This window comes from Furipterus horrens, unplaced genomic scaffold (genome assembly GCF_987537825.1).
Source record: "Furipterus horrens unplaced genomic scaffold, mFurHor1.1.pri manual_scaffold_2, whole genome shotgun sequence".
NCBI lineage: Eukaryota > Metazoa > Chordata > Mammalia > Chiroptera > Furipteridae > Furipterus > Furipterus horrens.
The window spans coordinates 10,195,415-10,266,215 of NW_028327172.1; the positions used below are offsets into that span (position 1 = coordinate 10,195,415).

At 47.6% G+C, this 70,801-nt stretch overlaps 2 protein-coding genes and 1 non-coding gene across 3 annotated transcripts; 1 reads left to right on the plus strand and 2 right to left on the minus strand.

Moving 5' to 3' along the window:
* Nucleotides 1–7,327: 7,327 nt before the first annotated feature.
* Nucleotides 7,328–9,528, plus strand: APLNR (apelin receptor). Its single transcript, XM_090267525.1, has one exon. The coding sequence runs from the start codon at nucleotides 7,603–7,605 to the stop codon at nucleotides 8,755–8,757; it is 1,155 nt and encodes a 384-aa protein (XP_090123651.1). The 5' UTR covers nucleotides 7,328–7,602; the 3' UTR covers nucleotides 8,758–9,528.
* A 7,976-nt stretch (nucleotides 9,529–17,504) lies between these two features.
* LOC150017795 (small nucleolar RNA SNORA16B/SNORA16A family) lies at nucleotides 17,505–17,638 on the minus strand. The gene has a single exon (XR_016509482.1). It is a non-coding gene; the product is annotated as a small nucleolar RNA SNORA16B/SNORA16A family (small nucleolar RNA).
* A 31,191-nt stretch (nucleotides 17,639–48,829) lies between these two features.
* On the minus strand, nucleotides 48,830–57,321 carry LRRC55 (leucine rich repeat containing 55). Its single transcript, XM_090267526.1, has 2 exons — nucleotides 56,520–57,321; nucleotides 48,830–52,604 (listed from the first exon to the last, which is right to left on the minus strand). The coding sequence occupies exons 1-2, from the start codon at nucleotides 57,217–57,219 to the stop codon at nucleotides 52,369–52,371; spliced, it is 936 nt and encodes a 311-aa protein (XP_090123652.1). The 5' UTR covers nucleotides 57,220–57,321; the 3' UTR covers nucleotides 48,830–52,368.
* Between the last annotated feature and the right edge of the window lie 13,480 nt (nucleotides 57,322–70,801).

The window sequence follows — 70,801 nt, forward strand, 5'->3', positions numbered from 1 at the left end:
TCTTATGCCTGAGTCCAGTGTCACTTTAATGGTAACAAAGTGGTGGTTGGCTTTTCCATCTGTTAGCCCCCAGATGTTTAAAGTGCTTTCTCTTGCATCTCTGTACTTTTGCCCTTGTCTTTCTGCCTGCATGACATTCCTTTCATGTTGGGGGCTTCACCTCTATTCTCTTGCTGAATCCTCCTACCAACCCCATAAGGTAGATACTATAATAACTCCCATTTTATAGGCGAGAAAACCGAGGCTTCAAGTGATCGGGCTCCTTGCTTTGGTGGCATGACTTGTGAGTGGCAGCCGTGTGCTCTGAACCACTCTGCTCTATCGAAGGTCACACTGTTGAATGAGCAGTGATGTCCCCAGTTGGAATAGGAATGGGTTGTCAGGCTCAGGAGTGAGTGCCTGGTCAACAGATACGTTTGAGAGACCCCTGGGTCGCCCTCAGACTGGGGTACAATAGAAGAAATTTCTGTGCTGCGTTGAGGTGGGGTGGCAGGTTGACAATGCTCTTTATAGTTGTGAGGGTCTTGGAATTCCAGAAGAGGGTGTGCTCCGGGCAGCCTGGATGGGGTAGTGTGTCTCCACTGTGTGCTCTGGCCCCAGGTGGGGGGCTTGGCTTCCTTCCTTAGTGGTGCACGGCTGGCCTCCTCCGAGCTCCTCTGGCCCTGGTGTGGGCTCTGGGCCGACTGCGTGGGTCTTCTCCCCTGGAGGGCCCGGCCCCACATCCTCCCATTGTCAACACTGATAGAGTACCTCATTAATTTAGACTCACTGTAAATATTTTTGGAAACACCATGTCGCTCTCCTGAAGGCTGGTAGGGCTGGGTGTGAGCAGGGCCAGGGTCCTGTCCGCTTCTTCCTGACCTCTTTCCGGCCTCTGCTCCGTTTCCTGTCCTGGCTGTCTCCTGCCCAAGCCGCTCCTCCCGGCCTAACAAAGGCCAGTGAGCGCCAAGAAGAAAGGCTTCTTTTGGACTGGTCTCTAGGGATGGGACGGGAAGACAGAATGGTGCAGGGGATAAGGTACTCGGCTGGATGGGGACACCCGGATGAATTCCCTTTCCCTCCTTGGGCCTCCCTTTCCAGTAAAGTCAAGTTTATGGAATAAACTTGCTTGCTTTCCTGTCTTATCCTCACCAGTGAGTTGTCACTTTGCAAGGATTCTGTTTATCTAGCCCACTCCATTTGTTAAATAATAATGAACTCATAGTTTTGATTTATCGAAGGCATCCCGAGCAGCATGGAACAACCAGCCAGGCACCACATCCAGATGTGAAAATCCACGCTCTGAGAGATCAAGCTGGAAGTCCAGGCAGGCTCTTGACATTTAGAGACTGTGAACTCGTTAAAGGGCAGGGAGAATGTGCCTTTTCCGAAAGGTTTTAGGAAATGCTGATGGTGGCCCATGCTCTCTCCTGTCCCCGCTGAATACCTGACCTCGGCTTGGGAGTCAATGGTCTCAATGGATTTTAGGAATCTCTCCTATTCTAAGTCATAGGAAATTAGCCCTCATCCAGGAGGTTCTAAAGAAAGCTCTGACTGCTTCTGAGGTTTCAGACATACTGGTCCTGCCGCCTGTGGCCAGATGGTCTCCATGTATTTGTTAAAGATCTGTTATGCATAAGATGCTGTGCTGAGTAATGGGGGAGGGGTAAGGGAGGGTGGGGGGAGGGTGAAAGGGGTGGATGCCATTCCCCTGTTGTTCACAGTCTAACAAACAGCCCATTAGAGGGGGCTTGGAGCCGCGCATGGAGAACAGATCTGACCCGATCCTGGGCATCACTGACCTGCTGCCTAGAGAGAGTCAGTTGCCTCTCTCTTTGGACTTTTTTAGTAAGAAATCCAATTCTCCAACTCCTTCTGAGAGCCACTGCCACGATTCCCACAATCACATAAAGCGAGCCTCGCTGTTGATGCCCCCATGTACAGATAGGGAAACTGAGGCTCAGAGAGCAACCTGTCTAAGGTGACACAGTGAAGCAAGAACGCCAGCGACTCATTCTCTCGGCAAGCGTCCCCTTTCCAGTGATTTTCTGTGTCCCCATTCAGTTTGACTTCTGTCACTGAGTTCACTGCCTTTACCCCCTTGTCTCTTCCCCGTCTAAAGCATACATGCTGATCAGGGACACAGTCTAAATTTTCACTCAATTGTGGTAGTTCCATGTGTGCCCAATGCCTCCAGTAGGGCCCGATCCATAGTAGCTGCTCAATAAACATTTGCTCAGTGAATGAATTAGTAGTCATGATGGAACTGGAACATGTGTACTTCCTGACTCCCAGGCCAGTAGGTTTTCCTGCATCATCTGCTGTCTCCAGAGTCCAGGGAGATCTAGGTGGTGGGAGGCTGGCCAGGAATTTGGAGTAGCACCAAATGGCCTGGAGAAAGAGCTGCAGGGGGGGGTGGGGGTGGTGGTTCTGCTTTAATTGTCAGAGAGCAGCTGGCCATTTGTTTTGGGTCAGATAAGTTGCTAAAGCAGGACTTGGGTGTGTGAGTGTGTGAGGCTGGGATGGGGCAGGGTTAGGGCTGGATGGAGACAGGGGAGCGGAATCCCAGAGTGGGCTGGGCAGCCCGCCTGTTCACCCTGCTCCTGAGTCCGCCCCTCCCCTTCCCTGTGATAACACCACCAGCTGTTAGGGACACAGCTGCTGCTGCCTCTGGGGAAGGGAGGAAAGGGCCCCCTTGCCCTGGGTGAGTTCCGAAGCTGTGGAGTTCAAAGCAGACCTGTGAAGTGAGGGGGCTGGAGCTGGGAGCTGGGAGCTGGGAGCTGGGAGGGAGGAGGTGAGAAGCCAGCAAGGGGCAGAGAAAGGCAGCTTCCTCTTTGATGTCCCCCACCCAGAGCTAGCAGCAAGGAGCAAGGCCTGGGCGAGTTCCTGTGTTTCCCGTCATCCTGAGCCCTTAGAGAGAGCCAATTAACCATGCTTTCCTGTCTTCCCAGGGGGATGTTTATCCAGATCCCTGACCCCACCACACACTTGCTACGCAAACACCACACCCGAAGCCTCATGTACACACATGTCCCGAATGCTCACAGGCGACCCCACGGCACACACCAGCCCTGCACGCACGTGCACACAGCCACACAGCCACGGGCACAGGGCCAAGCTAGTCTCTGCTCTAGGCCGGGGACCAACCTCGGGGTGGGGGGTGAGGGCTATTGACTCAGGGACTCCGGAGGGCACCCTGCAGCAGGCTGGGCTCTCCTCAAAGGGGCCGGTCTGGGGCGCTTTTCCCCAGGCACTGCTCACCTGGGGCTCATCACAGTACCCTAAGAAATCACCTGGGAGAGGCAGAAGTCCCTCCGGAAACACGCTCGTCCGCTCCGGGGGCAGGCCAGCCCGGGGACACTGGCTAACAGTCCCGCCTTAGCTACTGGTTTGCCAGATGGCTCAGGTTAGATTATTCTGGGTCAATTTAGCAAAAAGGTGCCCTTGCTAATGAAGGAGCGCAGCCCTGGGGTGCACGCAGACCAGCCTTTTCCATCCTTTCCCTGATCGTGTTTTTATGGCTATAATTTAGCAGGCACCAAATAGAGGCGGGACAGGAATGAAAAGCAGGTTCTGCTCAGGTAGTCTCTCTCTGGTGAGGGCTCCCTTCGGAGCCTTGGGGGCACGTAAAGTCTGCCTCCAGCCACTGCTGGTCCTTAAACTTTCATCTTCCGTGTTGGATGTCAGGCCGGGTGAGATATGAGGTGGGCTGATTCTGTCAGTTTTTGCCATTGCTAGTGGCACCCAGGTCATCTGGTTCCAGCTGGCTCTTGGCTGGAGGCCAGGTCTTATCAGCACTCCACCCCCTCTGGCCCCAATCAGTGGCATCCTCTCCGCTTTGGCCCCCCATTTCAAGCAGTCTGATTTCTCTGGTGAGATTAGCCCCTTCTTACCTTCTGTGAGGCAGGAAGCATGAGGCCAGCGGATTAAAGCGATGGATGCGTAACTTCTCCCACAGGATCTCTCTCTGGCTCAGGACCCAAGTGGGAACAGCTAGGCAGAGGGACCTGATTTCTCAGCACTCTGAGCTCACTTGCACCGCTCCCTCTATATTCCCAGCTGCAAAGGACAGGAGTACCTGCCTCTTTCTGGGAGAAGCAGAGAAGTTTTGGATTCATTGGAGGTCTTCAACTTGGTCTTTATTCTGGAACATCCTGAGCTGTCATTTTTATTTATCAGAGGAACATCATCTGTGAGCTGGCTTGAGCCAAACAGGTGCTGGCACAATGCCAATGTCGCTTTTGCTAGGTCAAGGCTGAGGAAGTCTGACATGGTTCAAGGTGAACCATGGCCGCCCGAGTTCGCTGTCAGGTTATGACAGTCAATCCTGCTGCCGTCCACACAGGCTTCTATCACACAAACATGTGGGGGCAAGCAGATCCCAGGCAGTTTGGACTCTGGGTACTGTGAGAGCCGGGAAGTCCCAGCTGGGGTCCTATTGAGTGTCCCAACCAACATTTTTCACACTGCCAAGATTCTAGAGGCTGGGTCCTGTGACTTGTCCAACTGGCATCTGTTAGAAATAGTAAAAACCGAAACCAAGGACTCTGAGATGCAAGATTTATTAAGGGGAACCTGCCGGGCTGTCTCGAAAGAGAGAACAGCAGCTGATGTACAGGCTGACAAGGTTTTAAAGGGAGGGATAGAGGATGACTGGAACAGGGTTTCGGGGCGTCTAGTGATTGGTTGGGCCTGGGGGTAATGGCAGGAAGAATGCGTTGGGTCTGGGGGTAACGGCGGGCACAATGGTGGGAACAACGAGGCACTTGGTGTTCTGTTGGGAGAAGGTACTTGGTGATTTATTGGGCATGTTGCTGGGGAGAAGAATAGAATAAGGAAGTAAAAAATTTTCTACCCTCTACTGGTGTTTTGCAAGGTTTGAGGAACTTTTCACTGGACTCCTCAATAGTCATTGTTTGTGGTTTTTACTTCCTGCTAATCAACTTATTGGGTGGGGGTTTTTGAGGCTCTTACTGAACCTAAGAGCATCAGGCAGCCAGGAGTCCTCTTTGGGAATGGGCAGGCTCAGTGGCTGTTTCTAGATCAAGCTGTGTTGCTAACCCTGAGGGTTTAGTACAGACTGTTTTTTCTTATACCCTGTTCAATCAAGGGCAGGGAGTCTCTCTAAAATATTTTAGTCGATTTATTTTTAATTTCCCCCAAGAGAGTTTATTGCAAAGTAAATTCCATGTATCCTAGCACCGTTGTACATTTCTATAATGCTCAACAGATGACAAATGCCTCAATTTAAAAAGAGTTGGAGTTTTTCCTTTGAGAACATAGTGGTTTAGACCATGGGCTCAAGCCAGCTTTGGTTCAAATTCTGATTCTGACTGTTACTAGCTGGATGACCTTGACCAGGTTATTCCTCCTTCCTGTGCCTCAATTTCCTCACTTGCAGAATGAGAATACCTGTTTCCTAAAGTTGTCCTGCTGATCAAAGGAGATAAATACACATAAAATAAAAAAACATTTAGAAGAATGCCTAGCATGTAGTAGGGTCTCAATATGCAATCCTCAGGACAAATACCAAAGAGTTCTCTTTCAAACATTGCCTTTAGGTAAAGGTCATCCAAGACCCTCAGGATCTTTCTTACCTTTTTCTTCAGCCTCTTCCTGCATCTCTGGTTGCACCTCAAGGCTTTGGCCATGTTTATTTTCATTTTAGTATCTTCATTTTATGTCATTTTCATTCCTCCTGGTCTATGCTCCCTGTTTTTCTCCCACCTCCTATTCTTGGCAGGCTCATGTTCAAACAGCACTAACTGGGGGCCTGTGGACATGTTTTCTTTGTTCTGCCCTATCTTCTTAAAAAGGAATTTAATTTCTCAAATTTACAAATCAGGAAATTTCTCATAAAATTCAGAATTTGAAGTTATGTTGCAAAACCATAAGGCATGAAAATACTGGCAACCAGAGACTGAGCTGAGGAGGCCTCCTTTTTGATGGAGTGCATTTGCTCTGGTTTGCTGAAGTCTCCACCACTCCTTATTGTCTCACACTGGCTGTTTTACCTGTATACGTTCTTAGCCTCATTTTTGTGGGTATTTAAGTTTGGGGACCCCTGCTTTAAGACATCCGTAGGAGATTTTCTGACCAAACCTCCCTTGAGACAATAGATTCTAGTTTTATAAAACCTTTGTTTTGAATGTGGGCAAGACACACTTCCTGATTTTGCATCATATCACCCCTGCCCAACATTAGATGGCCTCCTCCAGTCTTGGGGTGGTATTTTTACCTCATTTTGTGCATCCCTCCCTCTTGCCCACCCAGGGGTCCTGGAGAAGAGGGCAGACAAGGCAAAATGAGTTTCTATAGGACTGTACCCATGACATCTAATCAGCAGCTGCCCCTTTCTCTGCCTCCTCTAGTTGTAACTTCCTGTCCCCACAGAGCTTTACAGAAACCTCATGGTCCATGTAGGGCGTACAAACCCGAGGCTGAAATGCATCCCTCTTCTCATTGCACAGTGTTTCCTACACTCGTGCCTTTCTATGTGGACTCCTCTTTTCATTCTCTCCCTGATTCATCCACCCACTTATTCACTCAACAACCACTTAGTGATCACCAACTACATGCTGAGCCCTGTGTTAGGTGCTTGGAGAAGAAGAAAAGCAAACAATAACCCCAGAAGAAAATTCATCCTGTGACCTTGGGCAAGACATTCACCTTGTTAGGACTCAGTTTTCCCGCAGATTTAATGATTTGATTAGAGATTCTTTTGTGTGTGTGTGTTTTTTTTATCCCGTGACTCTGTCCCGACTCTCTGAAATTTCCTATGCCATATGCAAACTGCTATCTGCCACTAGTTTATGAATTCTAGAGAAGTTCCCCATCACTGTGTCTGTAAAATATAGAAGTTCCCAGAGAGAGGGTCAGAGCTGAAGGGTAAAGGAGCTTGAACTCTGGTCTGGGTGGGGGCTGGGAGGACAGGAGTGGAGGGAGGGTGGGACAGACCCAAAGGGCGAGACCGCCTGCCAGGAGGGCTTGCCAGATACTCAGACCATCCTTGGAAATCTCACCCTCCTTGTCCCCAACCCTTCCTGGCTCCCACTCAGGCTAAATTGCAATCTGCATAATTTGCCCCATTTTGAGAAGATGGGAAGGGGTGAGAACAGGAGGGTGTTGAGGACAGAGAAGAGAGCGCTCCAAGGGCCAGAGGAAACCAGAGGGATGGAGGCGGGAGCAGGAGGAGAGCTGGCAGCAAGCCACAGATAACATTCTGCCCAGCACGGCAGGGGTCAATTTGGTCCACTTGCCTGGTGACAAGAAGGAAAAAAAAAAAAGTGGGCTGTAACTTCAAGATCTTAAGACTCACAAGTGAGGGGTTGGTTTGGAGGTGGGAGGAGTGAGCCAAGGAGGAGACAGAGACTCTGGAGGGTGCAGGAAGTGTCTCAGCTGAGGCTGGGCCGAGGCAGGAGACGGTGGAGAGAAGGCATCCTCCAGGGCCCTGAGAATCCAGAGGCTGCTGGAAGGGGCTCTGGACACCTTCAGCTCTTCTTGCCTCCTCTCCAAGGCTCAGTCAAGCCAGAAGCCCTCGGACCTTGTTTGCTGAGTTGGTGACATCGCCACGGAGCTGGTTTCCCTGGGGTCCCCCTGCCTGTCTTCTCTTTGCCCCCCAGCATGGAGGAAGGTGGTGAATTTGAGGACTACGGGGCAGACAACCAGTCTGAGTGTGAGTACACGGATTGGAAGTCCTCGGGGGCCCTCATCCCTGCCATCTACATGCTGGTCTTTCTCTTGGGCACCACGGGCAACGGTCTGGTGCTCTGGACTGTATTTCGAAGCAGCCGGGAGAAGAGGCGCTCTGCCGACATCTTCATCTCCAGCCTGGCGGTGGCTGATCTGACTTTCGTGGTGACGCTGCCGCTGTGGGCCACCTACACGTACCGGGACTACGACTGGCCCTTCGGTACCTTCGCCTGTAAGCTCAGCAGCTATCTCATCTTCGTCAACATGTATGCCAGCGTCTTCTGCCTCACTGGCCTCAGCTTCGACCGCTACCTGGCCATCGTGAGGCCCGTGGCCAACGCTCGCCTGAGGCTGAGAGTCAGCGGGGCCGTGGCCACGGCCGTCCTGTGGGTGTTGGCTGCCCTCCTGGCCATGCCGGTCATGGTGTTCCGCGCCACAGCCCCCACGGTGTTTCCCAACCCGGACAACATCACCAAGGTGCAGTGCTACATGGACTACTCCATGGTGGCCACCTCCAGCTCGGAGTGGGCCTGGGAGATGGGCCTGGGCGTCTCGTCCACGGCCCTGGGCTTCGTGGTGCCCTTCACCGTCATGCTGACCTGCTACTTCTTCATCGCGCGGACCATCGCGGGCCACTTCCGCAAGGAGCGCATCGAGGGCCTGCGGAAGCGGCGCCGGCTGCTCAGCATCATCGTGGTGCTGGTGGTGACCTTCGCCCTGTGCTGGATGCCCTACCACCTGGTGAAGACGCTCTACATGCTGGGCAGCCTGCTGCACTGGCCCTGCGGCTTCGACCTCTTCCTCATGAACGTCTTCCCCTACTGTACCTGCATCAGCTACGTCAACAGCTGCCTCAACCCCTTCCTCTACGCCTTCTTTGACCCCCGCTTCCGCCAGGCCTGCACCTCCGTGCTCTGCTGGGGCCACAGCAGGTGTGGGGGCGCCTCCCACAACAGCAGCGGGGAGAAGTCAGCCAGCTACTCCTCGGGGCACAGCCAGGGGCCCGGCTCCAACACGGGGAAGGGCGGAGAGCAGACGCAGGAGAAATCTCTCCCCTATAGCCAAGAGACCCTCGTGGTTGACTAGGGCTTGGATCCCAGAGAATCCCGGTGCCCTGTGTCCTGCCCACCCTTGCCCTAGCTCTCTGGAAGTCAGGTAGCACGAGGGCATCTTCTCTCTTGCACTTGACTCCTTTCCCGGCTCCCTGCCTCCCGCCTCCCTCCCACACTCCTTTCTCCTTCAGTTTTGGTTAAAGGTGTGTGGTGTGGTGGAAGGAGACAGAGCCCTGCAGACCCATGCTCAGCCACTCAGCATCTGTGAGATTGACTTTGCAAAAGTCTCTTAGCTTCTTCGGGCCTCAGTTTCTCCATTTGTGTAAAATGGGGGAAGTCCTACCAGCACTAAAACGCTGTGTGCGTCTGGCTCGGTAAAAGCTGGTTCCCCCCCCCACCCCATCCTTCTTTCCTGGATCTCCAGTTCCTTTTTTCTCTCTCCTTTCTGTTGAGTTTTCTCTACCTTCATCTTCCCTCTGTTTTCCCCTCTATCTCTGCATTTTTTTCCCTCTAAATCCTTACCCCTGGCCCCATGCCCTCTCCCATTGCTCATCCCTCCCCACCTCGATCTCTTCTTCTTCCTCTTTTTACCTCCTTGTTGTGAGGAGCGCCTAAGGGTTAAGAATCCTGCAGCATGTAAACACTGCCCCTGTTCAAGCTCTTTATCTCGTTCTCTGAGGAAGCCGAGGAAGCGGGCTGGGGCAGGGGTGGGCTTGGTGTCAGCAAAGAGCTAGCGCTCCAGGCTGCAGGTGAGAGCTCCGGAGCTCTCCCCCAAATTGGATCAGAGTGCTGTGATTTTAGGCACCTGGGGCACCGGGCGGGGGTGGTGGTGGTGGTGGTGGTTGGGGGGGCGTAGGGGCGCGCCCTTCCTGCAATCCACCCATGATGCCAACTAGACGTGCTTTCTCCAGGTTACCCGGGACCCTGTCGTTCATCCGTCCTTGGTTCTCTGTGGGAACTGAAAGGCACCAGGGTTGACAAGCAATGGGAGGGCTCCTTGGATTCCTCTTGGGAATGGGGGGTTGGGAAGGGAAAGTGGAAGAAAAGGGCAGCCAGCATCTGGTCTGCCTGCCGCTTGGCTTCTCTGCTCCAATCCTGCCCCCTGCAATCCCCTCCAGAGCTGAGCTGACCCCATCCCACCCATCACCCCCAGGACGTTTTCCTTGGGCACTGGTGCTACGCAGTGCCAAGAGTCACTTTGGCTGCAGTGAAGACTCTCGTCTTGTGTGTGTATATGTATATATATGTAAGCCTGACAGCAGTATGCCTGTGTCACTTGTCACTTGGGTGAACTCCCCCTCCCCAACTCACACATCTCCATTTTTCTTTGAGGCAACAGTGAATAAAAATGAGCCCACCCCCACTGGATTTGGGGGCTCTGACGGCTGGTCCGTGCTTTAAGAGAGAAGTCTGTGATTGTGTTTGCTCTTGGCTCCCTGTAGGGCCATCTCTCCCCAAGGCAGCTGGCATCTGAGGCTTGGGGATGAACTGTGGTCCTATGTGCTAGTCCCATGCCTTCCCTAGTGACATGTGGGAAACAGGAGGCTGGTGAAGAGCTGCCCTTGGCCCCTTTCCCATGCCTTCTCACCTTCCTTTGAGTTCATGGTTTCCTTTAACACCATCCCCCTTTCCAGGGTCTGTGACCCTCTTCTTAAGGGAGGGCACTTGCTTGCCATGGGGTGAAGGGCCCAGTGGGTTTTTCTCACCTCACCCTGAGGATGGGACCCCTTGGCTTCTCCCCCTTGGCTGGAGGATGGGCTGGGAACAGTGACTGGAATAGCCATGCAGGGCTGACAGCAGACGTCCACACGCCCACAGAGACCTTGAGGGCGAAATCGATGGTGGGGCCTTTGTGAGCTGGGGACAGGGTGTATATGTTCCTGGTTTTGTTTCTGGAGGATTCTGGACATGGAGAACAAGACATCAGCCACAGAGGCAAGAAGAGCCCAGCTTGGTGTAAATGGACATCTTGGCCATTGCTGCGATGGAGCCGGCTCTGGGAGCAGAGGAAGGAGGAGACAGAGAACGGAGAGACTCAGCTTAGTCATCTCCCCATCACAAGCCAGAATCTCCCACAGACTCACTATCTTGGCCCAGAGCTGTCCCCAAAGCACCCAGTCACGGATGAAAGAAGGTTCTAAAAGGGAAGAGGGTGTCCCTCTGAGGCCCTGTTGGCCACCTGCAGAGACCTCCTGCCTGGAACTCAGCAGCGGTCCTGGACAGAGGGTGGAGGAGGCTGCCTGCTGCGACCCTCCCTTAACCCCCACCCCACCCCTTCTTTGGAATGTTTGTTCTATTTTCTGATGCGGTTGGTCACTGCGGTTCATCAAATAAATCTGTTTTGTGTAACTATTGTGTTCAGAGACTCTTCTCACACAAGTGTCTTGGAATGCTGAAAGGACCTCTGATTTACCGAGGTACCGTGGGAGGTGGAGGGAGCCTGGCTGAGAGGGAATAAGAGGGGAAGTGGAAGCGAAAAGCACTACAGTGGGAAACTGGAAAGGCTGTGGGGAGGCAGTGAGAAGGTGGAGACATGGACCCCAGGGAAGTAAAGGATGTGGAGTGAGGTCAGGGGGAAGACAAAGGACGTAGAGGGGTGCGGACCTGGGAAAAGCCTGGAACAAATGGGCACACATTTTGGAGTCTGGAGCACAGGTCTGGTGGAACATATTAACATTTCTTCCCATTTATCCCTTTATTTATTTATCATCCCTTCCTGACTCATTCATTCATCCATTCATTCAGTATCACGTGAGCATCCATTCAGTTTAGACCAGATGTTCCAATGCTTGTTTTCCAATCAGAGTCACTCTGGATGGTTTGAAAATACTCGTCCTCGGTGTCACCCAGACCAGGGAATCTCCTGGAGTCACCCCAGAGGTTGGTAATTACGAAAACCTGCTCGGATGAGGTTGCAGGGAGGCCACGTTTGGAGATGTCTCCATCTCCATAGATTCTGCCTAAATTAACTTGGGTACAAAAGACTAGAGGCAGAGGCAGAGGAAGCCCAGCTCTGGATGGTCATGGATCTCGGCGAGGGTAGGACTGGAATGAGCCTCAGGGGGAAATATCCAGTTGATACTTGTTTATCATTTTCCACAAAGACTTCTAGTACTGAAAATGTTCTCAGGTGACACAATAACGCAGGAGCTCCCATTTACTGTGTCTGACCACTGTGCTAGCATGGTCCACGCATTATCTCATTTAATCCTTGCCATCCTCTAAGAGGGGCATTTTCACTGTATTTTGCTGCAAAAGACACAGAGAGCTTAGTTAGGTCCCTCAACCAAGTTTACACAGCCAGTTCCTGGAAGAGCCAGGCTGGGAACCGGCCAAGTCTAACTCCAAAGCCCGCACTTGACCACTGATTGTTCCTCCCAAAGTATAAAAGGTGCTGTTCCAGGTGGGTGGGAAGGAAGGGGAAGAAAAACAGACGGAGATAGAGACATCAAAGAGGAGAGACAGAGATGGAGAGACAGAGACAGAGAGGCAGAGAATGAGGAGGCAGGTGGGAAGCCGGGACTGGGAGGCTGGGAGGAGCGGGAGGAGGGGGTAGCTATCATCAGTGCTTGTTTTCAGTCTTCTGAAGCACCCCAGGGGAAACCCTTAGGGAGTCTACAAGTCTAACAACAAACTACTCATGCCATTTTTTTTTTTTTTTTTTTTTTTACAGATGCTGCAAAAAGGCTTACCAACTCTCCAGGGGAATTTGAGGTAAGTTACTGCCCTCCCAAATTGTAAGATTATAGAGCACTTAATAATTCATGCGTTTACACATTTCTTCATTTTATAACCTCATTTCCTCACTCACCTGTTTATCCCACAAGCCCTTATTTGTGACCTACGTGCCGAGCAGTGTGCGGGGCACAAGATGGAACAGTGAACAGCACCCAGGGGCCGCCCGTCCTTGGTGCGGATGGACAGTTGAGTGAGTGATTATAATCGAGTGCGGTTTGAAGGAGAGGAACGTAGAAAGTGTTTGGAGGGCCCGATCCAGACAATGGAGTGACTCAGTCTGGGCGGGTGTCAGGGGCGACTAGACACATGGTGGGTGCCAAGCGGTTGCTGGCTAAGGGTGAGGGCGAGTGGTCGGTGGAGAGACAGTTCTGTGCAGAGGAAATGCCCGCAGATATGAGAGTGTGCAGCCCCTCTGGGGACCTGGAAAGAGGATCATTCAAATCCACCCCCCAGCTCTGATAGCTGAGCCAGGCAGAGGCACAGGGAAAAACTTGCCTGGGTCTCAGGGTGTGGATGACACGCTGATTGGGAGCTGGGACTAAAACGCAGTCTCTAGACACCTTAAGGAAGCCAGAGATTTTTTTTGTGTGTGACTTATAGTTTCTTTTCTCCCTGGGCTTGAGCTGTTTTCCTGTAAGATATCTGCCAAGGTCCCCCAAACGGCTGGGAGTTCTGGGCCCTCTCATGCTGGGCCTGTCGGAGAGAGATGCTAAGAAGGGGTAGATGGACCTCTTGGGAAGAACCCTCTCTGAAGCTAGAATGACACCCAGAATAATAGGATCTAGATATGATGGTCCCACCATCTCAGCAAGTACTGTTCTGTCTGAACTCCGGGGGGTTTGAAGCTTGCAAGGCCTGATTCATCGGGTGCAGCTCTTCTCAATTATTGCCTAAAATGCTTATAAAGTTGCTGTGAGTGATGTTAGAGTCACAAAGATGTGACAAAGGGAACTTAAAATTTAGTGCACAGGAAAGGAGATTTGGAGATGTTGGGCTGATTCTAGAAGTTTCAATTTGTAGTTCGAGCGTTACGGTATCAAGCAATGTTCATTGATTTGTTCACCCAACAAACTTTATTTTTTATTTTATTTAATTATTAAAACTTTCTTTTATCCTTGCCAAAGGACATTTCTTTTCATTGTTGAGAGAGAGAGAGAGAGAGAGAGAGAGAGAGAGAGAGAGAGAGAGAGAGAGAGAGAGAGAGAGAGAGAATGAGAGAGAGAGAGAAACAGGCATCAATGTTAAAGAGAAACATTGACTGGTTGCCTTCTTGTACACACCCTGACCAGGATTGAACCCACAACCTGGGTAACCCGCGTATGTGCCCTGGCTGGGAATTGAACCCACAACCTCTCGGTCGACAGGACAATGCTCCCATCAACTGACCCATACTGTCCAGGGTGACACACTTTTATTCAATACCTACAATGTGCCTGGGACTCTTAGAAGCTGTGGATACAGAGGTGGACCAGACGTGATTGATCTCTGTCCTCTAGTCTTACCTTCCCATTGAATAGATGGGTATGTTAAGGCCCATAGCGGGGAACTATTTATACAAGATCTAATGGTGGAAAGATGGCAGAGGTGGGACTGCTGCTCAGGCTTCTCACTGCCAAGCAAGAATGTGCTCCATGGCTCCAGGCTTAGTAAAGAGAGAAGGTCTTTTATTGAGACTACGAAGAACAAGTGGAGAAGCTCAGAGCAATGGTGGACTACTAATTGGGTACGGGGAGGGCACAAAGGTGCTTGAAGATGGTTAGCCATAGTTTTGTTAATACACTTATTAACAAAGAGTTCCATATATTCCACGTCCAGTTTCTGTTATTAACACTTTACATTAGTACGACACACTTCTCACAATTAATGAACCGCCATTGATACATTACCATTAACTAAGTTCATATGTTATTCTGACCCCCTTACTTTTTACCTTACGTCATTTTTCTGTTCTAGGATCCCTTCCAGGAGAACTTATTCTATTTAGTCATTATGTCTCCTTAGGCTCCTTTTGGCTGTGATAGTGTCTCAGACTTTGTTTTTCTTGGCCCTGGCAGTTTTGAGAAGTATTGATACATGTCCGTTATTTTGTTTTGTGTACTTTTGTTTTTAACAAATAGGGTTTTATTTCCATGTGCCAGGCATATGCCAGATGATAAGGAGAGAGCAATAAATAACACAGGAGCGATCCCTGCTCGTTTGCAGAGTAACAATGAGTAATAAATTGCATTGTAGTAAGCATCGCTGCAGGGGAAGCGCAGCATGCCGGGGAGGCACACGCCCGCCTTTCCGTGTGCGATGATGACTGAGCTCAGACGGGCTAATGCACTGGCTGAAGACCCAGGTCCACCTGCGGTCCCACCTGGGTTTAAATGTCTGGCCTTCTCTCCCACCTCCAGTGCACCCTAGAGCTCGTCTTTGGCTTGAGCACCGGAAACACACCTCTAGAAGAGCCCCGACTGGCTGCGCTGGAATGGCTCTGTGTGCTTGTGTGTTCCCTCTGCTCTACAAGCGGCAACGCCAGTAGGGACTGTGTTTACACTTCTTTGTACTCCCGGTGCCTGCAATGGAGCAGATGCTCAAAGGGTGTTAACTTAAACAATTGAACCACTGGATAAAGAAAGTGCAGGAGGAAAGGTGAGAAACACTGATAGTTGCTTAAATCAAACAATAGAATGCTTTTTAAAAGAACTCAGAACTTGGAAGTAAAGACACTGCCGGAAGTGATGCACTGAGACTGGTGAGAACTAAGATTACTCACCACTGACTCAATGACATCAAGTAGACTTGTCCTCTTCTAGCTGCTGCTTGGGAACCCCAGGGCCAGGACACAGGATTAGTGAACCCATGTCCCTGGTGGGGCACTGCTCATAGTCTTGTAAGCGGAATTCCTCAAGTTATGGTTTTGCAGTGATCAGTTCAGAATTTATGCTGCAGACGATGTCCTCAGGTCTCTCTGGCTGGAGGATGGTGTGCAAGGCTGGTTGGCTTCCTGTGGAAGTGATCGCTGAGCCAAATGGAGCCAGTGCTGAGTCAAACAGTTTCTGGGAACCTATGTTCATGGAGGAAGGACTCTCATGATGATGGGATGTACCAATTGAGTGAAAAATAAAATCTTGGACTTCCCCCTTGTATAAAAATACTCAGAGAAAACTTCTCTTCCGGGCCCTAAGAAAATCTAGGCCAGGTTTAAGGTCATCCAAGAAGATTTGGCAGCCTTTCTTCTGGGTCTGGAATATGTCTATAAATTGAAGAGGTTTTCCTGTATGATGGAGATGAAGTGGCTTCTGATGATAAGAGAGACACCCAGGCTACATTCTAGGTGGGCTGGTGTGGCCTCTTTGGCGGAAAACAGACCTCAGCAGCAGGGACAATAGTGACCCAGAGTTTGGGGACAGGAGCCGGGATTGAAGGATGTGGATGTGACCCTTGCCCTTAGGAAAAAGGATGCACCAATATGGTGGTTAGTTGACTTCCGGGATGAGACCCGGAAGCCCTTGAGTATCCTTGGGCTTCAGCTGGCTGCAGGTTCTGTCTCAGGGTTGCTCTCAGGCTGTCAGGGCCCCTGGAAGGTCGTGATTACCTACTGTGCTAATAATAAGTTATTTTTATGTTTGAGAAAAGCAGAACAGCAATTACCAAAGGAGCTGACTAAAGACAGATGTTGCAGGCTGGAGAAGGAAGTGATTTTGTCTCTGATTATGGAAATGCCAGGCAGACCAACATGCTGGCAAACACAGCATAATTGAGCTGGCGGGGAGTGTTCTTGCCTTCCTATTTCCCCACTGAAAGCAGTGAGCCTTGGGGTGGGCAAGGGACTTTCTTAACATCACTGTTAGCTAGCAGCTGAGTTGGCTGGGCTGTCTTGATTCCCAAGCTTGCTTGCCTTTCATGTCACCCAGTTATCCCTTTTTTATATTGTGGATGGCTTTGGAAGGGATACCTGTCAGAGTCAACAGACAATCAAAGGTAGTATTGACATGTCCAACTTGTGTTAATGATAATTTAACTTGTTTTATTCAAAACTATGCTCTTTATGTCTCTGCTATCTGTTCTGTTAAGAGTGCCATTAGACAAGTCTAATCTGAATCCCAGTTTTTGTTTCTTTGTGTTATCAAGATCAGTATTTATTAAATTTTAGTGTGCAGAAGAATCACCGGGGGATGTTGTTAAAAATACAGAATCTGATGCAACAGGTTTAGGGTGTGTACAGAGGATCTTGTTTCTATTATAAAAGACTTCTGGCAATGGTATATACTGTTGGTCCAAGGCACACCTTCAGAGGAGCAAAGATCTGAGATATACTAGTCATCAAGGGACTATTTTCTCACCTTTAAAATGGAATAATAAAAGTAGTTACCCATAGCACTGTTCTGAAGGTTTCAAGAGTAATGTTTGCAAGGGGCTTGCACAGTCTCTGGCACATAGGAGGTGATCAGTAGTGTTTTAGTTCATTTGGGCTGCTAGAACAAAAATAAACTGGGTTGCTTCTAAACAATAAACATTCCTTTTTCACAGTTCTGGAGGCTGGGAATTTCAAAACCATGGCCCTGGCAGATTCAGTGATGGGTGAGGTCCCACCCACTTCCTTATTGACAGCTAGCTGTCTTCTCAGTGTGTCCTCACCTGATGGAAGGGGCAAGTAATTTTTTTGGGTCTCTTTTATAAGGGCACTAATCCCATTCATGAGGGCTTCACCCTCCTGACCTAGTCACCTCTCAAAGGCCATACCTCCAAATTCCATCACCTGAGGGACTAGATTTTGACATATAATTTTTTTTTTTTTTTTTTTTAGTGGAGGGGATACATTCAGCCTATGGCCAATAGATTTGAATTTTCTTCCATTCTCCCCTTTACCTCTCCTATTACAAAAAAAAAAAGAAGAATAAAAAAAGAAAAACTGACTTGATGAACATTTCACTACAGAGGGCTTGGAGGAGCTTTGAATTTAAATAAGAATGCATAAGGAAAAAGGAGCGCTCAACTCCAGGACTCCAGCTGTTGGTAATTCCTGTGTTTAAACTGGTTTTTTTTTTTTTTTTTTTAAACTGTCTTTTCCCAAAATGTTGCAGATCAGTTACAGCAAACAGAACGGCGACCGTCAAGGAAAACTGTCACTCTGGGTTCCTTTTTGACTGCACAGCTATGTGGAAGCAGCAGCAGCTTCGATAAGGGCCACTAAACTGTTTTTTATTTTGGTGGCAACAACAGAATAAAAATAGAGATGTTGGACAGAAGCATGCATGTAACATTAATCTGCTCAGAAGTTTGTTGGAAAAGAAAGATTAAAAATAATATACTGCATATATTTTTTTAATGTTAAAATTCACAATTTCCTATGATTCCATCTATAAGAAGGACCTAATGAACAAAACAAACAAATGAGCAAAATAGAACCACAGGCATGGAAACAAGGAGCAGACCGACAGTGACCAGAGGGGAAGGGAGAGGGAGAGAAGGAGGGAAATAAGGGGAAGGGACTAGTCAAGGAATATGTAGGAATGACTCTGTGGATATTGACAATAAGGTGGGGATTGTCTGTGGGAATGGGGGGCGGTAGGGGGTGGGATGGGGAGAAGAGAGCAAAGGGGGAAAAATTGGGACAATGAAATATTTATTAAAAATGTCACAATTTCAATCATCTTCCAAGTCTGTGTCTCAGCTTCCCTGTCTGGCAGTGTAGAAAAGGCAGTCAGACATAAATCCACACTGGTGGCCCAGAGACTTGAGTACTGGTCTCAAAATAGCTTCTAACCAAGTGTGTCCCAGGGACAGTCACTCTACCAGCCTGACATCACTTTCCCCATCTGTAACACGGGGACATTGAACAAAATCAGGGCAGCCCATCATCACAGATGGCCTTTCTGGCTTGATTAGGTCCTAGACCTCAGAATCTCCCTCAATAAAACACTCTGGGAAGTTGAAGCAGCAAATGCAATTTTGAACCACCGTCTCTAAGAACTGACTTTTAAGGGTTCTAAAAATTGCTAAAGGTGGAATCTCAGGCATTAGAGTTGGAGATGGACCTGAAGGGATGACGAGGATTTTGGCAGCTTGAATGTGGAATAAGGGTAGTAAGAAAGTATCCGGACTGAGGGGATAGTGAGCAAAGGCAAGAGGTCAGGGAAGGGCAAGAGAAGTTGGAGGAATAGGTCTGGCTAGCTTGTGTGTGTGCTATACCCATAAGGGAAGGTAAGATAAAGTGGGAAAGGTTGGACTAAAGACAAATCACAATGACACATTTATTCACTCAACAAACATTAAATGGCAGATTACAGAAAGTGCTGTGCAGGAAGTAACATTTCATATATAAAATTATGCTGAAGTCAGTTTCAGACATGGTGCTCAGAGGTCTTATTGGAAGGGGATCTTCAGTTGACACCCAAATGTGACAGTGAGTCCACCATGCAAAGAACTGCTTGAGAGAGTTCCAGATGCGGGGAACAACAAATACAGAGACTTCGAAGCAGGGAAGATCTCAGTGGGTTCTCAGATCTACTATTAGAGTTAAGGGGCAGGAGTCCCGGAGAGGGTGGCATGGGACAAAGTTAGAGAGACAAACAGGCCCGATTATATAGGACTTTGGAGGCCATGAGAGGGAGTGTGACTTTTTAAAATCGCAATGAGAAGCCCTTGGAAAAATGACATGATCCAATTTGCATATAAAATTATCTTCCAGGCTGCAGTGTAGAAAATGAATCAAAAGGGAATAAGGGAGAAAGCAGGAAGACCAGGTAGGAGATGCTTCAGATGCCAAAATAAGAGATAATGGCTAGTCCCTTAAGGGTGGGGGTCCATAGAGACTAAGAAAGCAGGCATATTTGAAACATATTTAGGATGCAGAATGAATTAGATTTCTGATGGCTTGTGTAGTTGAGTGGGTGGGAAGATATGAGAGAAAGGGGGAAGGGAATAGAGAGAGAGAGAGAGGTTCTTCTTCCATTATGTCACTCCTGAGATGTTAATAAAACATCCAAATGAAGATGTCAGGAAGAGAGTTTGATGTGCAAGTCTGGGGTTCTGAAGAGGAGTCTGGACTGGCAATAAAAATCTGAGCCTCATAGAGAACTGGAGCTGTGAAGAATGCTCCTGAGAAGCCAGGTAAGGGGACTGTCCACTGGATTGGGTGACATGGAGGTCGTTGGTGACACGGACCAAAGGAGTTACAAGGGATTGTGTTGGTAGAAGACAAGAGTCAAAGAATGGATGGGAGGTGAAGATTGGAGAACACTTATGGAAATACCTCTTTCAAAAGTTTGGCTGGGAAGGTGAGCAGAGAAATGGGCACTAGTTAGAAAAGAATGTGGGATGAAGGGAAAGCCTTTTAGGAAATCAGAGATTCGAGGGCAGGTTTGTGTGCTGGTAATGACCAAGACTATGAGTTAGGGCAAGGGGAAGGGTAACCTGAAAGAGGATGATGCTTTTTCAAGGGAGAAGGGCTGATTGGAGAAGAAATGCCTTTGAGAAGGACCACATAGATCAGGCTTGGATAAGATTCCTTGAGTAGACTAGGAAGGAAGTAGGAGAGGATGTGTTAAGAAGGACGTAAGTTGCTAGACTCTAGTGGTGGAAAGATGAAGGAGTTCTGGTTTTGTGATCTCTAATTTTGAAGTAACTTCTAAGAGAAGGTCATCAGGTGGGCATGAGGTAGTGAAAGGTGAATATAAAATTTTGAAGGCTTAGAGTATTATCTTGGGCAATGAAAAAACAAAATTCCTAGGGAAGTGTACTGTGCTGATTCTTTCCTTTGAGATTTGTGTTTGTGAATTGAAAGTGAAATCACTTAGCCAGGTGGTGTGATTTTTCTCTGGCAGCTTTGAGCTGCTGCGGCTCCAGGCACAGAGAAGATGCTCATTAAGTCTTAGAGTTCGCAAGGTGATTGTGACAGAGGAAAGAGCTGTGAGGCGTCACGGTGATTTGCAAGACATTAATTGTAAAGAGGGGCAATGGAATTTAATTCACGTGAGGGAGGAAGCAAAGACAGGAGGTGGCTGCGGGATGGTGGACATGTGGTGGGGTCAATGGCTTAGAGGTCAGGAAAAGGGACAAGAAATGTGAGAGTGAGGGTCCCACTACAGCGAGTGAGCTGGAGGAATAAAAAGTGGAGGTCAAAGAACAGGACTTCAAAATCGATTTCTGGTAATGCTGTGGATTATGGTGTGACCGTTGAGTGGGCGCCTGCAGCGGAGTGGAGAACAAGACTGTTGCGGTGAAGGGCATCAAGGAATGGAGAGGCCAAGGTGCGGGGTGAGTCTGATATGAAGATAGTGAAGTTCTGAGAGTTATTGTAGGAAGAAGGCAGTGAATATGATTGCAAAGCGTGCACTGAAGGGAGAACAATGACTAAGAGGAGAGCAGAAAGGGTCCTGGGAGGAGGAGGGCATGGCTATTAAATAACTAAAAGCAGGGCCACGGTTAGCCCTGATGATACTTCTGTGCAAATGTGGGAAAAATGTTCCTCTTCCAGTGGAAGCAGCTGTGCCCTAGGATGCATGGTGTGGGGAGCGTGGGCTGGACTTTCCTCATTCCTCAGGTGGGCACCTTTGGCCAGGACACATTCTGCTTGGACAAACCATACAGCCATCCCCAGTAGCCTTGGTTAAATGGCACAGGAATCAAAAGAGTCAACTTTTTGCAAGGGAAATATCCTGAAAGAGGCGTTGGGGAGCAAAGATCAAGCCTCTGATTTTACAGGCAGAGAAACTGAGGCCCAGGGAAAGGAAATAAACACAGAGGAAGTTGGCACTAGAATGGGAACGAGACTGTCCTCCCGGTGGTTGGAGTTTTCTGCCACACTCCGTCATGGAAGTGAAGTTTCAGCAAATGCTCCAGAATTGCAAATGAACCCTCAAAGTCGCTCCTGTGGGAGGTGACAGACTTCTTTCTAGTGATGCTGCCATTGTTCCAACCATTTCTGGAAACTCCTTCAGAGAAATACTCTTCAGAGCCATCTTCTGGTCACAAAGACAGTCCCCTGCCCTGGCGAGCCTTATTTAATCCATGGGGTGGGACCTGTCCTTGTTCTTCCCTGGTGTTGGGCCTGAGAGAGCTCGAGATGCATCCTGGAAACACGGCTTCTCTACATCTTATGTGAACACATATGTACTTTACACTTAGTGTGTTCTAGGACCATGAACTCCCCACCAAGGTTGGGGGTCAGCTAATGCTGCGAGATACGCTTTGTCTGAATGGGCTTTGTTTTGCAAGGCTGGTATGCATGAGGTTTGTATCTGTCCAGCATCTTAAATGCAAGCAACCTTCTTCACATATTTATGCAGACAATGAACTTAGTAAAGAGTACTAGGGAGCTCACAGTGTCTCTGGAGAATTACACTTCAGGAAGGAGCTATCCTCAAATTATCCCGTTCCTGTGAGGACCACGCTGCTTGCACCGTGATGTTCTGGCTGGGACTGGGTGCATCGCCTCCACCACTGCTGACGCAGAGACCTTGGTGACTTTCTGCCTCTCCTCTGCCACAGCCAGAAAACAGATTCCACGCAGCTCCTGGGTCCTCAGCTTGTTCTCGTTCAAAGTGGCTTCTCTCATGTGCTTGCTCGGTGAAGCCCGGGCCATATGCTGACGCTAGCAGTGAAGAAGGCCAGGGAAAGTGGACTCCAGCTTCTCACACGGGAGGTGGTGCTCAGATTGTGGGAAGATCCACAAACATAGGGAGTTCGTACAAAAAGAAAAGGTGAACGCTGTAGACGTGGCAAAGGTTGCCTCTTAGGCCGTAGGCTTCCTTGGGCTCTTATGCCTAGACTTGGAGAAAGCTGGCCCTTATGTGTCCGGTGGTGACTGGTGAGGTCTAGTGGCTCATCTTCGCAGAGATCACAGGACAGCTAGACATTTTGTGCTAAAAATTTAGACTTCCCATTGAAATGAATGTAGTTAAAAGAGAAACAGGAAGTTGTTTCTCCAAGCACGTGGGTGGCGGTCAAGGTCGAAGCCTCCTGCCTGCAAACCGGTGTCCACGGAGAATGCTGGGACATTAGCCCTGAAAATGCTACTCCTCGATGATCAGAATCCCTTCTGTCTCTAATGAGTAGAAAGATGGTCCAGCAGCTCCTGTATACATGGGGAAGGATTCATCTGGTAAGTGTTTACTGAGGCTTTGCTAGGTGTTAGGGACCAGGGCTTGAGCCTGGGCTGAAGGGGCCGGCAGGTTTCAGAGGTGAGTAAGACACGGACTCTGTGTACAGGTAATGCAGTCTAGTGTCAGCAACAGACAACCTATGATTAGCTGGTCAGTGAGGTGCAGAGAGTAGGGGAGAAATGTACTGGAGCCTTTCAATCCTGGGACCATGTCTGGGGCCTTGTGAACTAGATTTCCCTTCTGCAAAGTGGGGATAATAAGACTTAGCTCACGTGGTTGTTTGGTGGAGTAAGTGCCTGACGCGGAGTAGGCACTCAGCAAGCACCGTTTGCCCCCAGGCCCCCACATCTGTCCTTCCTTCCTTTCCGCGTAAAGTGTGATGGGACCGTGCAGGAGACGGTGGCTAGTTCTGCTTATGGGTTCTGCCTGGGCTCCTCCTAATGACGAAAGCGTTCTTCTGGCAGTGGGCGGTGGGCAAGGAAAACGCGTCAGGCAGGGAGACAGCATGATCCAAGTCGTGGACTAATGTGTTTGGGAACTGGTGGGCCGAACAGCTGGTTGAAGGGGTGTTCGTGGGAAGGGAACTGGCTGGGAGCGGGGCTGGAGGGGATGTAAGGGCGCTGTGAGTCTCCCGGGGGGTATGAAGTTTCTGTAAGCATGGGTGGTCAAGGAAGGGATTTAAGGCAGAGGCCTGTTCCCAAAAGGCCAGAACAGCTGCTCGATGGCCGGTGAAAATATCTTTTTTATTTAGGAACCGATCTAGATTTGGAGTTTTCCATGTATCTCTGTTTGGAAAGATAAGGATGAAAAGGCTAGACCATTTCTTGGTCCCCATTCAACCTGGGGATATGTATGGTGGATATCTTGGAGAGTCTCTTTTTAAAAAAACATTTTTACAAACAAGCTTTATTGAGGTATAATTTATATACAATAAAATGTACCCACTTGAAGTGTATAATTTAATCAGTTTTAACAAATGTATACAGCTGTTTACCACCCACTATAATCAACATATAGAACATTTCTGTCACACTAAAATGTTTTTTTTGCTGTCTTCTTAACACCGTTACTGCTTCAAATAAGAAGCATAATAATACTATTTGTTAAATATCTATCACTCTCAAGCAATGTTAGATATTTTACATAAATAATCCCGAAGCTTTTTAATAGCTCTGTAAAGGCAGATATTATCGTCTCCATTTTGCAAAAGAGAAAACGGGAGCTCAGAAGTGTTAGGCTGCTTGTGCAACATCATGTAGCCAGTATACGGCCATGCCAGGGTTCAAAGCTGGGTTTGTCTCTTGGTAAAATCTGTGCCGAGCCCTGGCTGGCACGGCCTAGGTGGCTGAGCATCGACCTATGAACTGGAAGGTTGCTGGTTGGATTCCTGGTCAGGGCACATGCCTGGGATGCGGGTTCGGTCCCCCATTGGGCATGTGCAAGAGGCAACCGATTGAAGTTTCTCTCTCATATTGAAGTTTCTCTCCCTCCCTTCCACTCTCTCTAAAATACATAAATAAGTAAATATTAAAAAAAAAATCTGTGCTGATTTGACCACGTCATACTCCTGCGTTCCACTGGATTATTTCCAAATGACATGAAAACTGCATATCTACATATGTCTATACATCTTTCTGCCTCTCTCTCTCTCTCTATGTCTCTCATTTATCTATCATCTGTTTACCTAACCATCGAATGGAATGGTAGACATTTATCTTGTACCGCAAAATCTATTTTCCCCAAATCTCTGGGAGATCAGGTGTATTCCGCTTTCCAGATGGAGAAGCTGAAATGTGCTTAACGGCTGTCCCCAAAGGTACCCTAGAGAGAGGGGGTCCTGCCTGCCACCTCAGTCATGGACAGACCCAGAACTGGTAACATGTATTAAGTCATGCACTCCTAGGGGTGGAAATGTATTAAGTCACATCAGCTGGTCGTTTTGAATCATTACCCTCAGTCTCATCTTTGAAAAGCCAGAATGGGATTAGATTGTAAACCTGCTTGGCCATGGCAGGCACGTCTAGGGTGGAATATGGAAGTAGAAGAAGGGAAGGAAGAACAAAGAAAGGGCTTATCACAAGCCAACTTCGGTAGCTTTGTAATTTATTCAGGATCCAGGCCAGGTCTGCCCCTGAGAGCAGTAGCCCACGGGCCTGGGTGGGCCCTTTTGATGCCGACTGTTTCCGTAAAAGGTTGGATGAAATCTCCATCAGGCCATAAATACGTTCTGGGCTCCAAACACAACCTTTCCTTAAAGGGCAAAATGCTCTTGGGCAGGGAGGTGACTTTATTTGGGTTTCGCTGGGGTGGGCAGCAGCTCACTGAAGACTCCTGGCAGGAAGCAATCCTGGTGGCTCCTGGCCAGGCTGGTGGAGGCCTCTGACCTTCTCTCTGGGCCTCAGGAACTGCTGCTTCCCCGGGAGGAGGAAGGGGGCAGGGAGGAGGGGGAAGGCACAGGGGGGAACAATGGGGAAAAAAAGGAGCTTTCTGGAAAAAATAAAATAAAGGGCTGTCTTAGATCCAGAGTGAGTGGGAGGACGCCAATGAACTGTGAGCCTGAAGGGGCTTGTTGCTGCTTTTTTGGTTGTTATTGTTGTTGGTTTCTTTTGTTTGTGACTCTTAGATCTTGAGTAGATCTTGAGGCCGTTGCCCGATAAAGGATCCCGGGTCTCCTCTCTCCATTTTGCTTTATGTAACAAAGGTCCAGAAAGGGGACGTGAGTTCCCAGGGTCACTTAGACACTTTGTACCACCTCTCACAGCTCTACTGTGCCATTTTGTAATCTAATGATTTCAGAATGCGGTGGGCTGGTAAAAATAATAATAACAGCTGTAGCTGAAGTTAATTGAGCACTTCCTAAACTAAATCATTTCCTGAGCTTGAGTAGTTCATGGGCTTTACCTCATTCAGTTCTGGTAGTTGATCTGCCCCATTTTCCAGATGAGAAAATGGAGTCTCAGAGAGATGAAATAACCTGCCAAACAGGAAATGGTAGCCGGCAGGGCAGAGTTGGCATTGAAATCTAGGTTGATGGGATTCAGGGTAGAGGATCTTTCTGTTTTACTCATCCCATCCTCTGCCAGGTTTGGTAGGCAGAGGTCAAATTGCTCAGTTAATTATTTTTTATGTAAACCACAATACTTTTTTTTTTTCCTGTTTTCCATTCTGGCTTGGGTCTTGTTGAGACTAGCGTTTAGGCAGACAAAATTGGTTAGTTCAAGATTAATTTTCATGGATAAGGAGAGACTGGTTCAAAGAGACCAGGCATTATTGTGCATATAGAAGATCTATTGCCTCCTTGAGATTAAAAAAAAAAAAAAATGGCAAGAGAGATCATAGTTAATATCATTTCCAATTTATTCAGCACCCTGAAGAGAAGTAACAAGCATCAAATACACAAGTGCCAGGCGTTTTAGCATCTGTTATCTCAAGATCATTGCAGCCGTCTTGGGGGAGGGTCCTATGTTTTATGCCCATTTTACAGATTAAATTTAAAGTTAAAGTAATTTTATCAAGGCCACACTATAAATGGGAGTCAAGTTAGGGGCCTCAGAAAGTCAGAGCCCTAAGTCCCCTGTGCCAGCTTGCCTTCTGGGTGCTGGACAGATCATTTACATGGAGGGAGGGTCAGATCTACATTTCACTCCGTGTGCTGGGGTGAGACCTAGGCTGATGAAAGAAGTGCTCTCTGGTTTTTCTTTTGAAGAGTGGAGAACTAATGAATGCAAGCCATAGGGAATCAGTGAATTCATAAGGCAAGTGTTGAGGGGCTTGAGCCAGGGGCCCCATGTTTCTTCACCCATGATCCCCCTGTGCTCAGAAATAATTGGACTCCCAAGCAGACTCTACTGAAGGAGAACTAATCCCTAGATTCCCTCATTGACCAAAAAAAACCTGAGGTGAAACAACAGAGCTTCCCACCGGCATCCTGGACTTCCTCGTGAGGGCTGACGAGGGCAGGCTGGGCTCTCGTGATCCGTTCCACGGGCAGAGGCTCATGCTGTCACTCACCTGGGCTGCCTCGTGGAACAGCGCTCGTACCAGGGACCCCTCTTCCACCTGAGTGCACTTCCAGCGGCCTGTTTTCTACCCCGGGACCTGTCACCATGGGACATAAAGTCTTTGTCTCCTCTGCTCATTTATCACCTGCTTGCTGTCCTTTGTCAGGTTGAGCAGGGCTGATGGATGGGGCTGGGGTCTGAATGAACATGCAACAAACGTGCCAGCCTGCAGAGGGGCTGGGATTCCAGCCTGCAGCCTCTAGAGGTAGCTTTCCTGGCTCTAGGCTTCAAAGGGGCTGAGAAGCTAGTTCCCAGCTGGTGAGCCTTAAGGCTAGAGGGCTGAGGACAAGCTGCTGGGGACTGGGGGCTGCTGAGGGCGTGGAAGCTTTGGGCAGTTACGGAAGGGTTTCTGCCTGCTGGGAACAGATGATTCTGACCGCGGGGTCCTCACGGGAGGTTTGTTTTCTTAGTGGCTGAGCCCAGCTGTACTGATGGAGGTGGGGCTGTGGGTGTGAACGTGTGTTTGTGTGAGTACTTGGGTGTATATGTGTGAGTCTGAGTGAGTATATGTGTGTGTGCAAGTGTGTGTATGTGAATGTGTTTGTGTATGTGTTCCTTTAGGGCTGGGTTTGGACTTAACGCAGCAAAGCACCTTTGAAGTTGAAATCAGAAGGCTGAGTCGCTCTGTCCTCCCATCCAGAGCAATTCCATGGCTCTGGCTGCATGGCAGGGAAGGCATTTATAAGCCATTTTCTCACTTTCACACTGTCTTCTTGTCCCAAATGGTGTCACAAACAATGTGTTTGTGACACCCCTGGCTGCTAGGTTTCTCTGGTTTCCATGGAAACCACAAAGCACTTGAAGTGGGGTGAGAGGGAGGAGGGGCAAGATGGGCTCCATGGGATGGGAGGCTTCCTTCCCAAAGGGGAGGGGCCAAGGGTGCTGGAGAAGGAGCAAGGGTGTCACTAAGGATGATTTATTGTCCTTAGTCTTGTGGCTTTCCAAATTGATTACAGGGTAAGGAAGCCTCAGGGCCTGGAGGAAGGAGCTGAAAGGGACTGGGAACTATGTTTCGGGACCTGAGCAAGATTCAAAGCCTGGCAAAAAGGGACTGGGGGGAGATCCCCCTCCCCGCCCCTTTGCCTGTGAGTTAAACCCTAAATTCCCTGGACCACCATTCAAACCCTTCAGTATCTAACTCCACCAGAGTGGTCCACTTTCTTTGATTTCCTCCCTGACAGTCCCATAGGACAGTTGTTGGCCTTGCTGCTATTTATTCCTCCAGGGCAGGGACCTTGCCTTATTTCTTTTTGCATTTTTAGTACTTGGCCCTGTAGCTGATATGAATTGATAAGATGTGCATGCTCACTGCAGAACCCAGAGCCCTTGCTTTTCTGTCCGAGAGCTCCAGCTCTTCCCTCCTCCCCAGGTAAGGCCTATCTACACCCTCCTGCATACTCAAGGCCCACTTCTCTCTGAAGTTTCTCCAGCCCCCATTCATTAACCGTGGTCTTTGAAACACGCATGGCGCTCCGTGTCTTGCATGTACATATTAATATCTGGTTTCTCTGAACAGTTGTGTCTGTGCTTAATCACAGACTGTTTGTTTTAAAATATAGGCTCTTTTCCTTCTGTTGGAAAGAGCATGGCATTTGGATCACAATCATACTGATCAATAACTCAGTTTCTATCATGAGTACTTTGCATGCAAAATATCATGAAACAGAAATCAATCCCAGTGTGGGGTTGGCTCTGCATCTATTTGTGAACTTGAGCAAGACATTTCAACTCTTTGAACCTTAGTTTCCTCATCTGGAAAACAGGAATTATAATAACAATTTCCATAGGGTAGTTTTGAGGATCATATGATCTATTGGTCAGGACCTTGCTTTGAAACCTGGGAGATGCCCTGAAGATGAGCATTATTGTCACTGTTGGAGTCCTCTGAGAGCAGGATTCATGACTTACTGCGTTTAGGGCTGGCCCCTTACCCTGCTCCTTGCCCAAGCACTCCGCCCCCCGACTGGGGAAACACACCGAATGTTTGTTGAGCTGAGCTCAACGTTGGTAGAGAAAACAGCACCTGGATGGTCACTGAGTCCAGGTGGAGAATCCCATGGTGTGTGGTCTACTGGGCCTTGAGTATTGTTGGGGTATCTGGGATATATTCTTAGGGTAACAAATCTATAAGGGTCAGAGGTCACAGCCTAGGGCAATGCAGTTCTTAAGAGGAAATTTAAGGAAAGGGCAAGGTGAAGACTAAAAAATCCTAAGGAATGGGGATTAGGAAAGCTTAGATTTAAAAAATACTTAGGTACCTGCTGCCTGTTACCTATTTTTATTTACAAATCCTCATCTGGCTTTGTTTTTCCAACCACCTCGGGAAGTAGACATTACTGTCCCCATTTTAAGGGTGAAGGGACTTGCCCAGACCCAGCTCTTCCTTCCCCCTTTCATAGTACCTCCCTGACCCTGGCCCAAGGTCTTGAGGTCCGAGGCCCTAATGGAACTATAGAATAAGATGACCCTCTGAAAGACCTGCTAAGTGCTCCCCGGGGAGAGTAAACCAATAGGTGTGGTGACTGTAAGAAAACATTTGGTTGGCAATCCCAGCTTCTCATCCAGGAGTGAGCTCACACCAGGGAGCAGCAGCGCAATGGAGCTTCCTGTGTGGCTGTCCGGGTGGTCTGGTCCCCGCACCCCCTGCCTGTCTGTAGCTCACTTAACTCCCCAACATCCATCACCACGGGGCATGGGGACGGGTGACGCAGAGAGGCAATGGCCTGGAGGGGGATGGGAAAGGCATCTGGTGATCACCAACAGCTGGCCTTCCTTGGCCCCCTCCCACCAGGACTCAAGGTTCCCAGGGGCAGGAGTGAGTGATTAAGAACCGCCTGTCAGGACGTGCCCACCAGCTGCCGGGTGACCTCAGAGGCTGTTTAATGTCCAGCAACACAATGTCAGTCACAACCTTTGCCCTGTCGGCACCCTGGAGGATGGAGCTTATTCCAAAGAGGAAAACATCTTTAAAATAGAAGCTCTCGTCTTCTTGGCCCGCCCCCTTGCTTTTCCTGCAACTTCAAGGCTCTCGTCAGAAGCCTAGAGGTGGCTGTTTTCCTTCTTCAGTTGAGCCGAGAAGGGAGCCAGGTGGAAGACTCACCACTGGGAGGAATCATTATCTTGTCTCCCATGAAAATGGTTTGATTCCAAAGAAATGTCTTAGAGAGCTCCCACTTCACATCCTTGTAAAATGGGGAGGACTCTTCTTTTCATTCCTCAGCCCCTGCCTGTCACTCAGAGGGGCAGTGTATGGCAGCCACCATCTCTATGTCACTGCTCAAATTTAAATGATTTAAAATGAAATCATATCAATATTTCAGTTTTTCAGTCCCACTAGCAGTTCCCGTGGGATGAGTACCTATCAGACTTGGCATGGCCATAATTGCAGGAAGTCCTTTTGGGTAGCACTGGCCTAAGCAGCGGTCCTCCAGTCTGGCTGCCTGTCGGAATTGCCTGGGAGCTTGTGAAAATCCCTGGTACCTGGCTGGGGCTCACCGCCAAGATGCTGAGTCAATAGATCTGGGATGGCGTCTGGCATTGGGATTTTTTAACAGTTCCCCAAGTGATCTGAATGTGCAGTCAGTACTGGTCAACTGACCCGAAACTTACTTTGCTATAAGGATCATGGAGAGCTTTTTAGAGAACAAAATAGATGCTTAGGGAACTTCTTTAAGGAATCAGAGTTGGCAGGTCTGGGGCAAGTCTCAGGAATCTGTGTTTTTGTGAATCATGTTAAGTAATTCTTACATAAGTGAAACAGGTTGGGAAAAAATTGATGTAGAGACAGAAAGAATGTCCCTCACCAGACACCTTTTAAGTCAGGCACTGTGCTGTGGCTGTGGCCAAAGGGTCCCAAGGCCCTGATTGCCCAGCAAGGTGGGCTTTATCTGTACCTGTGTCCCAGGTAGGGAAAATGGAAATTCCTGAAAGAGGAGGTTCTTTCCCAAAGCCGCTCAGCCAGTGAGTGGTGGCACCGGCCTTTAGATCTGGTGTGCGTGTTGTTAATGAGTGTGGGCTCTGGAGTCATTCTGTTTCCTCCTTTATAAACTGCTAATCAGAACAGTCCCTGCCTCTCTGGGTTGTGGCAGTGATTCAATAAGATAACGCAGGGCCAGGAGTTTGCAGGCATCAGATTCATGTTCAACAGATTTCCCTCTGGTGATAAAGACAATGCCACCCCTGGCAGGTCCCGGGAGAAACTTCTGTGCTTCTTTCACTCTCTCTCTGTCTATGTGTCTGTCTCTGATTTATCCTGCGGCAGGGAGGTGTTGATTCTGTCCCTTCATGCTGTGTAGGCTCGAGCTGCTGGGTGTGAAGAGTCAGGAAGGCTCCTTGCTGTTGACCAGGTGGGTCCAGGCTGTCTTCTTGTCCCAGGTCCTCTGTGCTGCTTTCTCTCTCTCTTTTGCTATTTTTTTTTCTCATACCAAGAAACAGAAGCTTAGAGTCATTAAAACACTCATCTGCCATCATGTAACTAGTAACTAATAGAACTGAGATTTGACCCCAAGTTCAGGCCCTGAAGCTGTTGTTCCTCTAGATTGTCAACCAAACAGACAAAGAAGGAACAAAAAAGCCACAGAGTGAAAGCAGAGCTCTGTGTGTTTTGCTTTATAAGTTGTGTTGATGTCCATCAAACTAGTGGATGCTTATGAGCCTGTGTGGTGGGGCAGTTTTTCCAATTCCCGAAGCAGGAAAGTGAGGCCCTGGGACGGTGTGATGTACCAGGATTACCAAGTTAACAGGAGTCAGACGTGGAAGAAGTGATGGTCTGCTGGTGGCCGCATTTCTGCTCTTTCCATGGAATTATAAACTTGGGACATCTTCCGTCTCCTTCTGCTGAGCTCACGAATAGTGAGGAGCCTGTCTCCTCCAGGAGTGGGAGTGCTCGGACTGGTAAAGGCCTGAGCAAACATAAGAAGGGAGTTATCTCATTCCATCTTCCTCTAGTTTTTTCCCCAGCATTGAGGGGAGATCCCGTGACCTCAAGGTCCCTCTGGGAAAATGCTGGCTCCTGGGAAGGCCTTTTCCTTTTCGTTCACTGGAGTTCTCCACTTATACAGAATGTCGGCTAACCCATGGGCTAGGCAGGCAGCAAGAGGATTGTACAAGAGAACGGTATTGGAGTTGGCAGATCTGGATTTGAATCTCTGTTTTATTTCCTTCTTGCTGTGTGGCCTGGGGCACATCAATAGACCCTCTCTGGGCCCCAGACTGTCCTACTGTAACAGTAAGACTAATAATAGCATCTGTCTTACATGGTGGAATTAGACAATGGCCATTAATATCTAGCACTGCTTGACACACAAAGGCATCCCAGTGGGGGACCGTTGCCACTTACACGCACAGTTATCAGGGAGCGGAAGCTGTCACAGTCCACCTGGAGTTGCCCCAGGGCCCTTTCTCTCAGTGTTGATTGGGGACAGGGAAAAAGGGGGGCTGATCCTGGAGAAAGGACACAGACCCTTTAATGAGTTCAGGAAAGCCCGTCTCCCGACAATAACAGCCGGGACTGTGCAATAACATCCTGCCAGAAGAGGCAGAGACAGGATCCGTGCGGGGGGTGGGAGCGTGTGGCAGCCTGCATGCCCGCCTGCCTGCCCTCCGGGCCCTTAGCCCTCAGGAGGTTCAGGAAGTAGCAGCCGGGGATCAGAGGGACATGAAGACTTCCTCCTCCACATGCATCCTGGACTGATGTGGAGACTGGGACGTGGACCCTCCTGTCGGACAGGTTGTCAGGGCTTTCTCTGCGGGCTGCTCCTATCCCACCACTGTTGCTGGCTCACCTGGAGCTCAGGGGCATGCTCACGGACTCCCATGGTTCCACTGAGTCAAGGAGCAGGACCGGGGAAGGGGAGTGGTTCCTGCCAGTCTAAACAGCAATATTTGTTGAAGGTTTCTCATGGGCTGAGGCCAGAGCTTGTCTGTGAAAATACGATGATGATGGGGACACCATCCCAGTTCCTAGGGAGTTTACCATTGGGTGGGGTGGAGAGGCCAGGACAAAATACAGTGAGTGCTTGGGGGGTGGGTGAGAGGTGGGGGAGAACCAAGGAAGGCTTCCTGGTGGAGGAAGAGGAGCCTACAGCTGATGATGAGTGGTAATTGGCTGGGCAAAGAGATGTGGACAGCCCTGTGAGACACTGGTGAGGGGTGTGAGAGGAGCTGAGCTGGGACCGTGGCTGGAGACAGAGGCTTTGAGAGCAAGTCCCATCAAGAAGGACGACCTTCCCCTGCAGGGTAGTGGGAAACCAGGGAAACCTTTCAAGCAGGGATTTGCAGTCTGAATCTTGACATGTCCCCTCCCACCAGGGAGCAAGCCTTTGCAGAGACCTGCTGTGCTCTCAGGGCTGGAGGGGACCCAGGGAAGCGGTTTGTCAGAGCCAGAGCCCAGTGAAGCAGAAGGCAGAGATCTGTGTGGGACTCAGGGGCAGAGCTGTACCCTGACTCGGTCAGTTGTTCACACAGTGACCCGGGCAAGTCATTTTCACCCTCTAGACCCCATTTCCTGGGTATTAAAAAAAAAAAAAAAAAAAAAAAAGAAGATGGAGCCGGGTGAATCCAAAAGGCTCATTCAGATAAAATATTCTATGCTCCAAACCTAAGATACATTTCCCTGCCCCCAGGAAGCTTATGGTCTGGGGTGTGTGACTGACTGAGGCAGCATGCTCAGTAAAGGCTGGCTGATGCTTAGAAAGCCTCTGATCAGAGTAGGGGATGGAGGGAGGACCCCCAGTCTCCGTGTCCTGGAACACAGATTTTATGTCCGCAGGGAAGGCAGGGGTTACCAAGATGTGCTCGCCGCCTGCTGAAACAGGTTGGTTCTCCATTAACCTCAGTCCTGAGTGGGGTCGGCCTCTCCAGCTTGTGAGCGAGGGACACAACAGGCCACAGCTGCTCTCCCCATGGGACAGTCCTCCAATTCCTGCTTTCAGGACCCTCCTAGTAAAGGGATGACGTGCTATTATTCCAAGCCTATGGGGGCCCTGGGGAAGGATGTCAGCGTGACGCAGGAGACCTGGGTGACATGCGTGCCTGGGTCCGACTGACAAGTTGTACAACCTTGGGGATGTGCCACTTTCTCTCAAGGACTTAGTTTTCTCATATGTGCAATGACAAAGTGACACTTTTTCCAAGTGTTCTGGGCCCCGGGTACTGGTGATGAAGGACGAAAAAGACTAGGTCACGTCACGCAGGCAGCCTTCAATCTGGTGGAGAGGAATATGTGAAAATGCAGTCTTTCCATATAGTGTACTGAATACACTGCTCACAGGATGCCTGGTGGTGGTGGTGGGGGGCACAGGCAAGGGGCCCTCTGTCCAGCTGGGGAGCTGCAGGAAGGCTCCCTGAAGGAGGAGGCTACATTCACACTTGGGTGATTAGTGCAAGTAAGTTGGTAGAAAGAGGCGAGGGGGAAAAGGTACTTTAGACATAGCCAAAGAACAACGAATTATATCAAGTCATCTTGCTTCTGCAGCATAGGCTCTGGCTCCCTACCCCCTTGCTCTCCCCAGTCTGCCTGGCTGGGGACCCCTGTCAGAGGCCTCTGGGGTGGTCTTCTGAGCACCTTCGGCTGGAACGAACTCAGCACGGCCCACACTTGACTTGAAGTCACAAGCTTGTCTTGGGCAGAGTGTTCCAGCAGTCAGCAGGATGTCTTCGCAGGAGCCTCAGAGTCTCAGATCAGAGCCGGCGCAGCCTTGGTCTCTGCCAGGGTTTGCTGGCAGAGACGTCACCCACCCCTCAAGGACTGAACACCCAACTCCATCTGTCCATCTTGGGACTCTTCATTGAGTGGAGACTGGGGGTGAGTAGAGGTGAGGGAAAACAGATAATCTCATCGATGTGCACACGCAAGAATGAACACACGTGCACACAAAGACTGCTGTGCAGGAAAGGGTATGGTCCCATGGGAAAGTCTAAGCGGTGCCTCTGAGCTGGCCAGGCAAGCTTGTGGAAGGACGTTGGAGCAGGGATACTTGAGGTGAGGTCCAAAGGAAGTTGAAGAATGGGGTGGGATAGAGAAGAAATGGGTCAGCATTCCAGACAATGGAAGAGCATGAACAAAGTCCCTGGGGTTTGGAATCCTGTCCATTAAGGCAGTAAAAGAAGGCCAGGTCGCCGCTGTGCAGAGGGAAAGGGAGGGTGACGAGACGTGCTGCTGCGGGTCCTGCAGGTTGCAAGACGGGTTTTGTTCTTTATCTTAAAAAGAATGGGAGCCCATGTCAACAGGGGGCTAATATATCAGATCTGATGCCTCGAGGAGGATGGATGGGGGAGGAGGTGGTGGGAGTTGCGGGGCTGGTCAGGAGGCTGCCACAGGGATCCAGGTGGGAGATCGGTCGCTCGGGTGATGATGAAGGCGCTGAGGCGGTGTCAGTTTTGGAAGTGCGGCAGAATGTATGCAGGTGGCCAGGAGCGGGCCTGTCAAGGACACCTCCTGGTTTCTTCAATGACAGAGCTGTCATCTAGTCCACCCGTCATCTGACTGCACAAGGAGACCGAGGCGCAAAGATGGAGAGGGACGTGGCCACACTGGCAGAGCCCTGGACCCCAGCCTGTGCTTACCCTGTCCTTTACAGTAGAATCGCAGAATCAGAAAGAGGAAGAGCAGGAAGAAGCCTCAGAAGCCAACCAGTCTAATATTTTATAGATACGGAGACTGAGGCCCCAAGGGGAGAAGGCTTTAGAGGCTAAAGGCCACTTAGGGAGTTAATTAATTAACCAACTGAATGGTCTAGGCATATATAAACACGGCTCGGGTGACCCCTAGATAGTGGGACATGTATTTGTTCAGGAGGGACGTAACTTGGCAGAAGTCCCTCCAAATGCTTTCCCAAGCCTCCCTGTGCCTGCTGCTCCCTCTTTCAGCTGGAAGCCTGGGGTTAGGGAATCCAGATGTCCGGGGGCCGCTGAAGCCTGTCGGATTTTCCCACATTGTGGGTTCCCAGTGTTTGGATTCATCAGCTCAGCAGTCATGCTGGAGGGGGTGGTGACAGGGAAGGAAAGCCAGGCTGTTCTTTCAGTGTGTTTCCCAGCATCTGCGTTTAGGGCGAGGGCTGGTTTCCCTGGGTGCCCTGGACGTGCCCCATCTAGCTGGGCAGAGCCCTGCAGCTAAAGCTGCAACTTGCCAGTTGCCGCCTTGGGCCTACACACAGGGTCCTTGCTCTTGAGAATCAAAAGTTGTGCCGGGGTCTGGCAGATGTTACCAAAGACTGCTGCTTCCAGATGTGTTAGTGTGGATGCCAAAATCTTCATTAAAAATATATATTTTTTGTTTTTGGAGAAAAGCAGGCTGAATATTTGAGATTGGGATTGCAATAGAAAGTGTGAGAACATATTTTTTGGCCGCTGAGTATTCATTGTCAGTGTGACCTGGCTTTGCCCTGAGGTCAGTTCTCCACAGCTGTCTGCGTGAGCCTTCAGCAGCGTTCAGGCAGAGGGGACAATGGCACCTGCTCTGTGGAGGCTCAGGTGGCTGGGAAGACCGGTTCACAATCCTACAACCCTGGGGGCGGAGCGGGGGGGCACAAATGTGCCCTGACTTCACTACCTACCTGCGTGATGTTGGTACTCGCCTCTCTGAACATCAGTTGCCCGTTTTCCTAAGTGGAGATGAAGACACCTATTTCCCCGTGTCACTGTGAGCAGAAAATGAGACGCAGATGGAAAGCATTTAGCATATTGTCTGGCAGTGAGAAAGTGCTCAGTAAATTTCAGTTGTTGTTATTTCTCAGGATCCTTAAAATTGACCAAGATGGAGCCAGAAGAACAAAACCTCTCTCTCTGGTGCTGGCCACTCCTAGTTGTCCCTTGGGGTTCACTGCCATGGCAACGGGTCGGTGGAATGGTGAGGAAGCCGATTGATCGGGCAGCTAAGCAGCCAGAACACGGTCTGCCCTGCCGGCGCCACGGCCACAGCCGGCGAGGGCGGCAGCCTGATTAATGGCTGTCCGATCCCCTGGCCTCTGTCTGGCACCCCGGCTTCTCGCTCAGGGAGGGGTAGAGGCTCCCTTGCGGGGATAAGCCAGGCCCCCGGTCAGCGGGCACAGTTACAGGTGCCGCAGAGTCTTAGGACAGCTGAAACGGCACATTGAAGCTACCAGGGACCCTGAAGATTATTCCAGCCTCCCTTCTTGATGACTGAATACAGAACAGACAGGCAATGGATGCCTGCAGGATGCCTGGCATAGTCTGAGGTTCTGTCCCTACGGGTGAAGTTCTACAACAATCCCGTGCCAGAGGTATAATTAGCCCCCAGCAGGGAGGCCGAGAACCGGGTCTAGAGACGTGAAATCTTTCAGTCACAGCACACAGCTGGGATTCGCACCCAAGACTTCTCTGATGTCAGTTTCTATGTTCTTCCTATGTTACTCACTGTTTGTCTGGCTCTTGGGAACATGTCTGGCCTTCATGGTATTTCTAGCTCCTTGAACTGTGCTTCACACGTATTAGGGGTTCAATAAAAATGATTGAGCAAATAACGCCATGGGATAATCTGGGTACCAATTTTTTGTAGCCGTGGTCTTAAACATGGGCCAGGTAAGTGTGTGAGATGAGGGGCCTCTGTCAGACCTTATTATGATGGGAAAGAGAGCCCTAAGGTTCTAAAGATGCTCCCTTGGCATCCCAGCCCCTGCACAACAGACTCTTCTCCCACAAATGCCCTTGGTCCAGCCACGCTACACACACACTTTCCTGCCCCTGTGCCTTGTCTCCTACCTTTCCCTGCCTGGAACACCTCATTTCCATCTTCACTGAGGACTCCACATCCACCTTCAAGTTTCAGATGTACCCTTCTCTGTGTTGTTTCCTTGATGCCTTAAAGGGACTCTGATCTCTTGCTTCTGTAGATTTCTGTACTACCTGCGGGTCTCTTCTGCATGTCCTGATTGCATTCTGCATTGTAATCTGTCTTCTTGGGCCCCCACCATTCCTCCTCGATTAGACTATGAGCTCCTAGTGGCCTCGACCCTGTTTGGTCCAGCCATTGTCTGGGCGTCTAGCGCATTGGCATACACAGCAGTCATAACAAATATGAAATTGAACGGCGCTGACTTGGTGCAGAGCTCCCCATCCTGGGACCCCTGTCACCCCAATACCTTATATTGGGCTGGATGAGTCACGGAGCAGGGCTAGAACTAGGTAGGCCCGGGGAGGGGGGCTCTGTCTGCCTCCCCTCCACCCAAGTGTGGCTGAAAGTGGCCCTCTCCAGGGGCCTCGCTGACCTCAGCTGACCTTCACCAGGGCTGTTTTCTCATTCTCGTAGGTCGGGCTGAGAAAAACAGGAAGAATTGTTAAAACACAGAGCCTCCCGAGCCAGAAAAATTATCCCTGATTCTTTTTACAGACACCCAAAGCTTTGTTTGTGCGTTGTGACAAGAGTGGGCTTTTCCTGCTGTCCTCTAGAAGCCTCGGCTAATCTCCTGGATCTGCCCCAGGCACCAGGCCCAGCCCTTTCATTTCTCTTTCTTTTTTTTCCCCCACATTTAGACTCTCTAGTGTTATCCACAGTTAAGAAATATAGCGTTGGAGAACCCCTCAGCTGTATCTAGACTCTCTTGCGGAGAGATCATCTCATTCCTTGCTTCTCAAAGTATCGTCTGCGTGCCAGCAAAGCTGGAGGCCTGTTAGAAATGCAGCTCCTCGGCCCTTCCAAGCTTATAGCACCTGCCTGTGAGCAAGAGCCCCAGGAACTGTTACACACATTAAAGTCTGAGAAGGGCTGCTCTAACCCACTGTTTTTTTTTAAAAGATAAAAGGTGGCATCTAAACTCCGAAGAGGGAAATTGACTTATGAGTTAGTGGCGAGATTGACTTGGTTTAACAAACATTTGTTGAAAAGCTGTTGCACCTGGGCTCTGGGGATAAAATTTGAAGTGGGGATCCTGGTCTCTGGTCTTGAGTAATTCTTTTGTGTCCCTAACATTGCCTTGCCCACACCAGGGCCTCAGCAAGTGTTTGTTGAATGAATATGTCTATTGACTTCCAGCCCAGGGTTTCTTCCCCTTCACTAGAGCTGCCTTGTAGAATTACCGGCCTCCTTGAATAAATCATAGCACTTTCACACAGAAATAAGCTCTTTAAGGAGAATTCAGAGAGTGGGTTGTATTCCTTGGTTTTCCCAACTCTGGGCAGCAGACTCCCAAGACTCAAATAACTGAGAAAATGTTCATGCAATCAAGAAACCCATATATCACAAGTGACAGAATGGGAGAGTCTGTACCAAACCAACGCACGATTTCCAATTGGTGAAACATCTTCGATGAAGCAACACAGAGTAAATAACAGACTCATGTATCAGTGCCCGCCTCACTTCCCCAATGTCTGAGAGCGTTGTCATCTCTGAGGCTGATCTGTTCTGTCCAGCCCAGAGGTCTTCTGCATGTCCCACCTTGCTCCTGTCCCCTGAGATCTGTTATCTATTGGAATGTCTAGTTCTTCCTTTAGGGGTTTTCTTATTGATTAAACATTTGCTTCGAGTAATATTTAGAAGCCAGCTTTATTTCTCGGGAAGGCTTTACTCCTTCCTCTCCTCTCTGTAAGTCACAGGCTCCACATCGGCCTCTGTGTTCCCTTTGGCTGCTGCAGTATTTCTGGAAGCTCAATATTCTTCCACTTGGGTGGAGTGGGATAGGATTTTAAACTTTTTGTATGGGAGCAGACACATACTTTGCGCCTGCATTGTAAATGACCTTTCCATTGGGAAAAAACATGCCACATTGTACTCTGTAACAATGACATTTTGCAGTAGTAGCTTAGGATGGCAATCCTCTTCAAGAGAGGTAGGAGAATAGGTTGTAATCTTCTTCTCTTTTTTTTTAAAGTATATTTTATTGATTATGTTGTTACAGTAGTCCCAATTTTTTTCTCTTTGCTCCCCTCTGCCCAGTACGCCCTTTCCCTCCACAATCCCACCCCCCTTAGTTCATGTCCATGGGTCATGCATATCAGTTCCTTGGCTTCACCCTTTCCTATATTATTCTTAACTTCCCCCTGTCTATTTTGTACCAACTGATCATGCTTCTTAGTCCCTGCACCATTCCCTCATTTCTCCCCTTTCCCCCTCCCAGCTGATAACCCTCCAAATGATCCCCATACCTATGATTCTGTTTCTATTCTGGTTTGCTTAGTTTGTTTTTGTTTTTTAGATTCAGTTGTTGATAGTTGTGAATTCATTGTCATTTTAATGTTCATAGTTTTGATCTTCTTTTTCTTAAGTAAGTCCCTTTGACATTTCATATAATAATGGCTGGGTGATGATGAGCTCCTTTAGCTTTACCTTGTCTGGGAAGCACTTTATCTGACCTTCCATTCTAAATGATAACTTTGCCGGGTAGTGTAATCTTGGTTGTAAGTCCTTGCTTTTCATCACCTTGAATACTTCTTACCAGTCCCTTCTTGCCTGCAAAGTTTCTTTTGAGAAATCAGCCAATAGTCTTATAGGCACCCCTTTGTAGGTAATGCTCTGCTTTTCTCTTGCTGCTTTTAAGATTCTCTCTTTATCTTGAACCTTTGGCATTTTAATTATGATGTGTCGTGGTGTGGTCCTTTTTGAGTCTAGCTTGTTTGGGACTCTCTGTGCTTCCTGCATTTGTATGTCTATTTCCTTCACCAAATTTGGGGAATTTTCCTTCATTGTTTTTTCACATAAGCTTTCAATTTCTTGCTCTTCCTCTTTTCCTTCTGACACCCCTGTGGTTCAGATGTCAGCATGTTTAAAGTTGTCACAGAGGTTCCTAAGCCTCTGCTTATCTTTTTAAATTCTTGTTTCCTCATTCTGTACTGGTTGACTGTTTTTTTCTTCCTTATGTTCCAAATTATTGACTTGAACCCCAGTTTCCTTCCCTTCACCATTGGTTTTGTGTGGATTTTCCTTTGTTTCATTTAGTATAGCCTTCACTTCTTCCCTTATGCATTTGCCATAGTTAAGCATACCTGTCAAGCCTGTGAGCATCTTTATCACCAGTGTTTTGAACTCTGCATCTGTTAGGTTGACTATCTCCTTATTGCTTAGTTCTTCCACTGGAACCTTGATCTGTTCTCTCTTTTGGGCCATACTTCTCTTCTCCTCATCTTGACAGGGTTCTGTATTTGTTTGCCTCTGTGTCTTAAGTAGAGCTGTTGTATCTGTTATGTTGGAAGGGGCATAGCCTTAGGTATTTGTCAGTACATGGCGACCTGTTTCACCATGTTGTGGCACTTTGTGTGGGGGAGGGGTCTGAGAGGAAACAACGCCGCCCGCTTAGCACTTGCCACCCCCTTCCAGGCACCCTTCCACCTCTGCAAGGGACCAGTGCCCCTCCAGCAGCTGCTCTGGCCGCCATTTCCAGAGTGGGTGGGTCCACGGATGCTCCAGGACCAAAGGGGCCCTCCAAACAAGCAGACTCTGTTGAGAGACTGGCAGTCCCTGCCTCCACCCCAACCCCCACTGGCCTGCACAGTCAGAAGCAATGAGGCTCTACTGTCCCCAGAGCTGGGACCGTGAGCTGCACAGTCTGGTCTGGCACTGGGAGCACTCCTTAGATGTCTGTGACTGTGCTTTCCAGTGGCCTGCCACTGCCATTGCCACCACAGCCACTGCTGACACCACACTGTGTCCTCTATGCCCCATCTCCGCCCCTCCTACCTGTCTGGATGAGTATTTCTTCTTTATATCTTTGTTTGCTGGATTTCCATGCAGCCCGATCCTCTGGAACTTCTGTTTGCCTCCAGTTTTGAGGCAGCTGCACTCCCTCTCAGCTGTGGAGGGAGATACAGTGCGTCCATCCAGGCCTCCATCTTGGCCAGAAGTCCGTAATCTTCTTCTCTTGATTAATATTTATTGTCCATGCCAAATATTTAATAGTCACCTCTTTACAATATTGTGCGCTGGAATTTCCTAATGTGAAGGAAAGTGATATAATTTTCCTGTGGCATTATTCTTGGAAAGGTAAGAAAGGAGAACTGGGGATTTCACCTGCTACTTGAATTGGCCAATTTAATCACTCTAGAACAGTTATATAATTTTTAACAACAAAAAATAGCACTAGCTAATTTTTTTTACTGATTTCTTACTATGTGCCAGACACTATTCTAAGCTAATTAATAAGGATTAAACCCCTAGTACAACACTATGAGATAGGTGGTATCCCCATTGTTTAGCAAAGGGAGTGAGTCAGGGAAATACCAAGTAACTTACCTAGTTAATAGGTAGCAACAATAGGACTTGAACTTGGATGGCATATGCCCACTATATAACTTGTGTTGCTGGTATGTATTTGTCCCCAATAAGTCTTTTCCTCATTGACTAGAGATTCAGTTGTGTATTGTTACATAGCAAATAGCCCCAACATAAAGGCTTAAAATAATAAACTAAGTATATTAAAAATTCAAGAATATATTTGAGCAAATATTGAGTCAAATCAGGCAGTGTCAAAGCAAAATTGGTTAGGAGTGTTCTTCCAATAGGAATTAGGGGCAAAAGTTTAAAGATAAGGCGAAGAAGCAAAGAAAGAAAATTATTTGATTGACCATAGCTTAAGCGATTGGCTTATTCGGAAAAGACAGATTGGCTGTTTGTGATTGGTTGTCTTTAGGTTTTGACTTCTTAACTGTAAGGTATTTACAGGCTTAGGTTTTGGTTTGCTGATGTAGGCTGCTAAGGCGTTAAAGCTACCTCAGTCTAATGACATCCTCGTTTAATTAAACAGGCATCAGCACTGTAGCTAAGCTAAACAGTTCTTTTTTTAAAAACTCAATTTTATTTTTTTAAATTACAATTTAGTCCCCTTATACTCCCTCCCTGCAGCAACCACCACACTGTTGTCCATGTTCCATGGGTCCTCTTTCCTTTTTGCTCCATCCCTCGACCCTCGAACCCCTGCCTGCCCCACTCCGATCCCCTCCGCCTCAGCTTCCTCCTGCTCTCCATCTGTGAATCTAGATGGTTCTTTTATTACTGCTGCTTGGAATCTCCCACGGGGCTGTGGTCAGAGGGTGGCTGGGGCTGGAATGTTCAAGACAGATACACTAATGTGTCTGGTGCCTGGAGGGGATGGCTGGAAAGCTGGGCTCAGCTGGCACGAATGTCTGAGCCTCTCTTCGCCCCATGTGGTTTCCTGACTCTCCATTTGTCTCCATGGATCAGATTTAATCCAGGGACGCTCAGGGCTCCTGAGAGCAGGAACACAGAGGCTGCCAGGCCCTACTAAGGATTAGTTCTGGAAATGCTACCTTCCTTTGGTTAAATTCAGTCCAGATTTAGTGTGGGAGTGGACTACTCAGGGGCATCAATTTTGGAGGCATGGTTTACTTGGTCCCCTATATGGACACTAGCTGTCATAGCTGGCCACATGACCTATATGGTAGATGATAGCTGTTTAGTGACACTGGGTCTGGAGTGAATTAAAACCCTGGTTTTGTCACATTTCATCTGCGTGATGTTAGATAAGTTCCTTAATCATCTCTCAGGTTCTAGTTTTTTGCCTGTGAAAGAGAGAAGCCAGTCACTATCATTAATCGAATATCATTCTGTGCCAGGCATTGTTCTAAGCACTTTATATATGTGAAATCATTTGATTTTCTCAGATACCTTATGAAGTGGCTACGATTGTCCTTTCAATTTCACAGTCAGAGAAATTCAGACACAATGAGTTGACATCCCCTGCCCACGGTCACATGGTTGGCAAATGGCAGCACTGGGATTTGAACCCAGGCACTGTGGCTTCCCCATTCATGTTCTTCATTATGCTTTGCATTTTTTTCTCTCTCTTTTAAAAATTTACTGACAGTTTTGAGAGAGAGAGAGAGAGAGAAAGGTGGAGAGAGAGAGAGAGAGAAAGGTGGAGAGAGAGAGAGAGAGAGACATTGATCGGCAGTTCCACCCATTGATGTATTCATTGGTTCCTTCTTCTTTTTTTTTTTTTTTGTAGGAAAGGCCTTTTAAGTGAGTATAACTCTTGTTCCACACTTAGTTCTTTATATTTGGCTCATACTGAGTCCTCTGTCTGGGACAGAACTCGGTTCCTTCTTGTATATACCCTGACTGGAAGATTGACTGGAAGATTGAACCTGCAACCTTGGCACATCGGGATGACGCTCTAACCAACTGAGCTACCTGGCGAGGGCGGCATTTCTCAATAGTAGCTGTGTCCTAGGGTGACATGTAAAAGCCCTTTTACATGTCATTGTGTGGTTAGGAATGGTCCTAGTATTAGCATCATCCAGAGAGGCCCAGCTTTTCACCAGTCTTTCATTACTTGGCTAAGAAGAGTACAAGCTGTTTGTTCCCATTTGAAAAAACATGATTCTAAGTAATATTCTCACTTTAAACATATTTGGGTCCATCTCAAATATAATTGGTTTCCTGGATTTTCGTCTTTGTTCACAGCTGAGGGAGTTGTACACGTTCCTTCTAGGAAACCACTTTAGGTCTAGCACATATATCAGTGTGGAGCCCAATCTCTCTGTACTTTGAAAATGCTGCTGATTCTTTAGGCTTTAACTCCTGTTCCCGAAGCTCCATTGCTTGGTTTAAGATCCACTGGGACTTTCGGAGGGATACAGGGAATTTCAACCAATGCTTTATGTTTGGACTTTCCTACCCTTGTCTCTGGGTGTTTAGATTTGGGCTGTTTCCTGTCATTATGAATCTGTTAGTTTATCTGCTTCCTCCCTCACCCTTCCAACTTACTCATCAGGGTTTTGTGACTTACTGACTCTTGGCTGTCTGTTGGTACTTTTTTTTTTTTTTTTTTTTTTAATACACAGAACTAAGAAGACCTTTCTGCTATTTGTGTCTTGCTGAGCGTAGCTATAAAGTTAAAAAGAAATTAGATGTTTTTTTTTTTAATTCCTGTTTTGTTCTCCCTGTAGTTAATGTATCAGCAAATCCTATTGGCTTTGCCTCTAAAACATATCCTCAGTTTGTCTCCTGATCCACTGCCAACAATGGTACCGCCTTAGAACATCTTTCAATGGGACCTATGCAGAGACCCCTTCCTGGTGTCCCAGCTTGCATTCTTTCCCACCTATTGAACATATACATACATACATATATATGAATATATACATATATATACATGCACACACATAAATACATGTCAGGAAAAAGTCCAGCTATTGTTCATATAATGAGAATGGTTTGCCTGACATTGATGTACCTGGCAGCCAAGGAGAATGGACTGGAATGCACATGCGTGAACAATGATGACTTCACTGTACTAGTCAGTGGGGGTGGTAGTAGATGCCAGTGAGTGAGCATGTGTACTGTGTGGTCGTCACATTCAAAATGACTGACCGAGTAGAGCAATGAATCTGCATCACATTTTTCATTATGCTTGAATATTCCCCCACGGAAACTATTTGGATGACTCAGAAGGCCACAGCTATGGGCAACTGGTGATTGGCAGCTTCATCACAACAATGTGCCTGCTCATGCATCATGTCTTGTACAGAGTTTTCTGATGAAACATTAAATCATCCTAGTTACTGAGCCTCCCTACAGCCTAGGTTTGGTGCCCTGCGACTTATGGATTTTCCCAAGACTAAAATCACCTTTGAAAGGGAAGAGATTTCAGATTGTTGATGGAATTCAGGGAAATATGAAAAGGAAGCTAATGGCAACTGGGAGAACTGTGTGAGGTCCCAAGGTGCCTACTTTGAAGGGGACTGAGGTGTCCTTTGTACAATGTTTCTTGTGCCTTGTATCTTCTTCAATAATTGTGTCTATTTTTCATGTTACATGGCTGGATACCTTCTGGACAGACCACACACACACACACACACAATGTATATATTTTTGAAACACATTACTATCTGGAATTATTCATTATTCTTGTTTATTCTGACCTACCTTCATTCTCCTCATCTCCACTCCTACCCCCATTTACAAAGTAGGCACCAAGGGGTTGGGACTTCATCTCAGTGATTGCCATATGCCCAACACCGGAAACATGTGCCCAGCACATGGAGTTCTGTGATCAATATTTTTGAATGAATGAAGGCATAAACTGTTCCTTTATATGGGAATATAATTCTTGACCAGCTAAGATTCTGGTACTAACCATTTCCAGAGCTTTGTCTTTTAATTTACATACATAAGGATCTCTTTTGAATACTGGCTGAGCTATAGGAGTAGAAGCCTCAGAGTTGTAAAAATCAGCCACATTATAATGTATTTTGTAGCACTTCATGCTGTGTATTCCTGAAGGGTTCCATGAGCTAAGTGTGAAGCGGGGGGTGGGGTCGGGTGGGGATCCCACTTAGTAATATGTTTTTCACAGCTCTCTCATAGTGGTCTTAGGATTTCTGCCCTTCATGGTGAGTAGGTTGGGGATAATGACTCACGGTGACATGATATAGCCAACATTTTCTCCTCAGATAACCTCTTAACCACTTTGCACGGGCAATAACACTTCGCATTAATTCCTCTTACTTCTCCAACGGCAGTAGTGATTTATGGTGAACATTCTGAATTCTGAGTGCTGTAGGTAACATTTTTTCCTCAGCTTCCTTACCTTTCATCCCAATGACCATTTTCAATGAGGAGGTTCATCTCCTTCATGAAGTTCATGTTGCGTGATTGTTTGTGTGCTTCAAACATTTTGGTCTCATCCCAAATTGATCCAACTTAGGTTTCTAATGTTTGAAAGCGGCTTGAAAGTAGAAATGGAAAGGAGTGAGAAAGCAAAACATTTGGGGCATTAAAAGAATTGGAAAGGCTATTTCTAGACCTAAATGATAAGAGATAAAATTGGAAAAGCTGACTGTTTCTAGACCTTCATGATAAATAAAACTGAAAAAGGCTTTGAGCAACAAGATCAACTAAAATTTTTTTCAGTTAAAGTAACTTAGCCAAGTGGAAACAAATAAGAATAAGAATGTGGCCTTCTTATCTCCTGTTTCAGATAATTGCAAGGTTGCCATTAAGAGAAAAGGCACCAGGGAAGAGAAGGCAGGGGATAAAGCTCGACTTGAAAACATTTTTTAGAAAGAACTTCGTGTGTGCACTGAGACATGAAACTTAATGGAAGAAAATTGAATTAAAAGTCTACCCAGTTTTTAAGGGAGGTGAATTGCTAAGAAAACATGAACCTGAATTCAAAAAGCTCTTGACCATTGAGACCTAATACAAATTTCAGGCCGGCATACTTGCACCAGCAGGAGTCTGGCTGAAGAAGATGAGCAACCCCCAAAGAGTGCATGCTCCCCAATACCCACATTAGATGTAGCCATGGTGGATAACGGAAAAGGGAGATCCTCTAAGAGAGAAGTATCAGAGGTGACAGAGAAGGACTAACGAAGTTCTCACCGGAAAGCAGAACCAGGAACCAGGGTCTAATAAAGCAGTGATTTTTAACTGGTGTGCCCCAACCCACTGCTGTGCAAGCCCTGCTCCTTTGCCTTCTCGGTACATATAGTCTACTTCCCTGAAGTTAAATAGAGCCATGGGACTGAGTTCTGGCTTGAATTGATGTGCGATATTTCTGTTCTAGAGTAGGCCTTCAAAAATCTCCCTTGAGGTCCTCCACATTACAGAAGATCCCCTGCAGGGCTCTGTGGCCTCAGGGACGGCAAGAACATTAGATGGAAGAAACCTGAGTCCTTGTATAACCTTGTGGAGAAGAACCTTTGACATGCATTAAAAAGTGACATGAACAGGAAATTAGCCTTTATTATTTGAAATAGTCCAATAAACCTTTATTTGGTTGAGATTTTGGGATCACTTGTTGTCACGATTAGCTTACCTTGACCAAGGCAGTAATCAAAGCCATACACAATGAAACATGTTGATTTTACCTACCATCTTTCAATTTTTTTTTTTTTTACCAAGTAATTGCAGAGAAACTCTGTGGCTAAGAGCTTACTTCTGATTGAGACTGAAGTTTCTTTACTGTCTCATATTGTTCTTAGTCCCTGAAGTCGGTTAATATTATTAAGTGTTTAACCCATATCAACCAGTTACTAGCTGTGTAACTTTGGACACATATTAATTTGTTTGAGCCTCAGTTACCTAATCTGTAAATGGGTATAATAGTACTTATCTGGGGTTATTGTGGGAGTTAAGTAAATTACTCCATATCTAGTGCTTAGAACAACATCTGACACATAATATGTATTCAGTAAGTGTTAGCATGATCATCGCCATCATCATCGGTTGCTAGATTTATGTCTGGCAGTAGGGACAGCATGCACTGCCTAAAATATACAGCTTCTGGGATTCGGTGAGAAGTACTTCATTAAGTACTTAATTTGAAGAGAAAGGCTTTGCTTCCCTCCAATCGACTTCAGCAAACACTGGGCATAGTTGGGTATGTTCTTTGTCTTCCCATCTGAGTGTTCTGAGTCAGTACCTGTGTTTCCTTTAGTGGCTTTACTCTGTGAGTGCGGTATTGGTCTGTACCCCTGTGGTGGTAGAAATAGGAGAAGGTGAATTTATGTATTGGTGGGAGGAACCACTTCCTGCTTAGCGCCACTTCCTCTTTAGCGTACCAGGATAAGATGTCTTTCATTGCACATATAGAAGCACACTTTCCTCCTCCCTTTTCTGTCTCTGTTCCCAGGGTACTCTGCCCTGCCACCTCAGTTCTAGTGGTGTGTAGGCAGCACTTGGCAAGACCCAGGAGGTTTAGATTTCCTTCCCTTCTGTTTTAACCTATGAGAACAGAGACTGAAACTATACCAACGATGGCCTCCTCCATCCTCTACACCATCCATATAGATGCCTGGTTTACCTGGCTGCCAGAGTTAGCGTCCTTTTGCTAGTGTGGGCCACCTCCCTGGCATGCACTCAGTGATGCCAACTAGGCAGGCACACCCACTTGCCTTGGCATGTTTTATAGATGACCCAAGCTGCAAACATCAACATGTATAAGACATATGCTCTTTCCTTTGTATAATTTTAGGCACCAAAATATGCCTACACATAGGGGTGTGTGCATACAAACTCACACGTATTCCTTTTTGCCTGGTAGAAATATGCTTCTGTGATGTTCCTTCTACTCCCACGCAGGCCCCTCCATGGCTGGCACATCTCCTAATTATTCCCACTGACTCCCCCCGCCTCCCATAGACCTTTTGTGTGTATATTTTGGCACACATTCCCTTGATTCCTCCTAGTTCCTTTTTTTCTTTCTTTCCCCATCTCTCTCCTCTTCCTCCCCTTCACAACTCTTTAGAAAATTTGTTAAACTATACACTTTATTATTAATGTACATTTATGAAAAATTCTTCCCAGTTACAAAAGTGCATGGTTATAAAATCATTTCCATACAAAGGTTGGCATCTTCCCTTTCCCCACCCCTCCCTAACCCACCCAATCCAGACATCAGCATTCCTCAGAGTTCTGTGGCTCCAGATCTCTCCACCTAGTGCTTCCTTCACTTCCCTTTTGCCTCCTTCTTGGGTGGGGAGAGCAGACAAGTTTCTCTAGCTTTGGGAGGAATGGACAAAGGTGTTTCCTTATACTCTTCTAGAAGAAGAAAGGATTATAGAACAGTATAACCAAAACAGCAATAGGGAAAATAGGGGTTGCAGCTCTTTCCTGATGGTTGAAGAGAAATACCTGTTCAGTCTGTTCAAATTCCATGCACCAACCTCCTTGGAAGGAGCCGTCAGACTCTACAGCAACTCGGGGGACCTATTTCTGCAGGATTCCCTGGGAATCTCTATAGGAATGGAGAAGCATTCTTATAGAGACACATTGTCTGAGGGTGACCAGAAGTAACTAGTTCAGTGTGGTGTGGTGCAGATGTGGGGTCTTTTCCAAAGAAAAATTTTCTTGGCCTAGACCTTGACCATCACAGCACTGTTGACCAACCAAACTTTGGTATCCTCAGGCCCAGCATGAAGAAAGCTTCTGTGATGAGGACAAATTCCTAAGGGGTAGAGGGGAAAGGAGGGAAGTGGTCAGGCTGTGTCATTAGTCTGCCTCAACCAGATCTCCTTCTCTTTTTATATTCTGTGAACAGCTCCTCTACCCTAACCCTAATGGGATTCCATCTTAGTGTATCAAGCAATGCCATAGAGATGGCTGAATAGACTGTGTCGGAGAACTGAACTCAAGGTCCAGAGAGATTGGCCCCAATGTAGACACCTAACATACACAAAACCTCATGAACAGACACATGGAGTCAATGAAACCCCAACACTTACATGTTAACTAGTCTGGAAAAAACAATGACGCCTTGGGAGATCACCATCGTGGGTTCCTGGTTAGTAGCTTTGTGGGAACAGGTTCAACCAGGACTGCCAGATTTCCTCTAGAAGTGTGCCTCTGGATGCTTGCTTCTGATAGGCTGCAGAAGATACTGGTGATGGGAGGTGGGGGAGAAATGGAAATCCTTGCAGTAGGGAAGTTTCCTCATCGTGCTTTAGTTAACTGGGGACCTTCTGGCAGCTGGAGAAGCATCTGTTCTTTAAAAGTCATGTATCCTACTCAGAAAGGTTTGCCATTAATGGGGACTAAATAATCTCATTAGAAAGGTCATTTGATCTCAAGGGGCATTTGGTGTCTTGTCTGGTTCTAATTCTATGAAAAAAAGAGTGCATATCTTAAAATATATTAACTATAGTTCAGCAAACAAGAATGTCTAGGAGATTATCATAGATGTTTACAGTTTTCTTCTATGGGAGGCTTAACTATTTGTGTCAGGACTATGATTGCTACAAGTTCCTCCCCAAATACGTTAGGCTGTCTGATTGACTGGTGGAGAGCAGCCTTAGTCCACCTCGACATAGCAGAAGAAATCAGGGGGCACGGTTCTGCTCCAGATGTCACAAGAGCAGGGCTCTGGCCCAGATGTTGTAAGCAAGATTCAGGGGACACAAAGTTCAAGTACCCCGGGTCTAGCCAAGTTCCTGGGCACACTTTTGGTTGACTTTTGACTGTCCTTTACTTAGCTGATCTATCAGATGTTCATGGCTGCTGAGTCCCAGGGCCCCACACCCAGCCTCCTAGACATTATCTTCCATAGGCATCTGGGACAGCACTGAAAAGAGCTGAGGTGGAGTTGAGTCCCAACCCTGCCATTTAGGCAAGTCACACCCACTCTTGAGTTCGTATTTTTTTTAATCTGTAAAATAGGAGTAATGATGTTTGGTTTGCCTGCCACACAGAGCTGTGAAGAGTCAAGGAGAATGATGTGGAAGCACTTCATGAACAAGTGTAGGGAAGGTAATGGTGAAGCTCGTGACACCAACAGTGAAGATGACAACAACGATGAGAATTGTGCTTTGCACAGGAAGTCACTTGATGTTTGACTGATAGATTAGACACAGTTTCCTTGAGTGGAGCTACCGATCACCTTCCTTCTAGAGTGTATCTGGATAACCCTGGGTAAGAGACTCAGCTCTCTATGAGAAATTCATCTATAAAATGGTAATAATAAAAACCACCAGGCAGTGTTGCTGTTAGAACTGAAATAAATAAGTCAATAGATGTAAAAGTGCCAAAAAAGAGTGCCTGGCTCTTATTAGGAACTTCCTAAGCACTACTTGACTTTGAATTTGCTTGAATGGAATAGTTGAAAGAGCACAGACTTATTTTGCTCGAAAGTATCACATGACCTTGACCTCTCTGGGCCTCACTCACCCATCATGGGCTTCACTTGCCCATCTGTAAAATGGGAACCACAATGCTTACCTCAAAAGACTCTTACATGTATTAAATGAAATTGTCTGTGGAGAGAGTTTATCACAGTGCCCGACACTGGCAAGTGCTTGGTAATTAATAACTCCCTCACCCTTATGCTTAAAGTGAGTGAGTTGCTTAGAAGAAAGAGCAAATTCTCCTATTATCACAAATGTGGTGGCCTTCTCTTCCTTTAGTCCTATACGGTCATGCTACAGGGATGCAGCCCAAGCATACTTTCCTGGTGACATTCCTTGGCATGAACACCGTGGCGAGAATAGTCACAAGATTAGGAATCCCAGGACTCTTGGTGCCCCATTCCTGGGCCCTTTGCTTCTTCTGAAGCTAAAGCTGGAGTGGGAGGCAGAAGACAGGGTTGGGAGAAAAGTCACTGAAGGTGTCCTTCCTCGGCTTGCTACCTGGACCTCATCAGCTATCTATAGCTGGTGATCTAGTGTGGGGGGCAATCACGGGGAGGTGGTCTCACCTGCTAGCTGCTGATCGGAGGTGGCCAAGGGGGCTGGCGTGGGGGCATTCTCACCCTTTTGAGGCAATGGTGGGAAGCCCCAAACGCTGACAGATTGAATATCAGAGGGAAAGTTTTGGTCCTGTGCCACTCTCCTTTTGTACCCTGAGGTCACGGGGATTGTTCATCACAGTTCTCAAGAGACTACACATATTCTGGCCTCAGTCATTCATGCATGCCCACCTTTCTCGGTCAGCTTGACAAAACAGACAGTTTTTGATGACCCACTTCATGAATCACTTCCATTCTTGTTCTTCTCTTGGACTTTCCAAGGCATAGCTGATGACCCCTCCTCTGGGCTTCCATTGCCATATAGTCGGAATGCCACCAAGCATCTTCAAGGGAATCGTGTTTGAATCTCTTTCCTCTCTTGAAGGGAAGTGCCTTGAGGGCAGGGACACAGTGGATTCATCTAACGCTGCCTGTTCCTATCACAGTGCTTGGCCCACGGTAGAAGCTTGCTCAGAAGTAGTTTCTCGACATTGCTTGAGCCATGACCGAGGTGGCCAGGGCACCATGGGGTCAGAGCGGGCAGCCACGGAGGGTGTCTGGTGGTCAATGGCAGTGGTTGGTGGTTGGTAGCATGGAGGGATGCCAGGTACCCATATCAAATCCCATGTCAAATTTCTTCCTCTTCGCTGGCTTTGCTCCAACGGTGGCAGCAGTTGGCTGTGATGCCCAGGAGGAAGTTAGTGGCCACAGATGCAATGGAGACCACGAAGCCCACGAATGCGATGAAGAGATAGTCATCCAGGGTCAGGGTCAGGTGGCAGGCCTTGAAGCTCTCCTCAGTGAGGGAGAAGAGTGGGGCACCCTCAACTTCAGGGGGGCCCCGGCATTCAGCCAGCTGAGAATCTGCAACACAGAATCCAGGGAGGGTGAGGTGTCTTGGGGAGACAGAATGGAATGGAGAGCCCCTATCCAACCCAGGAGAAGCTGAGTTTCTTTTGTGCCAATATTTTTACTTACCTTCTTTAGTCCTTTCAATAGCCCTCAAGGCAAATATTTTTATACCTATTTTTATGGACATGAAGAACACTGCTAGGAGAATTTAATAACTTGCCAAAGCTCAATAATCACTACTAATGGTAGAACTGGGGCTTTCAAGGGCTATCATTATTTCTTACAACATCCTTCCACCTGGTCTCTGGGCTTCTGCTCTTAAACCATCTCAACACAGTTGGCTGAGGGATCCATTCGAACCTGAAGTCCTGTCATGTCACTTTGCTTATCTTCCCACAAAATGAAAGCCAACGTCCTCACCAGGTGGTGCAAGGATTTCTTTCCATCTCTTTCACTCTGCTCCTTGCTTACTCTGTTCCATCCACTCATCCCTCCTGATCATTTTTCCATAATCTCCTGAGCATGGTCTCCTTTTGGGGTAGGGAGGGGCTGCTTTTGCACTTGTCCCTTGGTGAGGATGCTTCTCTTCTGGATCTCTGCACACCTTGGTCCCTCACTGCCTTTGGGACTTTGCTCAAATATCACCTTATTAGTTGTCCTTCTCTTATGATTCTGAATAAAATAGTATCTGACACTTAATCTTTCTCTAAGCGTTTCCTATCTTACCTACTCTGCTTAATTTTTCTCCGTAGTATTTATCACTGTGACAGTTCATTTATTATCTATTTCCCCACCTTGAATATAAGCATTTCCCATAGTATCTTTAGCATCAGAACTGTGTCCTGTCCATGTAAATTCTCAATGAATCTTTGTTAAATGAATATGTGAATAAATAACTCTGTCCAGCTTAAAAGCATTGGGTCTTTCTACTACGCCATGTGGCGTTTTCAGATACACAATGTGTAGGGTTAAGAGTATGGGCTCTAAAGCTATTGACCCGAGTTCAAATCCCCTCTCTATCTTTCCCTAGTTGTGTAATTGAGGGTAAATCATTTAACCCCTTTGTGTCTTGGCTTTTTCTTTTGAAAAATGAGGATAATAATAGTATTTACTTTGTAGGTTTGTAGCGAAGTGTCAATGAGTTAACATACATAAATAATATTTTCTTGGTATACAGTAAGTACTGTGTAAGTGTGTGATTTTATTATTATCCCATTTTGGCCTCTCTGGACAGGTCAGAGAGGGTCATATTCTGCATACAAACTTCTGTAGGAGGGGGTTTCCCTCTCAGTGGGTTACTGTTCTCTCCATCATTGATGGTCCCATCTCATCCTTTCAGGGTCACGTGCACAAATGTTGATGACAGATAATGGTTCCATTGTATTCTGCCTTGGGACCAAGAGTGGCATGTAGGTAGCAGTTCTGTGATTCCTTTGTTCAGATTAATCAAGCTCTCACCTTGGGCAAGTCTTTTTTTTCCCCCTTGCTGGCTTTCAGGAAGAAAGGGGACATATAAGAAGGGACTAATCTAACCTAATTGTCTAGGTGAGTTAATGTGAAGGAGTTTTCTACATTATATGGTACAAAATGCTTTCTACTCATTTTTCAGAGGGCAAGGAATAAAATGATGGATTTGATTGACCCTTTTGAGAAATGAATGAGTGTCATTCTCCTTAGAAATAGGGAGTCAGATTCAGAAAAAGATGGCATCCTGTCCCCAATCCAGGTTGATGGGTCCCTGTAGGCTGTATGCTTAGTATTCCAGACCTTGCCTGGGACAAGATTATATCTGGAGTTGACTATCAAGAGGCTCTTTCTTACCTTTGGACTGAAAGATGCTGAACTCCCAAGTGTACTGTGTATGTGCCTGGGGTGCTGATGAGGAAATATAAAGCTGGGGAGTGTGGGGACACCAAGGGCAATGGTGTGGACCAGCCAGGGGAGGCTCTGAGGGCATGTGGCAGGACCCCACCGGAGGATGGGTTGGGAACCTGTGGGCTGACAAAACTCTCTGGTAAGTCAAGGGATCAGTGTTGAAGTTAAGCTATACCCCAAGGGCACCCTTACGTTTCTCTGTGTTGGGATTTGTCCAAAAATTGTGGATAGTAGTGGGAATCCCTTGAAATAGGGAGAAGAGGCAGGAAAAGGCAAAGGGAAGAAGATCTCCTAATTCCACCTACACTGACAAGTTCTTCACCCCCCAGAGGAACTATCCTGGAGTGTGGTGTGATACTAAGTGTGTTCTGTGGCGGGGGGTGGGGGGGGGTGGGGGGCAGGAACCTGGGTTTCTAGCTATGGCATACGTGACTTCTCACCATTGGTTTATGGATGGTCACTTTCCCTGTCTGGAGCTTGGGTCCTTCATCTGTACTGACATGAAGCTGTAGTGATGTAGTGATGTGATCTTGGATCCCTTTCTTACTTGCTGAGAGTTTGAGCTTCTTCTGAAGGGCAGCAGGGACATGAGAGACTCCAGAGAAGGAGGAGACCAGGTGTGGTGGAAGCTTAGTGCCCCAGAGCAGCCCTTCTGTCCCTCATGCAGAGGAGGCAGAGGAGGAGATGCAGCCTCCCAAGGTTGAGCAGGTGGGGAGATCGCTGCAGGCAGCCTCCCCCTCCTGCCCTCTAGCATCATCCCATCTCAGTCCCCAGTTATTTTGGTCCTAGAGAACATCCTCCCACAGCTCTGTGGAAACATGGGATTCGTGACCCACAGCACCCCCCCAAGTTATTTTGTTCCTGGGCTTCTCACTCAGTCCTCCTCTCCCTCCTACCTTTTCATTATCACATCTGAGCATACGCTGGGCCCAGGCTCTGGGAAAGCCCCTGGGAGAGTGCCCTCAGCTATTGCTGCCATCCTCCTGCTCAGTGGCAATGCTCAGTGCAGCTACACAGGAGAGCTGGTGACGGGGGCCACCGCTGGACAGGACTGAGCACCACCAGTGGGGGAGGCCAAGACCTCGTGATCAGGCTCCTTCAGTACCTAATGTACCCCCAGTCCGGCTCGGCTGGTTAGATGGTCACATCCCAGTTTCTCCTCTCAGCTCTTCATCCCGTGCTCAGCCCTGACAGAACACTGCAGAGGCCCTTGGGCCAGCCCAGAACTCAGGCCCCGATTTTCCCTATCAGCCTAGAGCCTGACTCTTCAGGATACAGCCAGGGGGCAGCCAGGCTGCGTGGGTTCGATTCCTGACTTCAACACGTAGCAGTGCTGTGGCTTTGGGCAAGTTACTGAACCTCCCTGTGCCTTGATTTCCCCCTGTGTAGAGCAGGGAGAGCTCATTAGGGATCATGCGAGGATGAGATGAGCTAGAACACGTAATATGCTTAGAATAGATGATGATAGTAAGTACAAAAGGAAATAGCGTTAGCCATTTCTATTTCCGTGAGAGTTTTGCCAGCACTCAGAACACTTAAGACGCAGTCTGGTAGACTAGATAGAACAGGGCTTTGAAATCATATCCACTTGGGTTTTATCCATGGCTCTGCCCGTTTCTAAATGAGTGATTCTAGGCTACTCTTTTCATGGTTCTAAATCTCAGTGTCTTCACCTGCAAAATGGGGATAATGAAAATGGGTGACCAATGAGATCATACATACCAAGTTCTTGGGCCACTGTGAAAGCCCAATAGACACTGCCTATTCTTAGCTCTTCTTACTTGTTTACTGTCTGTCTGCCTCATTAGGTCATAAGTGCCACAGAGGCAAGGGTGGTGCCTGCTTCCTTAATGAATGGGTCCCCAGTGCCCAGCACGGCAAGGCGAGGACTGACAAGTACTTGTGGAGTGAAAAAGCTGAGTGCAGAGAGCTGAGCACAGATCACGGCCCTGAGTAGGCACCCAAGGTCTCGACACCTCCCCCCTCATCTTTGGAGCCTTTGCTGAGGCCAGCACCCCCACCCCGGCCCCCCAGCCCTGCCCGCTCCCTTACCCGACGTGCAGCGCTGGATCCGGTTCCGTAGCCACTTCAGCAGAGGCTCCATGGTGCAGCCGCAAACCCAGGGGTTGCCGCCGATCTGCAGGGTCACCAGCCCCGGCAGGCCCTCCAGGGCCTCGAGGCTGAGGAAGGCCAAGCCCCCGTAGCTGAGGTCCAGGTCTCGGAGCTGCAGAAGCCCCTGGAAGGCCTGTGGGTGCACCCTGTGCAGCCACGGGTTGTGGCTCAGGTCGATGTGCACCAGGCCGTGGGCTTCCTGGAACATGTCGGCCGGCACGTGGCTGAGGTTGTTGTAGCTCAGATCCAAGTGTGCCAAGCGCTTGGCATGGAGGAAGAGGCCCCGGGGCAGCCCGATCAAGGAGTTGTTGCGCAAATCCAGCACCCGGAGCTCCATGTAGCACGTGAGGTAGCCGGGCGGCACGGCGGTGATGCGGTTGTGGGCCAGGCTGAGGTTGCGCGTGTCCATGGGCAGGTCTGGGGGCACGGAGAATAGCCGTTGGCTGCTGCAATCTACCACCTGGTTATGGCACGTGCAAAGGACGGGGCAGCTGGCGCAGGCTCCCGAGTGCATCACCCCTGCTGCCAAGAGGAGGGAGACCAGCAGCAAGGCTGGGTGGGAGGGCCCCGGCCAGGGCAGCTGGGACCAGGTGTCGCCCATCTTAGGCCATTGGCAAGGGCAGTGCTGAAGGGAGCCCATCAGGTCTGGGGCTGTGTCCTTGGAATCAAGAGTCAGTGGCACAAGAAGGCAGCTACATGGGGACCTAGAGTCCTGGAGGGTGGGGTTTCTGAGCACGTGGTGTCATGGCTCAAGTCTTTCATAGGAGCCTCTCTAGGCTAGAGGGCTCCCTAGGTGAGAGCCACAGGAAGCCGCCTTTGGAGCCTGGGTTTAATCAACCTGTTTGAGGTCCCCCAGAGTCTGCAAAGATGATCAGAACTTGAGAAAGGAAGGAGGCAAGGATGGGGCTGCATGAGCTGCCAGCAGGTTGTAGAAGGGTCTCTGCAGGTCTTTTGTACTCCTCGCACCCATGACTGTTGGGGGCTTCCTCTCTGTACTGTGTCTGAAAGGTGGGGGGCGGGGAGTGAAAGACATCAAAGGTGACTTTTAAAGGTCCTGGCCCTTCTAAAAACCATAAGTTCTGCTTCGAGTCTGGAATTAACGATTAGGAGACCAGAGCTGCATCTGGGTCTCCAGCATTCAAGGTCTCAGAGATGATTCTTTTGGTGGCCCAGTGAGCTTGAGTCCAAGGGGGTTGTGGGGTGGGTGTTTTGGGCAGGGAGCCCAGGGTCAAGTGGATCTCCATGGGCCTCCTGAAAGCCTGAGTCTTCAGCCTCAGTGTCTATTGAAATCTCCAGGGAGGGGAAGACCCCAAGGGACACCCATTGTTTGGAGTTCTGAGCCTGGAGAGAGTCATGTGTCTTGGAGGTGCAGGATGGGGGGCAGCTAGGAGCTTTGGCGACTTCCCAAGGCAGCGCTTCCCTTAGCTGGCTTTGTGTTCAGCAGGTAGAGGCCGAATTCTTTCTGTTAACAAGGAAAGCACTCAGGCAGAGAAATAATGCCCCCTCCTGCCCTCGATCCCTTCTCCTAGGGTCTTTGCCCCATCCCCTTGCTGTCAGTCACAGAGTTCTCTGTGCACTGTCTCTCAGGTGCGGCCACGGTGGGCTCAGATCCCAACCTCACACGTTGTCACTCTCTACGCCCCTAACTTCAGCCATCCTCCTGTCTGTCCTGGGCTGGATGCATTTTCTCCTCTTCCTCGTAGCCCCACCCTCAACAGCACCAAATACCCCACCCTTAAACAACTCTCCAAGGAAAAAATGCATACCCACTTGGGCAGATTAGAAACCTCTTTCAGACCCTCTTAGCATTCTCTCTCTCTCTCTTACACACACACACACACACACACACACACACACGCACGCACACACAGATATTGTTCTCCTTTGGCTCCAACACATTCACCCTGCCCTGCGCTCACTGCTCTCCAGTTTTCTCTCCACCATCCTTCTGCACACGCACTCCGGCAGAGCCCCCTTGCAGTCTGTCCCCACCGCCTTTCACCCCCAGTGCACGCCCCTAATCCAGCAGCCTTTCCCACAAATACTCCACTCTCCCCTCAGCCCCCAGCTTGAGCCCACACCCACACTCCGTCAGGCAGAGACCGAGCGCGGTGACCCACTAGGTGCCTCATCCTGCCATCCACCCTGCAGCCTCCCTGGCCCCTGGATTCTCCGGTGCCCACCTGCTGTCCTCACTTGTCCTCCCCGCAGCGCCTCATCTGGGACTGCTTTCTGCCCACTGATTCCAGCCTCGATCCCGCCCACTGGGAAATCCCCCCAGCTCCCCTTGATCCCCACTCATTTTTCTGAACCCCAAAGTCTCCACCTGCGCTCTCACAGGCCCTCAGAAGCCCACTTACTTCGTTCCAAAAGCACAGCCATCCATCTGCGGCAGACATGGGGCTCCCTCCCTCACGCTGGAATCCCCGCTTGCTGCTTCAGGAGAACAGATCGCCTCCTCGGCTCGTCCCCGCCCCCGGCCTCTCCTCCTCCATGGCTCCTGGATCCCTGGGCAGCATCCTCGGTGGTTTCCCGTCCTGTGGTCCCCGAGCTGGTCCCCTTCTTTTGTCCCCTTCTTTTACCCAAAAGGGGAATCCGAGGGAGGATGTTGCGAAGAAAGTTCACAGAATCTGAATGCTTCTTCCAGAAACTCAGCTTGGTGCTGAGGCTGCTGGGGTTTGTGGCTTCCCCTCCCTCCTCTTTTCCTCCCTCTCTCCCCCTCCTCTCTTCCTTTTTCGCTCCCTTTTTTTCTTCGAGGGCCAGGTACTGACGTTTCACTGTCTCTTAGCAACTGCCTCCACATCTCTGAGCAACAGGAGCGCTGGCTCGCTCTGGACCCCACCAAGATGAGAGAAGGACGCAGTTGTAGAATTCACAGGCACCCGCGGATCCGGGGGCAACGACAACAAGGGGCGAGGGGCGTGGACAGAGCAGGACAGGGCAGGGGAAGAGGAGCAGGCAGGGAGAGGGGCAAAGGGGGCCCGGGGAGTCCGAGATGGAGGAGGGGGCCTCAGGCCCAGAAGGAAAAGTAAAGAGGGCTTGGAATAGAGAGTGGGACTTAGTGGGGGGTTGGGGAGGGGAAGTAGAGAAAATGGGGGGAAGCTATGAAGACGTGAATAAGGATGGAGGATAAAAGGAAGTGGATGTGGCAAGTTTGCCCACTCGACGTGATATAACTATTCAGTTTATACGTAACATCTGTTTCCTTGAGTCTGAATGTATTTTAGTCACTAGGTACCACGTGAGTGGATTTGCTCAGGGCTTGCCAGGTACAATTACAGGAGGGGGAGATCTTTTCTGTGTTCCATAATTGTTACTAAGTCCTGACCCCACAAGCTCTGAGAGCTTTTGGGATGCAAAGAACCAACTGCCAGGTCCAGGTGCCTGGAGATATAGAGACACTCAAATCTGTCCCTAGGGCCGTGGAAACTGCCAGAAAACCTTGTGGTCCTGTTCTCTTTCTCCAGGCCCCAGGGACTGTGTCTGCTGTCCTGTTCCCATCTCTCTAAGCTTCCTGTTCCCTCCCACCCCAGACAGACCTCAGAGGAGAGTGAAGTCTTTGCAACACCTCCTTTCTTAAAGACTCATTGAATAAGTTTGTAGCTGCCCTACATTTTGATAACTAACTGGACCAGTTGGTTTGGTCAAAGAGCTGGCTCATGTATTTTTAAAAATAATTATTTATTGAGCACTTACTGTATGCTGGGCACTTGGCTAGATGGTGGGCATATCGCCTCCAGGAAGATGGATGCAGACTACTCTTTGTGTTCACTCAGCTGATCTGGAGCCTCTTGTATTTAAGTAATACCCTAGGTCTTTGGGTGAAACTAAAATGAAGTAACAAAAAATGAGTGTTAGTTTTACAGGTTTTGGGCATTTATAAAGTTCCCAGAATCATTGTCTTCTCTTTTTCTTATATGGCCTTAGAAGGTCCACTTCCCTTCCCACTGTTCTCCCTCCTATTCTGCTCATTTTGAATCTTCTGTGTTCTGCAGTGTCTAGCACAGAGTAACAGGAGAGCCACTGCATTAATATTTATTCATTGCATTGGTCAAGGTAAATATTCACACTCCCTATCTTAAAAATTAAAAAAAAAAAAAAGATTGTAGAGAGAGGGGAAAGAAGGAAGAACAAGAAGGAGAGAAACATCACTGTGAAACTGGGGATCAAACTGGGGAGCTTTTGGTTTGCAGGACGATGCCCAGCCAACTGGGCCACACCATCCAGGGTCATACCCCTATATTAAAGAAGGGAATGGCTGTTCAACTCATTTATGAGCTTGGAAATAAAACATTAATCTTAACGCAGAAAACACAACAACACACCAAAACAAGTAATCTAGAATGAACAAGGACCGTTGACTCTGGAAGGCAAAGCTAGCATACCTTATTAATATTAACTGAGAAATGGTAGAAAGCATAATTATCTCAATAGGTGCTAAGGAAGGTAGTTAGCATATTTTAATATTTAATGTTGACTAAGGAGACATTAAAACAAATAAAAAGGAATAAAGATTTTCTTCCTTTACGTAATGTGAAGTTTATGTTTACAATTAGAAACAGTAATAGGAATAAAGGAAAATATTTGTGGCAGTTTCCTAAAAAAAAAAATAGGATCTAGACAAGCATACCTCATCACCATTTGAAACTACAGTTGTCTGACCTGTAAAACTGGGTTAATAATAATGCCATCTAACTCGTGAGGGTGTTTTAAGTTATGTGAGTTTTTAATAAAGCACTTAAAACAGTATACAATGAGCACTACAGGTGTGTTTGTTAACGGAACATGTAAAATAAAATAAAACGGCAAAGTATAAAATTGCTGAAATAGTTATGTAGCAAGGAAAACAATTGCACTAAAGAAAGAAAAATATCACATTTGCAGATGACTTGAATGTATTCTTGTGCGAGGTAAGTCTCAAAAACTGCGGAGGGCCCCTTATTCAAGAACATTACCGTTGCATATAATGTCTTTTGTGAAAGTAAGGTTAAGTGGAGGCAGAAATCTTTTCTTTTTTAAAAAAAATAATTTATTTATTTGTCTATTTATTTATTTATTTTTAGAGAGAGGGGAAAGGAGAAAGAGAGGGAGAGAAGCATCACTGTGTGGTTGCCTCTCACTCGCGCCCCCAACTGGGGACTTGATGTGCAACCTAGTCATGTGTCGTGACTCGGAAACGAACCAGTGACACTTGGCTCGCAGGCCGACGCTCAATCCACTGAGCCACAGCAGCCAGGGCTAGAAATCTTTTCAATGATTTTTTTTTAACCATAATCATTCTATAAGTTAAGTACTAAAGCATTGTTTCTCAAACTGGTGTCTCACGGTACCCTGTGTGCCATGAGGAAAATGTTTATTCTCAAATTAGTTTGAGAAACATTGCGTTAAGCAAAAGGAAACAAACTTATGTATTACAAGACTTCTCAGAGGCTTTAATGTGCAAATATTCATGGTGCTTCTCCGAGGGAAAAGGCTGAGGAACGGTAGAAGATATATAATATCCTTCACTACCCTTACACCGTGCGGTTGTCCACACCCCTCAGCAATATGACTTTCTTCTACACAATAGCCTTGCTGCTGGAGTGATTAAATTTTGAGCTCCTGGAGAATGATAAATTATAACATAGCATGACCTTTTGGAGTCTCTTGCAGGTTATTGAAACTGTGACCATTCTATCAAAAATGTCAAGAATTTACTCTACTGGGAAAATACACAGAAGTTAATCTAAGAGTTAGAGACTAGAAATGAATTGAAAAATCATTTTCATTATGATGATTTCTTGACATACATGGTAAATTAGTTGTAATAATGACAGAAAACCTTTAAATACATGAGAATTAATTTAATTTACCACATAAGAAATTTGTTCAAGGAAAATTATAGAACCTTAGTAAGATGAAGATACAAGAAGGAATAGAAAGCTAATCTGCCTAGTTGCTAGGAATGTTTAGAAATAATAAAAAGAAGATGACTCTGATTTCTACAATGTAATAATTTGGTGAAGTACTTAGCAGAATCTGGTCCACTGGTAGTGAAAGCCATGATGGAGGAAACAGGCAGGATGCACAGATGATATTAATAAAGATGATGATTATGAGAATGCTTAAAAGTAATGGTAGTGGATATCCCTAACTAAAAAATTTAAAAAATATATTGTGAACTGAAAATCAATCAATGGCATTACTCAATATTTGTGTTTTGGAAAATAACCATGGGAACCACTTTGAGAAAGTGATTCTCACCAGCAGAAAAGAGAAAATGAAAAATGGGAAACAAAATCACAATGTTGAAAGTAATCTTAGTGTAAGAATTGTTATTGAGAACTTAGGGCTATACTTCATTTTTATACGTTGAAAAAATTCCAAATGGTTCGAAGAACTAAAGAGAGAAACAAACCATAAGAAAATACAAATCAAGGAGAGAACAGAAGAGCACATTTACCCCAGTTGTGGCGAGACGATATCTTTCTGTGTGTTTGGGAAATGGAGAAGGTCATGAGCACTGAGGTGGCTTTTGTCGGATACACAACATTGACAGGCAGCAAGGTTTCTTGGAGCAAAAAATGATTTAAAAAAAAAAATCACAGAGCAAGGGATGGAATTCAATGGAAAATGGATTTTAGACAGAAATAATGTGAATTACTCCATGCAAAAATATTAAGAAATGCCATAAATATAAATCTTACAAGCTGATATAATACATATCATTGCCGAGCACTTACTATGTATATCCCTGACCCCGTCCGAGGAACTAGAGTACAGCCAAGTTTTATATACAATGTACACCGTAATAATTGACTGCTTCCACAAGCTATCGTTTACATTTTGTGCTGTTGTTTTCCTCCTTAGATGTTTTTGTAAGTCTTGCAGTCTCTCAGGTGACATAACTAGCTTCAGTCTATGAAATACGGATTTTAATGAACAGAGAGGAGGCAACAGTAAGAAAAATGTTATTTCTCCTGAGTGCTCTGAATATGAATTGAGAGGACAATAAGATGTATGTAATAAGCATCTAAAACACCATGCTGCAATAATGACTGATAAAAGTATCCAATTATTTCCAACTGATTTGATACAGCACTTGATGGCACTGTTCTGGCCATTACTTTTAGAAAATGCTCTACTTAGAAATTTCCTTGGACTCTCCCTTGATATCCTACCTCTCCCTCTCCTCTCACTGTGTAGAGAAACATAAAAGATGTTGTTAATACAAACTCATTAACTTTGAAGAGGATCACCCCCTCTTCCTGCCTGGTTCCCTACATATTCCTTGCTTTGTGGGGGCCTGCTGGGGCGGAGTCCTTCCAAGATCTCTTCCGTTTGTGATGTTGATGCTCTCCAGATGTGCTTTGCAGGCCCTGGACTCCACAGCCGGACCACAGAGTAATACTTATTACTGGCATCTGACCTGAATCATCACTCTGACACACTCGTTGAGGGCAGTTGCCTGCTCCCAGGCATCCTTAAAATTCTGGGAAGAGGATGGGGGGGAGGCAGCCCAGATCCTGCCCTGGGACTTCCTGGAAAAGGAGAGCAGCAGTGTCTAAGGAAGACGAGATGAGAGGCAGGGACTGGGAAAAGCTGTGAGCTTTCTGCCCAGGCCTCATAAGACCTACTTATAGGATGATACCCAGTAAGTCTCCCCAAGTGAGGTTTTGCCTGGAAATACCCTGGAGTTGTAATGAGGTCATGCCCACCTTTGTGACCTATGCCCTCTTGCTCTGTCTCACCTGTCCACACGAAGAAAGGTGCACCACCCATTCCTTGTTTCAAACAGAAAAACTGCCACATCTGGAGTGATTTATTCCTGCCTGAGCCAGCAAGACCACCATTGCTAATTTCTTATTTTCCTCACCATTTTCACTCTTGCCCAGGGGCAGCTCTGTCCTTTTCTGGCTCTCTGCCCCTGGGGATGGCAATGCATAGCTAGCATTTACTGAGCACCTACTTTGTGCAGGCATGAGGTTAGGTGCTCTATGTGGGTTGCCTACCGAGTTCTTATGGAAGATGTTTGTTTTGCTTTTTTAGAAATCACAATTAGGTACTTTGTAAAGGTAACTCAGGAGGCGGGAGAATTCACTCATTAAACACTTTATGTGCAGTGCTTTATATAAGCCATCTTTTAAAAACATTGAAATCATCTGAAATGTAAGTATGATAGCCTCATCTTTTTGAAATTAAGGACCAGAGAAAGTAAGTAACTTGCTCAAAGTCCCGCAACTTGTAAAAGGCAGAGGAAGAACTTCAACTTGGTCATTCTCCTTCCAAAGCCCAAACTGACACCGTCTTTGTGAACCTCAGTCTTCCCTCTCTGTTTAATGGGGATAGTAATTCTCTTGGTTACCACGCAGGGTTAAGACAGAACATTCTTGTGGAATCTGTAAGTGGAGCAGAGGTTTGTCATTTTGGTGAGGGGCTGTGAGGGGATGCGCCTTCCCAGGCACAACGTCCCTTGCCTGGGTCTGCTTCAGGCCTGGGCACACAGAGACTGGGGAAGCTTGGAGAGCCACATTGTCCCTGAGGTCTGTCACAGGGATGACCTTTTCCAATTGCGTTGGGTTTCCTTAAGTATTTCAGTGGAGTTGGTGTTAGGGAGACATATAATGAACATGGCAGCCACTGGGAGTTCTTGCTTGGTTAAGGGGAAGGGATTGTGCAGCCCACCTGGGGCCAGGCAGGAGCAATGCTGCCGTGGCCTCCCCATGGGGCAGCTGGTGGAGAGGCTGAAGCACAAGTCCTAGGGCCAGCAGTGTGGGGCCCAAATTCCTGCATGCTCCTTGTTAGCTGTGTGAGCATGGGGTAGTCACCCAACCTCTCTGAACCTTAGTAGAAATGCAAAAAGCTGCTCCTTTGCTCAGTGACTTGCTGAGAGCATTTCATAAACGATTGAGCACTCTATACATGTGATGTTAATTTTCTCTCCTTTGGGTGATAAATAAGATGTGCTAGGGCTGCCTCCCTTGACAGATTTCTGGGTCTGGCTCTGAGACCTCATGGATATGCCTAGGGGTGTTAAAGCCCTACAGATCAGAGGAGCAAAAGGGAGAGTAGGTACGGATGGCTTTACTCTACTCCCATGAGAGCAACCAATCATCTGCTCACTCACCTAACTGCTAACTTTTCCACAACTTCTACACGACTGGTCCTGGTTTTTGCAATGTTAGGGAAAAAAAAAAAGCCCATTGGTCTTCCCTGATAGAAATTTAACATTTAGATGAAGAAACAAGACTACCACCAACCCAGAATAATTAGACATGGACTTGAATTCAGCACTAAATTGGCTGGAGAATGGAGGTTCTGAGAAGGGAAACTGATGGAGAGATGAGAGTAATCAGAGAAGGCCTCCTGGCAGAAGCAGGGCTTGGGATGGGCTGAGAGGAGCAGGGAATGTGGTAGTGGCTGCAGTGACAGTCCCCCTCCACCCATGTTGTGGGGATGTTGACATCATCCTGCCGCTGCCCCAGGTGCAGCGCCAGATCCTTGATATCATTGAAACCTCCCGGTCCTTTGAGGTTGATATCATCATAGTCCCATTTTACAGGTGAGAAAGCAGGCAGGTGAAGTATAGTGCCCAGATCCCATACCTAGTCGGTGGCAGAGACTAATTCTAGCTCTGGTATATCTAGTATATCCAGAGCCTGTGACCCAAGGGGATGGCTGCGTGAAATCCTCGTTGTTGTCCACCTGGGTGGAAAGGTGGGGCCAGCAGAAAGAATGTTGAGTCTTGTTAGGAGCAGAAAAGAAGGAATTTTTTTCTTACTCATTTTTTGTTTTTTTTTCTTTCTTTCCAGGAGAGACATCTGGGGCTAAGGTGTTTCTGTCTGGGAGATGCCTTTGGCGTGGAGAGCAGAGAGGGGATTGGATGCTTTGGGCTGGCTCAGGCTCTGAATCCAGAAGAGAGAGTGGCACATGAAGTCACAAAAGAGGGGCTGTCGCAGGAATTCACACCTGCAGGTATAGTATGGCCCTTATTGGAGAAATGGGAGCCATGAAGGTCAAACTCAACTGGCCCCATGAAGTGGAAGTTTGAGAATGCCGAGAATGAGAATTGGATGACCTTCTGAATTTAGGAAACCTGGGTGAAGGAGTTCTCAACTGAGAAATCAGGCAATGCTCAATTCTCCTTCAAATTTGCTGTGGGACCTTGACACCAGTCATATTCCTTCAGTTCTTTTTTTTTTAAATCTAAGAACATAGGGCATTTTGACCACATGAGTTCTGAGTAGACTGAGTGACTCTAGAGTTCTAATAAGGACAATGACTAAGCATCGTCATGATGTGAGATGATATTTAATCATTCTTTTTCTGTAAGGGGCTGATTTCCTTTGGCCTGACTATTTGGCTCTGAAGTTTCAGGCCTCAGACTCTACATCAATAAGGAGCTGAAGAGAAGGTGAGGGTCTCCCCGCTGCCCTGGGGAAGTGGAGACTGCCAGGGCCGGGATGGCGGAACAGCTACTGTTGCATCCCAGAATAGCTGCAGCCCTCCTGGCATCTGTCATCCCATTGGCTGCAAACTCTCATCCCATTGGCTGCTCCCTCTCCCTGCCGTCTGGCGGGTACTGCTTTCCAGGTTTTTGTAGCACCCACTAAGCAACTCTTCTTGTGTGCTGCAGCATGCTGGCTTCTTCCTCCAAGCGAATGGGATCATAATAGCACCTCTTGTCTGGTTCCCTTGATTCTGCCTTACTTCACCTCCCTGGTGGCTAAGGACAGAGGGAGTAGTTCAGGAAAGTGAAAAGGTGACTTGAGGTGGTGGCAGAGGTCTTAAGTTCTTGCCACTGACTTATCATGTGCCTGGACACAGCCTAAACATCTCTCTTGGCTTCAGTATCATCACTTGTAAAATGAGGAGAATCAGGCTAGTGTTTCACTGCTGTTCAGCAGGGTGGCTGTCCCAAGATCCATAGCTGAGGTCCTGGTAGGGACTGTATGCCTGTGTCACTCTCTCCCCACCAATTCATATGTTGAGATTATAACCCCCATTATGATGGTATTTGGAGGTATGGCTTTGGGAGGTAATTAGGTCATGAAGGGTAGAACTATCATGAATAGGATTAGCACCCTGATCAGAGGAGACCAGAGAGCTAGCTAGCACTTCTTCTCCCATGGGAGGACGTGATGAGAAGTTATCAGTCTGCAGCCCGGAAGAGAGTCATCACCAGAACCCAACCCTGCGGGCACCCTCTCCTCAGGCTTCCAGCCTCCAGGACTGCGAGAAGTCAATTTCTTTTGTTTATAAGTCACCTCATCTATGGTACCTGGTTATAACAACCAAAATGACAGGCCCATTTTGTTTGGCCAGTGACCGTGTCATGCTGGTTGTTCAGTATTTCGAATATCACCCTGGGGGTAATATGGCTGGGCAATTGCACAGCACTGGTTTGAAGATTCAGTGGAGTAACGGGTGGGAGAAAGTGCTTTGGGAACTGTGTGAAGCCGTGACCACATGTCTGACACCTGTCCGCCAGAGTTCATCTGTCTCCTCTGTCTTCGGAGCAGTTGCTCCTTGATCTTCCACTTGAGCATTCTTTTTTTTTAAGTTTACAGTAAAATTTTATTTATATATTTATTAAAAAAATTTTAATATGCTTTATTGTTTATGCTATTACAGTTGTCCCAATTTCTTTTCCTTTTGTTCCCCTCCACCCAGTGACACCCCTCCCTCCAGTTGTCCCCACACTTAGTCTATGCCCATTGGTTGTGCATATAGTTCTTCTCAACATCTTCCTGTCTACTCCACGCCCTCCTACTATGCTTAATTCCTGTACCATCTCCTTCCCTTTTCCCCTTCCTCCTCTCCACTGGCCTCCCCCACAAATGTTCCCCATACCTATAATTCTTTTCCCACTGTCGTTGCCTACTTAGACTTCTTTTGTTTCAATTCCCTAGCTTCTGTTGTTGGTTGTTGTGATACAGTTCATTTTAATGTTCATAGTTCTGATCCTCCTCCTAAATAAGTCCTTTTAACATCTCATATAACAGTGGTTTGGATCTGATGAACTCCTTTAGTTTTACTTTGTCCTGGAAACACTTTCTCGGGCCTTCTATTCTGAATGACAGCTTCGCTGGATAGAGTAATTGTGGTTGTAGATTTTTGCTTTTCATTACTTTGAATATTTCTTGCCAGTCCCTTCTTGCCTGCAGAGTTTCTTTTGAGAAATCAGCCGACAGTCTTATTGGGACCCCTTTGTATGTAATTCTCTTCTTCTCTCTTGCTGCTTTTAAGATTCCCTCTTTATCATTAACTTTTGACATTTTGATTATAATGTGTTTTGGAGTGGTTCTCCCTGGGTCCAATTTCTTTGGAACTCTGTGCTTCCTGAACCTGTAAGTCTATTTCCTTCCCCAAGTTCGGGAAGTTCTGCTTCATTATTTTTTCACATAATTTTTCAATTTCTAGTTTTTCTTCTTTACCTTCTGGCAGCCCTATGATTCAGATATTGGCCCGCTTATAGCTGTCCGATAGGTTTCTGAGCCTCTCCTCATTTTCCTCACTTCTCGTTTCCTCTTTCTGCGTGGGTTGACTGTTTGTTCCTTCCTTATGTTCCAATTTGTTGATTTGATCCCTGATTTTCTTTCCCTCACCACTAGTTTCATATGTGTTTTTGTTTATTTCAGTAGGACTAGCCTTCATTCCGTCCCATCTTGTTTAAGATTTGCTGTTAGGTCTGTAAGCATTTTTATAAGCAAAGCTCTGAACTGAGCCTCAGAAAGATTTCCTATCTGCTGCTTCGTTAGATTAGATATTTACTGTCTGGTCAGCTGTGTCACTGGGATCTCTATCATGATCTGTGCCATCCTGACCGTTTTGTGTTTACCTTTGCTTCCTGGGCAGGGCTGTCCCACCTCCTACACTACAGGGGGCAGAGCCCCATGCACTAGTCACAAGCAGGCGACCTGTTTCACCACGCTGTGATGTTTTCTGCGGGGGATGAGGGTTCCAGATAGATTCCTGCCATTCACTGTCCACTGAGAGACTGGGAGCCTCCTCCTTCATCCCCACCCTCTCCAGGCCTCACAGTCCAAGGCAATGGAGGTCTGCCTTCCCCGGCTTTCGAATTGCAAGCTGACAGGTCTGGTCTGCCGCTGGGGGTGCTCCCCAGGCGCTTCTCGCCTCCCCTGAAATACGGGTGTCTGTGCTTACTGCTGTCCTGCCTCCATTGCTGCTGCTGCCTCGGACAGCACAACTTGACCTCTCTGCTCCGGCTTCACCCCTCCTACCTGTCTGGACGAGCACCACTTCTTTATAACTTCATACGTTGCACTTCCATTTATTTTCTGGTACTTCTGGTTATTTCTGGTTTTGCAGTAGTTGTATTTGTTCTTAGTTGTAGAGGGAGATGGAGCGTGTCAGTCTAGGCCTTCATCTTAGCCAGAAGTCTTCTCCATTCGTGCATTCTTAACTATATGGTTCAGATGAAGCTCACTCCACTCCTAGCTCCAAGTCCGCATGTGCCCAGGCCTGGGCAGGTGAGTATTTCTTCCTCTGGTCACAGTGACAGGTTGGGGGGGTGAACCAAATTGCAAAGTCCCTGCCAGAGCCAATCTTGGGGCCAGACCCAGACTGACCAATAAGCACACACATCCTCTCACTGTGGTTATGGCCTGTCACCCAAACCAGGCAAATCAGATTATGTCTCTGAGATTATTCTCCCTGGGATGACCTTGAAGGATGTAACTCATGATTGCTCCTTCATGTAAAGAAAGGAAAAGATTTAGCCAAGTAGAACAAACAAATATGAGTGATGAAGAGGAGAGAGGAGAGAGTATTGGTGACATCAAATCCTGGTTCTCTCTGGTCCCTAATGTCCTGGTTCCTACAGTTCTTCCTCAAAGCAGAACAAAAGAGTGGCAAGGAGTGGGGGACACTTTTATGGTTTTGCTTTGTTGATCAGGAAAGGTTTTTCTGATCAGGTTAAATATTACCTCTTATCTGAATTGAATAAGGGCCCTGTAAATGCAAAAAAGAGAATTCCAGGCAGAGGGAATAGGAAGTGCAAGGGACCTGAGGCAGGAGGGTGCTTGGTAGTTCTTTAAGGCACAATAAGGAGGCCAAGGGTGCCTGGAGCCAAGCAAGAAAGTGCTAACTTATCCTAGGATCTCTCACCTAGGGTCTATTGTAAACCACTGTTTCTACAAGGATCCAGAGAAGGGAAAGCTTTATTGTGCTTTGAGTAGACAGGAACTCTTCAATGGAAAGGATTCCTTTCATTACAATTG

Excerpts from the sequence above, each read along its gene's own strand:
- APLNR (XM_090267525.1), top strand. The coding sequence starts at position 7,603 with ATGGAGGAAGGTGGTGAATTTGAGGACTACGGGGCAGACAACCAGTCT.
- LRRC55 (XM_090267526.1), bottom strand. The coding sequence starts at position 57,219 with ATGGGCTCCCTTCAGCACTGCCCTTGCCAATGGCCTAAGATGGGCGAC. Across the intron at positions 52,605-56,519 it reads GATCCAGCGCTGCACGTCGG|ATTCTCAGCTGGCTGAATGC; the intron begins GTAAGGGAGCGG and ends TCTGTGTTGCAG.